The following is a 72,089-nucleotide window of genomic DNA, read 5'->3' on the forward strand; positions in this document are numbered from 1 at the left end:
AACAGCAGGATTACCTGGGACCTTGTTAAAAATGCAAATTTGTCCTGGCACATGCCTGTAATCCCAGGACTTTGGGAGGCTGAGGCAGACGGATCACGAGGTCAAGAGATTGAGACCATGCTGGCCAACATGGTGAAACCCCATCTCTACTAAAAATACAAAAATTAGCTAAATGCAGTGGTGCGAGCCTGTAGTCCCAGCTACTCGGGAGGCTGAGGCAGGAGAATTGCTTGAACCCAGGAGGTGGAGGTTGCAGAGAGGCAAGATTGTGCCACTGCACTCAAGCCTGGCGACAGAGTGAGACTCTGCCTCAAAAAAAGTGCAAATTTCCTAGGCTTACTGAATCAGAATGGGAGGATGGAAGGTAAGTATGGCCCAGAATTCTGTGTTAAACAAGTCCTCCATATGATTCCAAAGTGTGAGAATCACCACTCTATAGAAATTGCTCTCCAAATGATCACTGTCAAACTCAATTCCAAATTCATTGACCTTAGTTTCTATAAAAATTGACTCTTTGGTGGCATTTAATATAATTCACCAACATCTCTTTCTTGAAATTCTGTTTTCTTGAACACGTTTTTGTCTGGTCCCTCCTTCTGAAACATCCTCTCACTAGTTTTCCTGTTAATTCCTAAATGAGATTTCCTAAGGTTCCTAAATTTTCTTTGTACCTCTGCTCATGGTTTTAATTGTTCATTTCACCAGCTCTCGCAGCTCTAAGCATCATACATATATGACTGACTTCCAAGTCCTATCTCCTCCCCAGAACTTTCAATTAGTAAATTATTTTGTCACTAACACCATTTGCTAGGGACAGTACAGGAAAAAAGATAAACATGGCATCAGGAGCAGATAATAGAAATTTACAAAACGCTTGTATGACATTAAACCTTCATGTTTTATGGGCATTATCTCATCATTCCCCAACTTACTAAAATTACCTTTCTTCCTAAACTTTATTTGCTTTTTGAGTCCAGTATCAGTTAAAAGTACCATCATCTACATTGAAACTATCTGACTCCTCATTTCCTTTATCCCACATACCTGCCCAATACCAAAGTCTCCTCTTTTCTGTAAAAACATGTCTCACATGCATCTCCCTTCCTCATGGCTGATATCTTGTGTCCCATTCTCACCTATGCTGTAGTAGATTCTAGTATATAATAGACTGCAGGAGATTACTACCTGCTTTTCCATTCTTTTCTCCATCTAATATATCTTTCACAGTGTTGTCTGACATATTTCTCTCATATTTAAGTTTCTAATATTTAAAGTCACATCATTACTCTGCTTAAAAACACCCAAATAAACAAATGAAACACTTTAATGCTCCAAAGTGCCCACAAAGACAAAATTCATAAATGAAACACTTAAAGTTCTAAATGTAGCTATAAATTCTCCTTTCCTTTCCAACCATGTGTCCAAGCCTCCCTGGGCTACTTCTTGGTGCCCCAATATGCCATACACTTTCACTCCCCCATGGCTCTCCTAAGCTCTGTCCCTGCATGAAGTGACTTCATCAACACTTCTGGCAGTGTCCCACATCAGGACCCACCTCCAAAGTCATCTTTTCTGTGAAACCTTTTCCACCTCTCCTAATAATGCTGCTCCAATAGCAAACAAAAGTTAATAGCTCCTCTTTCACGCTCCCTGACTGTGTTATTGATGTCACTAACAATACCTCACTGGATTATATACAACTTGAGGGCAAGTATTGTATTAATTTACCTGTGTACCCCTGGCAGCTAGCTCAGTGCTTGGCACATTAGTAGGTGTTTAGTAAATAGAGCTTGTATTGATTTATCCCAGTTTAAATATGTTTGGTTTCCAGATTGCAGCCATCTGGAAGCAGAAAAATTTTTAAGGATACCTTTTAGACACAGGCACACTGAAAGTAGGAAGAGGCAGAGCTGACAAGGAAAACCGAACCTAGAAGGCACAGTCCTCAGAAGCAGGTAGCTGTGGGGAAGCCAGCCTTTTATGCCACGGTATACTCAGGTCTCTAGGATGAAGACACTATGTAATTGTGACTCCTCGTGGTGAGGCTTGTTAAGCATAAAAGATTAAACTGCATTTTCACCCTGTTTAAGGATTAGGGAAATAAACCATGTTTAGTCAAATTAATATTAATTGAAGTATCAGGATTTTAAAATTGGTCTTTATTTCACTTAGGATCAGGTTTAGCAAATAAATGAAATACAAAATTAACATTGGCTTTAAAAATATGGAAACTTACTGCTTCCCACATATACACTGGACTGTGGTGGAAGGCATCAAGGCTCCATATATCCTGTTGCTGTGCTTTACATGACCTCCATTCTCAAGACAGCTAACCATATAAAGCTAGAATGTCCACATTCCACTTATTTTCCTTTCAGAAGGCATCCCAGAAGTTGTCACACTGAGGTGGCTTAGAGAGGGTAGTCATAGCCTCCCTTAAAGGGGCACAAGCTTGCCATATTGACAGAGAGAACAAACTGCTCAACAGTACACAAATTGCATCCTGGGTTTATGGCTAGAACTTCCTGCAACAAGAAAGTAAAAGAGCAGAGGGAAGTCCTCATATTCATGCAAGTGCAAAAACCCATGATTAGTGTCCTTGGACTGACCTATGTTCATTATAATAATTAAAAAAACCACACCCCTGGGTGGAGAATTAAAATGTTAATGAGACATGTGATGTATGTACTAGTATGTACAGCAATAGCGCATGCACATCCAGGAGACCACCCACAATATACTTAACAACAATGCCCATCCTCATCCCTTTATGAATAATCATGCAAGATTCCCATAAAGGAAGTATCCTCAGTGCCAGATGGTGTTCTCTCATTCTAGAACAGTCTGCTCCGACCCAGCTATCAGAGTGTATTTTGACTTTGCAATAAACTTCTTTACCTATCTTCACTTTGGACTAGCTCTCAAATTTCGTGTGGTGAAGTCGAGAACCTGAACCAGCCCACTGAAAACACCACTTCTGCTTACATCCTATTGTCCAGAATTTAGCACATAACTGCACCAACTGCAAGGAATCTGAGAAATGTAGTTGTATTCCAGGAGTTATGAGTCTAGCAAAAGATTATGGGTTCCAATAGTAAGGAAGAAGGAGGGATAAAAGCTGCAAGACCATCAGCATCCTCTTCCCAATGTTTCAAGCTTCCACTCTTGGAGAAATTCCCTAATACACAGTCTCAATCTCATTCTCCAACAACAATACATAAAGGAAGCATTTCTGTATTTGAAAGATAAGTGCCCCTCCCACATCAGAATGTTAGTGTCAGAGTAGAAAATACCTTAGAGATTATCTCCATTGATAGTCTATTAACAGTTTGTTACTAGTCCATACAGAGAAAAGATCAAAAGTTGGGAATAAACCCTTAAAAATTCACAGAAAATTTATAGCTCTGTAACATCTTACATGATCAATATACTTACTTCACTGAATATAGACCAGTTTGAGTGTAATCTAATTCTCTAGGTAAATCATGTGGCACAAGCTATGGGTAAGTCATGTATACTACGACCACGTATCAGTCCAAAAAGAGTCGGAAATTTTTAAATTAGCCCTTGACAGAGAGTTTGAGAAGCATGGATCTACACCAATTTAAGGGAGGATCTGGAGCCAGAATATGGTGTTTCTGACTTCCGGCCCAGCATTAGCTATCAGGTTCTTAACTCCTCAAATATTGTCACTGATGCCACCAATCCACATATCTGACCACCTGGGGGGCTCCAGAGCCATTCCTTATTAGAGCCCTAAACCTACTGTGGATCCTTCTGAAATCTGATTGGTTTCTTTATATCCAGACTTCAGTGTTCCTGGGATGGGTCTTGTGCACCTGCGTTCTATGAGATACATTCCCCAGCATTTTCCTCCGTTCCTATCTCTTACCTTCAACACCATTGTAGATCCTTTTCCAAATTGCATAAATTGTAGAAAACTATGACCCTAACTCTTAACCAGTTTTAAAAATCTCCACTGCCTAAATGACATCACTACAGTATGCCCCCTTCTCTAACACACACACACACACACACACACACACATGTGAAGAAAGCAGTTTGGACATAAGCCACTCTCATTTGAACCAATAGTCACCTTTACTGGTCTGATCGAATTGTTAAATAACTAATTCACTGAATTGTTATTGAATTTTTCAAAATGTTAGTTTTAGTGATTGTTCACATCAGTAGTTTTCACAAATGATTTCACAGGTCTGCTCAATTCATTGTCAATTTCCCATGTAATTCACATTTCAGACGCTGAAGCATTTTTCCAGGATTTAACATTTAAAATATGAGCAGACAAACTTTCCTTTAAATACACTTTACTGCCTTCTCTGCTCCCAGTGGCATATGCCTCATCCCTACCTCTGCTTCTGCTAGTGAGAAAGCTTTTAAAACTCTCCTCTTTCTGGTAGAAGATATTTGCTGGATGGTTATCCTGCAACTGGTAATTTGGCAAATTGATTTTCAGACAACTGATCTAGAGCCACCACCAAAGACTACCTCCTCTCATAGTTAAATTATGCCTTTGTTCACAAAGCAAATGTTTTCAACAGCTGGAAGCAAATGTTTGGTGGAAAAATTATTCACCAAAATTACTGTTTTTACATATACTCAGGATGCCAAATAGCATATCAAAAAATTCCCACCCCCATCCTACCTCTTCAAAATGTATTGCTTCCTGTTGGCTTCTTTCCATGTGCTGAAATGAAGGGTCACAGCAGTTTGTGTGTGGATGTGGGGGTGTGGAGGGGCGAAATGAGAAAGCAGAGAAGAGAGAATGAGCAGAGGGAGTACAAGAGTAAGGCCTCTCCTTGACTTGACTTTATGTGGCACTTTACCATCCTAAAGCACTTTCAAATATATAGTGTCATCCAACCTGCACAATCAGTTAATGCATTTGCCAGGGCCCACAATACTCTCTTCACTTTTCATTTGAGGAAATGGAGGCTTATAAAAGTTAAAGAACTTACCCAAGTCATACAGGCAGTAAGTGAGAGAATCTGTACCAGAAACAACCTCTCAATTCTTATGCTTTGCTTTGTCCTGGCTCCTACTTGGACGCTTTTTGACATTTTTGCTTAAAAGAATATTAGCCAAATATTTTTACCTCCATTTCTTTTAGATATTATCATTGGTTTGCCTCTGACTATGCTTTCCTTGCCTTATTAGTAGAGCTAATTGATTTTTGATTTGCCATACAGTTTACTCGGCTATAAACTCCTGAAGGCCAAGGGCACATCCACATCTTCTCTGTGGTCAGTATAGTTTGTAACATATATCTCCTGTCACTCAGTGGATATCCATTAAATTATTTTATTTGGCTAGAAGCTTCCTTGGGTGCTTTCAACATGGCCAGTGAAGATTAGCCAGTCAAACAGTTTCTAATATTCTGGAGGACTTCTAAGACTCCCATACAAGTTCAGAAATGAGAATAATGTTAAGCTATTTTAAACAATAAATGCAATTGTTCTAAGAACAGACAACACAGATGTTTTTCTAGTCTCTATGACCCAAAACAGATTAGCCTGCAATGTCCATTGTTTCTCCTAGAATAGAAAGATTTCTAGTTTTTTTCTCTGCTATACTTATCATTGGAAAATGTTATGGTACTGGTGTTGAACCAACTATCCTAAATGGTATCACAATATACTGTTCAGTGAGAAGGTAAAATGTAAGACTGTGATGAAAAAAAAAAAAAACTTAACAGGAACACTGCAACCACTTTAGAAGTGTAAAACTCCTTCCACAGGGTAGTTGGGACACTAAAACTTCCATCAAAGCACATGAAAATAACATCAGTGGTCTGTTATCCTCTCATAAATTAACCAGACCTGAGCAAAGACATTAGAGCAATGTCAGCCCTTGTCAAACCAATGACAAGATTTGACATCTGTTAAATCATTAAAGATACACATAAAGTGTTAACCGAGACACAGTATGAAGGGAGGGTGCTGATGGCATATATTAGGACAAAGTAAAAGACCAGAGAAGAGGTGATCAAATCCTGGATTTTGGAATATCACTACAGCTTGTTGGCAAAACTTTCCCAAGTTTCAAGTCATTGGCAACTACTGTGGTAATAAAAAGACTATGGAAATCTGTAATAGAATGGCTTTGGGGCTTTTAACACTGGTATGGCTGTTACCACAATAAATGGGTATCCCTTGGTTTTTCACATCCTCATCTTCCTGCAGGCACCTTGTTTCAATTCCATGAAATATAATTCTCCCTGACCTCAAAGAGAACTTTGTCCTTGAACCAGTTCCATAAGTGCAAAACCAAATAATGGCCTATAGTATTCAACCTAGTTTTTACACCTGATTAAACAGTAGATTCTACTTTCTCTGTCATTTGAGTCCAGGGGCATACTGGCCTTGGTGTTTCTCCAGCACAGAAAAAAGTTTCCCTTCAAAACTCATGACAGAGAGAAAGCTAGGTAGTCATCAAATTGTTTTATTTCCTTTTTTCTGGGTACAAAGAAATGCTACGTTTCCCCAGATTCTTCTGCAGGTACATGGAGCTTTGTGGATGATGTGTTGCCAGTAGAATGTGAACAGAAGTAATAGTGTCACTTCCAGGCTGAGGTAATTAAGAAAAGGTGTGCTTTCTCTATACTTTCTCCTCCCTTTCCACTGCAAACATGGAAGTCAAGTTCCAAATAGCATAGCTACAAAAAGGAGTTAACTTCTGGGTCCCTGAGTCACCAATTAAAAGAAGAATGGACAGAAGAACCACCTGATCCACTCAAGACTCTTACATGAGAAGAAAACTATTGAGTTATTTCAAAATTATTCAGAGATTGTGTTATATTGCAGTTAGCATTAATTTTTATGACTAATAACTGCTAGAATGTTGATAGTTTCTAAAATAAATAATCCTAAGATTTTCAAGATTAATGTACTGAAAATCTACCATATAAAGATTTAGATGATTCATGGATGGGAATAAATATACATCCTATTGAGCTCAAGGAAACCTAACTGGCCTGAAGGGAAACAGAGATCAGCCTTCATATGTGGATGCATAGGGACTCCTACAGCTACAAGGAGAGGTACAAAGGAAGGACTATTTCACATCCCCCCCACCACACCCTTGGACCTGGCAGTAAAGGAAACATCTTCAGCAAGAATAGCCAGAGTGTGTTAGCTCACTGGCAAGGACTTTCACTGCTGTTTGGGGATGGGGATGGGAAGGGGGAAGCAGGAGAACCCAGAGCAGGAGGAAAAGGCAAGAAAACTGGACCACTTCAGCAGGGTCTCCAGCATGCAAGATCCTAGCTTGTACCCAGGCTCAGCAATGGGAAATTGTGTTGACCATGGAGATAGCATCAGTAACAGAGGCAACAGCAAAGTTCAGCAACTTGGTGGCATTCAGCAGTAGCAGCAGAATCTCCAGAAGCATCAGTCTTCTAGAGAAGAAGTGTGAATTCTGGGCCAGCTGGCCTAGGCTGATGCTCTGAGTTGGCCACAGCATAAAAGGCTGCTTGGAGGAACTTCAGTTTAAGGCAAGCACAAGGGCCTGATGGAGGAGACAGGGCTGCAGTCCCAAAGACTTCACTGGTATAAGAAGAAAAAAAAGACTCTTTATAGGGATTTATTGTATCCTTCTCTCAGCAGGATTACTCTAGAGAGCAGTCTACTGGTTCTGCCTATATCCCTATTCTGGAATCCATTACAGGAGATGAATCTAGAGGCATGTCTTCTCACTCCTTTTTTTAAAATCTCCATTTCCAGGGGAGAGTTTTACAGAGTTGGTAAATATGGCCGAGGAAACCATGACAGAAGAAGGCAGGCCTCTCTGGCCATACTGGAGACTAGAAGACACAACTCAGCACTCACTACCTATCTTCATCAAATAGGAAAAATTTCCCCACCCCCATGTGCCTTTCTCCTGTCTACCATCATAAAGCCTGCCTCTTTTCTGCCACATTCTATACATTAGCTAAGGGAATATTTGTTCTGGACCATTCAGTCTGTACCCTTCAAACAAAAATAATAGGCACAAGCATTACTTGGAGGTAGCCCGGCTGACGTGGAAACAAGACAGTAAGACTTGACAGAGAAGGAGCTTATGTACCAATGCCCCAAAGTCTAGCAGTCTGCCAAACAATGGGAGAGTGCTAGCTTGCCCTCTATTTATTTTTATTTTTCTGAAGCAGGGTCTTTTTCTGTCAACCAGGATGAAGTGCAGTGGTGGAATCACGGTTCACTGCAGCCTCAACTTCCTGGGTCAAGTGATCCTCCCAGTTAGCCTTCTGAGTAGCTGGAACTACAAATGCATGCCACCACAACCAGCTATTTAAAAAAAAAAAAAAAAAAAAACAGAGACAGGGTCTCACTACATAGCACAGGCTGATCTCCAACTCCTGGGCTCAAGCAATCTCCTGCCTCAGGCTCCCAAAGTGCTGGGATTACAGGTAACAGCCACTGTGCCCAGCCATTGCCCTCTTTTTATACCAAATTAGTGTATGTTATAAATAAAGGGTCAGATTTTATTCACACAAAAGTACTTATTGAGCATAGTTGTGCAAAACACGGAGCTAGCTCTTTTGGAGACACTGATGTAGACACCTGTTCTGAACTCCGGGGGCTTATGTCTCACAGAGAAGATAAGAAATAGTTTGCAGTCACTTTAATACAAGGTAGGAGTGCTATATCTCTTAAAAGAGGAAGACATAAAATGCCATAGAAGTTAATTCAGAGAAAGATGAAGTTACCAAAAAAAAAAAAAATGAAGTTACTTTCAGCTATAAGGTGGATTCAGGATAATAAAATGTTGATGCTATGTGTCACCATAGGGATCATCTTGTCTAAATACTTCAGGTAGAAGCTCAGGATGTTGAGTAGTTACTCAAGTTCATAGAGCCAGTGATGAGCCAACAAGCCTTGGGTACCCTCTTCTGACTCTAAGTCCTTGCCCTCCCTGCTATGTCATGTGGCTTCTTGGCAGTTTAGTCATGGGGCTGCATCAAGCTGAAACAAATTGTCTGCTGTTCTAGGTTTGGCCAATCAATAAATAAACATCATGAGGTTTCTGACCTTAGAAGCTTACAATCTAGTAGAAACATCAAATATGCATGTATACTTCTCCATACTTTTCTAAGACACAGCTGACCTTGGGAAATATAATATAGGGTCTTAGATACACTAGATTGATATTTAATACATTATCAACCCACAAGTTTTAGCGAGAAGAGAAGGGTAAGAATTTAGTCCTTCGTGGGTGAAAGAAGGGAAGACAGAAGAGGAACAAAAGCATAAGACCTCTCTGGAGGCCAATTGTCTGGATAGTCTTAGGTGGTGGATCCAGAACAGAGAACTTGTCATCATAAAACCTAGCACAACTGCTGGGTCTTAGCAAATACTCAGTTTAAAAACACTGCACAGGAAGTGCCAGGACGAGGAAGGACACGGGGAAGAGAGTGTGACCATTTTTAGGCTGCCCAAATCCCCAGTACCTAACTTTCTGTAGTGAGCTGCAAAATCTCCCCCTCCAAAATAATATTCTTCATCTCCTTTTAGATATACTTATCTTTTTTTGGAACTAATTTATGCCATGACTCATCCCAATATTAAGGTGATCCAGCTAGCTGCGACCCCCACTGGTGACTAGGAGTGGAGCTGCTACAGAGAGCAGTCAGGGACTGGCCCACTCGTGTACTTGCTGATCCAAGACCCATTTTATCAGCACACACCTCTCTCTCCCAGAAACTGGCTCCACTCTTTAACCACTACAGACACGCAGGGAGGGTGAGGGAGCTCAAAGATCTTGCTCATCTGACTGTACTAACATTGGAATTCAAATTTTGGCATTCTCCTTTGCTCTAAGGCTCAAAAGAAGAAATGCCCTTGGATGCTATGAAATTGTGGAAAAGTAGGAAGGAAACTAACATTTGGGGTAAATTGATGGCAATTAAAACAGCAATAATAGCCTAACACTTATAAAAAGTTTCTGACATGTCAGGCTATAGAATTGTCTCTCCTTAAGCTTACAGGATAGATTTTCTCCATTTTATTAAAAAAAGAAAACTGGGTCTCAGAGAGAGAGACTAAGTGCCTTGCCAAGGGTTACAGCAGAGCACTAAGTGGAAGCTGGCACTCCATCCAGATCTGTCTGATTCCAAAGTTTAGTTACCAAACTGCCTCTCTGTAGAGAGGCAGCTTTAATCTATGTGTAACAAAGTAAAAATAGCCCAGGAAGAATAGCTGTGTGTGTTGAGGTGAGGCAGGGACAGTTGGTTTCCCAAATAGAGCAGCATGTTAAACATACTATTGCTACTGCAGCAAATATCATCATCATCATCACCTTAGGGAATATATTGCTTTCTGTAAGTAACTGATATGATTTCTTCTTGTCTTTTGATAAGGTCATGTTTTGCTTTTTACTTTTGCTGCTAGGAAGATCTGAGACAAATTTAAAGTTCCTCTTTAACAACTGTCTGGTATTTCCACGCATATCAGAGTTCTTATTTTCTTCTAAATCTTGACTCTGGATTGTGATTTCAGTTTTACCTGGTTTTAATCTTTTACTCACCATTTACATATTTATTATATATATTCTCCAGGGACTTCTCAAAACCTTTGTGGAATAAGGTAAGGTATGCATGAGATTAAAAAGAAAAGTAATTTACTTGGGTAAGGCTTTCATCTGTAGCATTACACAGATTCTTTAACCTTTGAATTCTATTGTTTAAAAAATTCTGAGGAAAAATCAAGACACCATCTGGCTGCCTTTAGAAAGACAGAGGTAATTCGGGTCTTTGATCTGTTCTGCACATGGATTGGGAGAGGGAGAGAGGACCAAATCTCCCTGACACAGACAATCATTTGCTTTATTAAACAAGTGTCTTGTATTACACACAGAGAGTATGCATTATGTGGATGCACACGAAAAAATATGATGAAAAGTAGATACTGAGCATACCGAGTACTTTGGGTTTTGAATCATTAACATCGCAGCTGTTTCTAATAATTTTTCTCTAAATGCAAGCTTATTTCCACAACATGTACTAGTGTAACTGTAACTGCCTCGAAATATTTCATTTTGTAAAAAAAAAAAATGAAGTCTTAGAAATAACTGTGCAACTGAGAGTCCGTAAGCTCTTTAGATCACCACCCTATATACCGTTACTTTGCATTTATTTATTTATTTATTTAGGTCAGCTGTCATTCAAGATGGGGGCCGTTTGAAACAGTGGATCTATTTATAAACTTGCGAAATGTACCTTTCTAAAGAAAAAAAGAGGAGGCAAAAATAACTACAGTAATGAGAGAAGACGAAGAAAGTTATAGGTGGTGTGCCCTGGGATTTTAAGTGGAAATGCAATGGAGTTGTTCATTCATCACCCACTGTATGCGGCGATGATAACGGTAACAGGTCCTTTCAGGTCCTTCCTCCTAATTACCTTTATTTTAAATTGTTTCCCTCCATCCATGTGGATGCTCCCTTTTCCAGACGGCTTCGTATTTTTGTGAACGGTTGGGAGACTTAGAGTCTCTCTTGCGAAGGTTTGGCACATGGAGGCCAGTGCCTTCTTTAGGTCGCTTCTGAGCGACTGGAGATGGCCTTCCTCGAGTCCGCAGCAGTGAGCAACCGACAAGGCTTCCCTTTCAGTATGGGTTCTCAAGGGGCGCAGCTCCTGCTCCGGCTCACAGTGCCGGAGTCTACCACGGCTGCCGCCTTCAGCCAGGTGGAGGGGTCAGCGCTGAGCCAGGTACCGAGCGCCGCGCCGAGCCTGAGGCTGCGAGAGTTGTCCGGCGAAGCTGCGCCTTCCCAGGCGGGACGCCGGCAGTGCGGCGGACGGTCCCCAGAGGGCGCCACGTGCCCCGCGCTCGGTGCCCTGAGGCGCTCACCCGCCCGCTGCCCGCCGCGTCCGGCGGAACCTAATTGCCCACAAACGCCTTTCTGCGGGGTGGGGAGATGGGGCGCCGGCCGCGGCCTGAATACCCCCCACCCCACCCCTAAATCTGGGTGGGTTGTGAACAGCCACACAGCGGGATAGTTGTGTCTCTGCCAAGCCCGATCCTTCCCCCACCGAGATGTAGCATCCCACCACCACCCGGCAGGCCAGCCGGGCAAGGATTATTATCCCCGTGGTAACGTAGAGGAGGTTACGGTCGGGACGCGGTCAGGGTCAGGAAATAAAAACATGTGGAACCGCGTCGCGAGCTGAGCTCTGCCGGCCTGCCCCGCCCCCGAATCCTCTGGAGCCGGGCGGGCTGCCGGCCAGAGCGAGGCCGAGGCCCGAAGCCGGGACGTATTCGGGTTTACATCTGCTGGGGAAGGCGGTGGGCGGTGCGGCTGGAGAAGTCAGTGAAGGCCCGGAGACAGCCGAGTCCAGAGAGAGTCGGGGTGCGGGAAACGCGGAGCCTTGGAGCCGCAAGGAGGCCCAGGCGCCCTGGGACGCGGCCACTGGACCTCCACAGCCAAAACGGCGGGCGCTCAGTGCCAGAGCGCTACCGGCAGGAAAGCCGGGACCGCGCCGCCCGGGAACTGGAGCTCCTCGCGGGGACTTCTAAGTTTTCACTCACTTGGCTCGGAACCTATTTTTAAAAAGCAATTTTTTATTCACATATCTAGAAGACAGTGACAACTCCCTCTCCCCTACACCATTTCTGCCGCAGCTGCCCGGGTACTCGACATCGACTGCCTGAGGCGAATCCCCGAACGCACGCACGCCCGCCGCGCGCAGTCTCCGGGTTGGCTTCGCCTCCCAGGCTGCCGGTGCAGTGTGGGAGCGCAGCCGGGACGCCGTTCGCGCTGTAGTGCGGTCTTATGAGTTCCAGGGTTTCTGAGGCTTTTGGTGAGCATTACGAGCTCCCCTTAGAGGAGCTGAGAGCCTTGCGGGGCTAGTGGCGTGTGGTGGCCCGGGCTGCGCGCCCTTCTCGGCCGGTGCTGGGAGCCGCAGGCGCGGCACGCCAGCACTAATCTGTAATCTTGATGGGCTCTGAAACGCAGGGGGGCTGAGAGGCCTTTTCAAAACAGCCGCCCCGGGAGATGATGTATTTATTCTTCGCACTTACTGTGCACTTAGCACCGAGAGTGCTGTGCTTTGCACTTATCAACAGAAACCCGCGTTCCGAGGCCCTTGACTCCCCGTGGCCGCAGAGTGACGCGCCGCCGCCGCCGCAGGCGCGGTTCTTGGGCCTGGGCCTTCCAACAGGTGGCGAAAGCTGGAGGCGACCGGTCGGACGAGCCCAGCTTAGCCTGACACCCACGCCTCGGGGGTTCGGGGGGCTCGGCAGGCCAGGTCTTTCAAGGGAAGGAGGCGCAGGCTGGGCTGGAGCCGGGATTTGGGGGTGGGGGCTGTACACTGGGAAGTGAATGCTCAGGCGGCCTCAGAACTCCAAGAAGCTACCCCGCGGTGGTGGAGAGCTTCCCTAGGTGCCTTCTTTGATCTCTCTTAAAAGGGCATCATTGTTAATCGCTGAGACGACTCTCCTTTTCTAGTGACTTGAGCAATCAGTGGACTCCTCTGGGATCCAGATAAATGGCGAATTGTTGCGCCTTCCTTAACGCTCCCCATCCAAGTTTGCCTCCCAAGCCTTTTTTGATTTTACATAGACACACGCCCCACTGGAGAATTCTCGATGATGAATTAATTAGGAGGTCTCTCCGGCGCGGTCTTGCCTTTCTCTCCCAACACGCCTTTTCCCCAGATGACTGCGAACCCCTGGCCGAGTCCAATTCCTGCCCGGGCCCCAGCAAGGAAGCCCCGCTCACTCAGGCCCAGCGAACCCAGAGGCTACTGAGCGCTCAGCTTTCCGACGCCAACGTGACGCTGATTTACAGTCCGGTTGCTCGCTTGAACCCCAACGCTTTGGCTGGGTTAATTTTTGTCGATTGTTCCTCATCACACTCAGATAGTTTGCAGCTTGAGACGAATTTTATTTATCACCCTGCACATATGAAATACAGTCAGACATAAAAATAACTGACTCTGGGACTTTGGTGCAATATTGGAGCTGTCGGGGAATAATTTGGCTAACCGATTTGGACATTTCACCTTCTAAACAGAAATGCAACTCTCAGTCAAACTGTAAATCAGATTGTCTTCGGCAATGTAAAAAAAAAGACACCAAAACCAGAAAGAACGAAAACTAAATGAAAGAAAACGCAGATATTGCCCAAAGCAATATGAACTTCAGAAACCCAGACTGGATTTTAATTTCAGATGTGGAACTTCGTCAGAAATATGAATCCTTAGTATTTTACCAGTGGGAACTGCCCCAGTGATTTTAGGGTGTCCCCGGAAACTGGACCTACTTCTTTCTTTTTTACTTTATTGCGAGTTTTGTTATTAAACAATATCAAGTAATAAATGCTACATAAAAAATATTAATAATCCCGAACTAAGCTTACTCTTGGATGGAGTCAGGTTGGGGTCCCCTTACAAAGTTCTAATTACAAATGGAAACAAGGGGAAGCGGAATGGCCCGGACAGGGCTGAATGGGAGCTCAAGAAGCAACGAAAACTTGGAAAATAAGGAAATTCGAAATTTCTGCAGCGCTCTCCTTGTTTCCACCTTTCCGTAGACAAATGGAAAAGAAACTGATAGATTTTTCTACACCTCATTCGTCTCCCTCATCTTTCTGGAAGCCCACAGTATTAAATGCTCTATTCCTCACTGACTCACAGGAGCCGGGAGCCCTGGGCAAGGCAGGAACTGAGAAAGAAGAGAAAACCAATACAGTCGACCACTTAACAATTGATGGCAAGGGGGAAATTCAAAACACAACCAAATAAAACTTCTGCATGGGTAGGGAGCATCTGCTGTAATTTTGCATTATTCTTCCCGCAAATCCATTTCATTCTTCTACAACAAAGCGTAGACCAATCTTACGTGTTTCCCTTTGCCTCCACGGGAAACCTAAAGATGGTTTTCTTGAAGTGAACTCACAGCGAACTTACCTGTAGGCACCTGTCTACTTTCAAGATATTTAAGCAGGTATATATTTGGTTAAACCCATTTTTTACCTAGACCATTCAGATAAACATTTCTCCAAATAAACTAAAACAAGAGAGCTCTGACTCTTAAAATCTGCAAAATTAACTGTAAATTTAAAGATAACACAGGGCAGTTCAGGTAGAAAATTGGAGTGATTATTTTAAAATCACTTTGAAGGTGAAGGGAAGATATCTTGGTAGTTAATAGTACTTGATATCCATTGAGAATACTGAATATGTAATATTACTTTATTATTACAATCAAAACGTGGTTTCAAATGTGTTAAATGAAATAATTAAATGGAATATTTTGATGAAAAAATCAGCAAGTACTTGGAATTTTTTCTCAAAAGCAAGTTTAATTGGTGTGTTTTTGACATTTGCATGGTCCAATTCTTAATCTGATGGTTTTTATATCAGTCCCAAGCTGGCTTTGCTCAATTGATATCTCTGCTTCTTTGGCTAGGGTACTCAATAAATACAGCATGTCCTGCTGACGCGTATCTCCTGTATTGTGAGTGATTCTTTGCCAATAGATGGCATGATGTCCTTTTCAGTATAACCAGCTAGGAAATAAAAGAAAAATATTTGCCTCTCCACATATTTATTTTTATTTGTTAGGGGTTTTTTCTTGATTTTTTTTTAATACAACAAGATGAGTTCTTTATCTTAGAATCTCAAACCACAAATATCTCCAAAACATATATTTCAAAAATTAAATCTACAGATGTAATACATACTGTGAACCCTATAAAATGCGTTTACAATGCTGACTTAAAGAAAGAAATTTATAACTTTCATATGTACCTTCCTTGTGCAATAGGCAACTGCCATATGTTTCCGACTTCCATAATTCAGTTTTCCTGGACATCTGTAGCAGGTAGTGAGTGCTTCTTAAAGTACATTTTATGTAATTTGAGAAGGAACCCACACTGAAAACTAGAGGTGAACATTAAAAAGCACAAGACTTTCTAGAAATGCTAGTTATTCTAAATTTACATCACCTGTTATACATGGCCTGAGATAGTTTTTTTGTTTTTTTCATTCCCTTCTCTTCCTGTGACTGAAGTTGGAAATTCCAAAACATGTAAGTGTTTTGGTAGAGTTTTATTACTATTATTCTTTAGCCTTTTACTTGAAGATTCTCGTTTGACTATTTCTGAAAATTCAGCTTGGAAATATATTCCAGTGTGATAATTGTATTTGAAATAAATTTTAAGAATTCTACATTGAAGTGGAAAAAAAAAAAACCCTAAGGTCTTTCATTTATTTTCATTTTTTCTTAATTGTTTATGATACACTTTTTAAAGGACAGAAGACTTTACACAACTAAAAGTGAAGACAAAACCAAATCAAAAGTCATGCTGAAAAGTCATAACTTCTTGTCAAACTTTTGCTCATGTGTTTAAATGCAGGGTTCATTCCCAATGCTAATTCTATTTTTCAATAGCTTATTTCTTTTTGCACAATTCCAGTGCTGGCTTTTAAATTAATCTGTTAAAAGTCCTTTCATTCAGCTGAAACTGAAATGCCTCATCCATCAATACAAAAATATGAATAAATTCCAGCCACGTTTTTCATTGTTTATACTTTCAGCAGATTATATGAATGTGCACAAAATTTCCACTGTTTAAGAACTGTCGTTATCTACATATGTAAAGTATGAGAACAAGACTTAATTTACAGCCAATTAGAGGGTGTAATAATTTTTATTAAAAGCTAAACACTAAATCTAGTGACCCTTAAATAGGGCCTAAACAGGAACATTTAGTTCCATTTTCAATTCATTTTGTAAAACCCGCAGACTCAAGGTAACTTTTTGTCTATAAGAAAAAAAAATAACATTAAATATTTAATTCGAAGAATAGGAAGCTGTGTATTTTAAATATCAATTTAAATATGATTTTATATAGCATAGACTATTAAAATGCTTATTATAACTAATTAGAGGATATTAGTTTCCCATTCAGTAGTGTGCTTTATGTCCAAATCGATCTGTTGCAATGTTGGTATCAGCAATATCCAGTTAGGCATCTTCGGGTATTCATTTACATCTGGGTCTAAATTTCAGTACCTCCTTCAAGCCATCTTATATATCACATATTAGTGACAGAGACAAGTGTGGCCTTCTTGAACATTTCTATTACTGATCCCTCAACACTTTAGTGTTGTGGGAGAAGTGTGAGTCAATAAATGAGGGAGATAGGACAGCGGTTTTTCACCCACGGGGTGAAAAAAAATAATTGCAGTATTATATGGAGGTGCAGCAGATACTACTGGAGATACACTATGCATGCATCAGGAAGCTCATTCTCCCAGAGGGTGAATTTTCTTCTGGACGTTATCACAGATTCATTACTTCCTCAATGTCCCTCGACTTGGTGGACCAGAAGCCCCCTTCTCCCTTTTCTTTCTTCAAGCTGGAAAACTGGGGGTAGGGGAAGAGAGGAATGAAGGCAAGCTTACCCTGGGAGTATACTCTCATTTGACACTCCAGAAACCGTGCACCTCCTTTGAGCCCCAATGAGAAATGATCATTGATTGAAAAAAAAAAAAATCAACGCTTAAAGAGAAACTCCGAGGGCTCAGACCTGATTCTGATTCTTCGACCTGAGAACTGCAGAATTGTTTCGTGAGCTGCACAGGTCCTTTGTAGAGGACCTCAGCCTTAGCTAATCGGAATTGAGAAGGACGAATTGTTTGGAGGGAAGGATGGAAAACAGTCGCCAACAAGTGGGGAGGCCAGGTCTGTGTGTGCAAGTCGGCGACAGCAGTCGGGGGTAGGGGACGGCGGGGCGGGGGGGAACTGCAGTTCTGGATCGCTTTCTACACGGGGCCTGAGTTTCCAGCTGCAGCCCCAGACCCGGCAGAGAAATCCACAAGAGTGCAGTTGTTGAGCCCTGGAACGCCTGAATTTACTCCTGTAGCCTTTGTAAACTTGTACAGGTTAAAATATTTTCATTAACCCAGATCAGAGGGAGAGGCGAGAAGCAAGAAGAAAGAGTGGGAAAGAGTAGTGGCAGGAATGGAGAAGGGAAGCCCTAGCCCCGACGTGCGGCGCTGCTTGGTGACTCCCAGCGGAGGCTGATGTTCGGGGTCCCCAATTAGGCTATGGCTCCTTCCCAGATTAAACTATAGAGGAACACAGCCAAATAAGTACCCCTCTTGGTGTTTGGATTTAGCCCTTGTCCACCTCTACTCTCCCTCCCATTTCTGCTTCTATCTCACTTAATCTTTTACTAATAATAAACTTATTTTTATGCCGTAGCAAGGAAGTCTGGGTCCAGATTATTTGGAGACTCGGGGCCTATTTAATGTGCCGCTAGATGAGGGGCCAAGAACAGACTCTTGTCTGAGCAGACTTCGGGTTTACCTTTTCGAGCTTGAGAAATCAAATATAGGGGTTAAATACGGCGAGTCTAAAAGAAATAAAGAAAAAAAAAATGAGTCTTTCCAGAGAATGAAGACCGGACGCATAGAGCTTTAACATTTACAACTTAAAAAGAAATAATTGTTTATGAATAAAATGTAAGTATTTTATAAATCAGGTAAGATGAAATAGCAAAGTATACGCAACTGCTCCAGGCTAAAAAGCACAGTGGAAGCCGACAGAGAATGAGGGTTTTTTGTTTCTTTGTTTTTGTTTTTAAGACTATTCGGAACTGTCCAATTTTAAACTGTACCAAGAAAAATAAAGAAGAGACCGGATGTGCTTTTTAAAAGTCCATCTCCCGCCCCTGCAGGCCTCCTCCCACCAGTTAGCGTTACTGTCTGGCAGGACATAGATTCCACTGTATACCATTGTATACATTGGGAGCTCAAGGATCTTTTGCCCTTCCCTCTCTCCTCAAGTTCCTGAGACTGATTCATTCTGATAATATTCTCCTCTGGCTGAATTCTATTTAACATAGAATCCGACTGATCTGGAGAGAGGCCTGACAGTTTTAGTTTTGTTTCCTCAATGTAGCTCATACTGGGAAAGACATTTTATCTCCTAAAGCATCAGAAGACACACACTCTCAGGTATATAGACCCCAACTGCCAACAGACCCATTTACACTTGAGCAGGTGCATATGCTCACGAACACATGCACACGCGCAACCGCACGTTGCCGAGTTTTCCCGGGATTATGCACCCTGTCTCCACTTTCTTTGCTCTCTTGACTTGTAAAGCTCAAGCGCCTGGAGCTATCCTGGCAAGGGCATTCCGCGCCGTTGGTAAAAGGCCTTGCTAGGGCGACGCTTTGCCTTCACTCGTCACTCAAGGATGCCACTTGGCCCATCAACCAACTAGGAATATCCTTCCATTGCCCAGGAGAGGTTCGACGCCCCTTCTCCAGGAGCCAAAGTCGAAGTGGGCTGCAGTCTGTGACACACTGCCCCTCGGGACGTGGGTTAGCTGGTCCTGCTCAATCCAGTAGCCTGAACCTAACAACGTAAGTCGGAGGCGGGGAGCAGTGGTGCGGCTCTACCGCTGTAGTTCTCCGTAGCCAGTACCAGGACTAGAGGGCAAATGCCTTGTCTTGTCCCGGCGCCCGACTCACATTTGAATTGTTTGTAAGGCCAAAGTACTAGCTGATATCGCGAATGTCGATGAGGCCCTGCTTTCCAGCCTTTCGCCTAAGCAGACACCAGTCCTCGGGTGTTCGTGCCTTCTGGAGTCTGCTGCCAAGGGTGAAGGCGAAAGAGATAAAGAAATGGCAGAGGAAAAGAGGAGGGCGTGGGGCTGTATGATCCTGAGAGCCTTGCAGGCCTGTGTAGCCCTTTCTAAATCAGCTTGCGCTGTAGGACATATACAGGGAGAACTCCTTTACGGAATAGGCTTTGCGTCAGCAAACAGTGTTTGGTTCCTGGCGGTTTCTCCGGCTCCCCCTACCCGGGCCGCTGAGCCCCAGCAGGCCCGAAGGCTCCCACGACGACTCCACCCCTGGGCCACAGCGTTTATGAGTCTCCAAAGCTGTAGGATGGCTCGGAGCAGTGGGTCGCTGCCTTCTTGGGATACCCGAGAATCTGGCCTTGGGGCATGGCGCTCTGTCCTCGCAGGTGGCTGGTACCAGCTTCAGGCACCTTAGCTGAACGGATCTTCGGGCGTCTACTCCTGCTACGTTGGTTCCCGTCCTGTCTCACTCCCCCTCCCGGCCTAAGCCCTCCAGACAGGTCTCACAGCCTTCCCCGCCGGCGCCCGTCTTCGGCTAAGCGTCAGAAACCGGATTTGCGCTTCCTTTAAAGTGTATAATGCCGGCCTAGGGTACCCTGGAGCTTGGAGACCCATTAGGGATCAGACAGCTCTAAACCGGTCCCAAAGCCTTCATTTTGTAAATGTGGAACACCTCCTCCTAGTTGAGTTTCTCAGGCGTCTAGAAGAGGCTTCCTCCGCAAGGATATTACAAAATCATTTTTGACCTCAAGGTTGCCAGGTTTGGCTGGGCGGCTTGCTAGTGCCTCTGCTCAAGGCCTGCCAGGTTCCTGCTCCTGCTGTGGTGTCCGGCCTCCAGGGAAGGCGCGTGCCCTTCTACAGTAAAAGGAACAATCTCAGTTGTGAATCTAATTCCAAATGCTACTCTACTGAATGCTTACAGAGAAATCAGAGATAAAAGGGCAGCCAAAGGTTGCGGAGATTGACTTAAACGAGGGAGAGGGGAAAAATCCTTTGTCGTGTATTTTATTTTATTTTTTGAGCTAGAGTCTCGCTCTGTCGCCAGGCTGGAGTGCAGTGGCGCGATCTCGGCTCACTGCAATCTTCTCCTCCCGGGTTCGAGCGATTCTCCGGCTTCAGCCTACCGAGTAGCTGGGACTACTGGCGCGCGCCACCACGCCCAGCTAATTTTTGTATTATTATTATTATTATTTTTTAAGTAGAGACGGGGTTTCACCTTGTTGGCCAGGATGGTCTCAATCTCTTGACCTCATGATCCACCCGCCTCGGCCTCCCAAAATGTTGGGATTACAGGCGTGAGCCACCTCTCCCGGCCTGTCGTGTATTTTATACTAAAGATTGAGTAATATGCATGATTGATTAATTTCATTCCACTAGAGATTTGCTTTATTTATACCAAACTTTTTTGTGTGTGTGGTTAATCCTAACAAAAAGTAGAGTTGAAACCACAAAACAAATTGTACATATATATGTTTGGTGTCATTTAATTAAAAAGCTCTGATTTTATTAAATTTGTTTTAAAGAAATCAGTGGACTCTTTAAAAGCCTAAAATAACGATGGCAAATTGTCAAAAGCAGGACAAATATAAAACTATGTTAAATCACAGAGAAGTTTTTCAAATGAGGAATTTTATTGCGTCTTTATACTTATTTCATTTTGCAAAGTTTTAAGGGGTTTTAAAGTTGTCTATATCGTTAAAGACATACAGAATGAAAATTCCATGACCTACGTTTTCAAGTAACTACCACTCTTTGAAAGAAAAGGGGGGCTCCGGAAAGGGCGTGCTTTTTTTCTGGCATTTATACGAGGGACTGAGCGTTAACGTAACATTTCGCACTCCTAAAGAATTTACATGTTCCTTAACCTGGTATCCCTCAAGAAAAAAAATCACAGAGTAAAAAATAAGCGTAAGCCATATCTGGCGCAGAGTGGGTGCTACCAAACGCAGGAACGTTTAAATGAAAAATGAGGGGCCTGCGAAATCTTCTCACCTTTCCAATATTCTGAGTTGTATCAACATTAAGTGATACGGAAGTGGGACGGCAATTTACTGAACCTTGAAAGATTCTTAAAATTCTAACTTGCTGAACGTCTAGTTTAAAGCCAGGAGCTTCTGCCTTTCCAGGTCCTGATGAGGAAAGTTGGGGACTACGGGGCAGGACTGAACTACGAACGTTAGAAAGATCGAGTTCAGCGCGCGTGGGGCTGACACATCCAAGCCAGACGGCGGCGCTTTTCACTCCTGGTTTTTCGCGACCTTGTAAGGAAGTGGGCGCGGGCTGCGCGGAGTCGGCCCCTCCCGATTGGCGGTCCGTCCGGGTGATGGACAGAGTCCCAGGCTCCACCCCTGCCGCTTTATTGACACTAATGAGCAAGTTCTTCCCACCGCTCTCCTGCCTGGAAGTGCTGACAGATCAAGGCAACAAATTTCAATTACAATCCCTAATTTGTGTCCACAGAGTGTTTTTTACCCCTGTTAGCCCTCTCTGGCGCATCAGTTGAGGCAGACCTCGGAGCAGCAGGAGGTGGAAGGGGTGGGAGCAAAGGAGTGCATCAGTGAGAGAGAGCGTGCGGGAGACCTAGGGAAGGAGACTTGGCCGGCTCGTCGCCGGTTCCTCGGATCCCAACATCAGCGAGAAAGAGGAAACGCCAAATCTGTTTTTGCCCGCAGTGGGGAAGGGGGCAGATCTCGGGAGGCCCCGAGAGCCTTTTAGTTTTTGGTGGGGGAAGAGCGAGAGCGCGCGTGTGCCCGAGTGAGTGTATATGAGAGAGGGGCGGGCGGGCGCGGGGCGGGGGGGATGGCCGAGAAGCGAAGGGGCTCGCCGTGCAGCATGCTAAGCCTCAAGGCGCACGCCTTCTCCGTGGAGGCGCTGATAGGCGCCGAGAAGCAGCAACAGCTTCAGAAGAAACGGCGAAAACTGGGCGCCGAAGAGGCGGCGGGGGCCGTGGAAGACGGAGACTGCAGCCGCGGCGCCGGCGCGGGCGAAAAGGGCTCTTCTAAGGGAGACGAAGGCGCTGCGCTCCCTCCGCCGACTGGGGCGGCGTCCGGGCCCGCCCGGAGTGGCGCAGACCTGGAGCGCGGAGCCGCGGGTGAGTTGGCCCTTTCCTGCCTAACTTCTACCCGGCGCGAACCTGAACTTCTGCGAGTCTGCGGCTGTGCCTGCGCGCCGCGTCCCTACGTGGCCAAGGCCACTCAGCCACAAGCGCGTTGGCCGTGTCAGGAGGAAAGCTCGCCGCGCAAGCTAGTCACCCTCCAGACGGTTAAGATGCCGCTTCCAACCTTGCCTCGCCGGCGGCCGCCGCCCACTCGGCGACCCGCGCCTTCGGCCACGGCTGTTTGCGGCGCCTGGCGGTCCAGCTCTGTGCTTCACCATCTCCCTCCCTTGGGGTTCCAGCCAATGGGTGCTCTTTTTTCTTTCCTAACTTTTAAAAGCACAAGGCGGGGAGGAGGGGAGCAACGGCATACCCCACCCCGAAACCGGAACGAATGCCCTAAACCGTTTGTGCAAACCAGGAAGAGGGCGGCGTATTTGCAAACGTGGTTTCCCGGAGGGTAGTTGAGCGGTTCCCTTCCCTTCTCCTTTATTTCTCTGCCACGGCCGACGGCGACCGCGGGCTTGCTTTTCACACTCTTCTCTGCTGGGCTGGAAGCGCATGGCGGCCGGGAGTTTGGCGGAAGCGGGGTCTGAAGAGCCTTCTAGAAGATGCCTCCGGCCTGGCCCAAAATAAGGCGCCATAGACGCCTCTGGCTTTAGGAGGCCAAGGCTCTTGGTACCAGAGTCGGGGCGCTTTTGCTGCGTATGCTTCGAGGCGCCGGTGGCGTCGGGGTTTGCACTGGAGACTCTGGACTCGGGAGCTCCTCTCAGACCCCGTCGGGCACGCGTCCCAGACCCCGGCGGCGGGGTGAAACCTTTTCTTCTGGGGCCTTGTCCCTGCGGAGGCCCAGCTGGTGGGGTGGACGCGGTCTGCGCGCCTTTCCCGGGCTCGGGACTTGGGGACCAAGTAGGCCACACTCCAGCTCCGAATGCGCCCCTACGACAGGCAGAGAGTGGGTGTCTATCGATTTGGCCTGTTCTTTAGGAGAACTTGATAGCACCAAAGCTTCCGCTTTTCTCTAGGTCCTTTTCCTTTTCTCAGCTACCCGGCGGGCCTGTCTCCGCGGCTGGCTTCCCCTCTGTTTCCCTAACAGGTTCCCTCTCTGTCTTTTGCTGTCCAGGCGGCTGTGAGGACGGCTTCCAGCAGGGAGTTTCCCCGCTGGCATCACCGGGAGGCTCCCCGAAGGGGTCCCCGGCACCCGCCCTGGCCCGGCCCGGGACCCCTCTGCCCTCACCGCAGACCCCGCGGGTGGATCTACAGGGAGCCGAGCTCTGGAAACGCTTTCATGAGATAGGCACTGAGATGATCATCACCAAGGCCGGCAGGTAAAGGGCAAGGTGGCGTGGACGCCCCTCCCCACCCCAGGCCCTGTCTTCACCCACCTTTTGCTCAGTTAGGTAGAAGGGCCTGCAGTGCAGCCTGAGTTCTGGTTAGCATTTTCGGACACACGGGAGAAGGCCCCAGACTGTGGTTCACTTTGGAGGCTGACTTTGGCTGCTCACCACCACGAGTGCAGGGGTGCACAGCCCAACTGCCCTCTGGTTGAATGCCAGGGAGAAAATTACTGCCGCTCCTAGTGCCACAGCTGTCACAGTTGATGTTCTGCGTGCAGGGTGGTTATAAATTTAGGTCATGTTTACTCTTGTCCGGGGATTTATTTAGACTCTAGTTGTCAGTTCTGGAACTAGGAAACAAATTCTTTTTTTTCCTTTTCTCTTTTATTTTTTAAACAACAGTTCACTCCAGTAAACTGTGATTTGTTTTTTCAGATTTGATATTCCTAAGCAGGTTGATTCTTTATCAGAAGATTTCCTGGCAATATGAGAACATGCTCTGTCCTGCCATTTCATATTAGATTAGGAGGAAAAGTCACTGGACTCACCCACAATACATGTTTAATCATTTATAGGTGCAAGAGTAATTACCCTGATTTTTAAAAACCATCCTGTTTATAGATTTAGAGTACCTGGTTATTTTTTTGTTCAAAGTGGAATCCAATACATTAGCCTGAATTTGCTGAGGAATACTTGAAATTTTTTTATAAGAAGTTTCATCGGTTTTTAAAACTGTGTGAAATTTGCACACCCATTGGTTAGTAAAATAAATGGATTTGTTGGGCAGATCATATTAATTTGAGGTAGGCACAGGAATATTTGCATTTCAAGATTTTCAGTTCATTTAGTGCAGTGAAATCTATGAATATGCTTTCTTAACAGTAACTTTTAAAAAGCACACACAACTCTTTCAGGGAGTACACATGGTAAAAACCTGGATAGCATAAAAAGTATTCAAACTTATTAGAAATTACAAAAAAACATATTTTATTGAATCCATATGCTACCTTCTACATTTTCACAGAGCTTTTATTAATGATCCAAATTCAATCTTCACCAACACAAAGCAATAGTTGTCTTATAAAGGATGTAGTTAAAGACCTTTACTCTTTATCTTACAGGTGCACTGAAATAACACTAAAACAGCCAGCATAATAAACTGTTCTCATACCTAGTTAAGAGTATTAGACTTTATTTTTTTCTGGAAGTAGTCTTTCATGGTATTATTGTTAGAGAAAAAAAATTTGGTAAATAACAGTACTAAAATTTCTGTTATAAGGTTAAATTAACAAAAATTAGATTTCCTGGAAGGGACTTAGATGTAAGTCATTAGATGATTTTTTAAAATTCAAACTGCTGTATTTGTTTTTTATATACAATAATTTACTGTTGTATTCTTTGCTGCTGTGCCTTTTTAAAAGGATGGGTGCATCTGCTAGCATCTCCTTTGATAAACATCTTTGGGAAGCCAGGATGAATGCAAATTTTCATCTGTTTTAATTAGCAAAGTTTTGAGTAAGTGTAGTTAAGTAAGAAAACATTTTCATAGTATGGCGGGGGAAGAAATGATTTGGTAAATATACATTGTGTTCAGTTTCTGCTTTCAATAAAGAAGTTTTACTATACCTTTCAAATTTAGAGCAACTTTTGCACTTCACCTTTACCATGCTGCAGACAGGAAGTCCTGTCTCAATAAAGAACATATTGTTTGGTTATAGCATGGCACATTGGCTCCTTGTGGTTTTTTATAACCCTTTAAAAATTTCACATTATAATGTGTTTTATCACTTTCAGAGATCCAAATTTTATATTTCTACCATTTGTTACATCTTATTATTTGTATTACTAAAGTAAATATGCTTATCGATTTTGTTTAAAGAATAAGGTGCTTTCTTTTGTGCCATTACTCCCTCAGTGTAAAATTGTTTTACTTTTAGCTGTACTGACATTTCAGTAAACACAGAACACATGTACACAGGGCGTAACAAATTACATTTAAAAATTTCAGTTTTGAATTGTTCTGTGTCCTGACTCTTTGAATTACATTGGCAAAGTGAATACTATATATTTGTTTGTATTAAAAATGGAGATTAAAGAGGTTTCTTTGCTTATTCATTTTCCATCCTTAATCACAAACAAAAACCCCAAACCCTCTTTCTCTTCTCCTTTTTGAATAGGCGCATGTTTCCAGCAATGAGAGTGAAAATCTCTGGATTAGATCCTCACCAGCAATATTACATTGCCATGGATATTGTGCCAGTGGACAACAAAAGATACAGGTACAGTGATTAGATAACGATAAGAAAACACTAGGATTTTGCAGGCTAGTGCCTGTTTGATCTGTGAGGACTGTGATCTTTGTTTCCAGAAGCCTATAGAATTTCCAGATCCATACTCCAACGCCCATGAGTTCCAGCGGCCCAGATGGTGTGCCTTCTCTTGCAGCAAATGTGGAAACTTAATTTTTGTTTTGTTTTGTTTTGAGTAGATACAGAAATGTTTTCAGACATTGAGAACTTTTAAAAGAGGATACTTTGGTGTTGCTAAAGTAAATGTGTCTTTTATATTGACTTATATTTCAATTCAGATTTCAAGAGGAAATGTTATATAATGTTTATAGATATAAATTATATTAAATGAAATGTTATAATTTCTTTCTGATCTTTTTGTCATATAAATTCCCTTTATCTTGTTACATACAAAACTATCAATATTTGTAGGCTTTTTTTTTAATTTCAGAAAATTATTTAATGTTTGCTACAAGTAAGAAAAATAAAAATCTTATAATTTATGTGATACTAAGACGTCATTAAACTGGTAACAAATTTTTACCTTTCTTTTTTTTTTTTTTGGTTAGTGTAATAATAATTTTTAAAAACCTTTATAATATTTGGATTTTGAAAGAGAACATATTTATGTAAAGATCAAGTAAATTTTTAAAATGTACACATTCTTCAGTTTCAAGCCAATCTTTAGTCTTTTATTTTGCAAGAAAACAAATCAGCAATTTTCACTGAGGGTGCTTTATATTTTTCTGAAGAGTTAAAAACATTAACATTTAAATAAGGATGTTTTGTGTGTTTGTAAGAAAAGAAGATACTGTTTTAAATTTTGTTTGTCTTCATTTCTTTCTCTGTTTTTTTTCGTTGCTGTTATTTGGAACACAGCTTTCAGTAAGTTTTTAAATGAAATCAGATTTGGTTTGTATCACTTAGCAATTTAGGGAGTTGCTTTTTTGAAACAGCCTTCTGGTATAAAAAGTACACAGATTTTAATTAGTACCTGCACATATGGAATACTACAAAAAGGGCTAATAAAAAGACAGTCTTATTATTTGTTTTGTGTATAAATTATATTATTTTAATTAAATAAGTCATTAGGGAGTTTTGAAAAAATGATCTACCACACGACAGAAGCTAGAAGACATTAAAGTTCATCCTTTAAATATACTTGATTTAAAACTCATATTCTAAATGGGGTTTTGTGCTGAGGGAGAAAACATAATTCTTAATAAGCTTAATAATTATTCCTTTCTCTTCTAAATTTGTCTCCTATTTATTTTCCCAGTGTCTTCCCTACATTTCAGTTGGTTTTACTTAATTGATTCAAATTTACTCTCATAGAAATTAAGGAATTTTCAGAAATTAGTATTAAGATGCCAGCTTTTAAAAGATCAAATAGTAAAACATAAATTTGTTTTCACTTTTCTTGATTTCCAAGAAGAAATTTATTTGTATTTAGAATGTTTTACAAAGAATGTGTAACTTGTAGCATTTATTCTGTCAGTTGGTGTGGAGTTTTGACTATTCAAAATGCATACTTTTTCAAGGTTTTGATAGAGCATATTATTCTATTTGAGTTGGTAGTAACTCAAATCATTTCCACAGTGCAATTTTTCTTGAATTTCTAAGATTTTCATTTCATTTTCCAATGTTTTCAGCAATATTAGGAAAAAAAATTTTCAGCTAATTCTCTGATGTTAGAGTGGTATTTGGTCAAGTTATTGTCACTTATTAGAATGTAAAATTAATATTCACAAAAACCCACAATTAGGAACTTATTGAAATTAAATCATATCAATTAAAGGAAGGTTTCTAAAAGAGTATTCCAAATTTTATGATTTTTATATTTTTTCCTAAGAAAAGGAATGAAAGACTAAAAGACATATTGAGCCCAAAATGAAATATGTGACAAAGAGTTGAAACAAATATTTTATGCTCTTATAAAAAGAAATATATATATAGCACAGGTAGAATTTTCTAAGACTGTTTGCAAATTATGGCTTTAAATTGTATGGTATATTTTCACACACAAATGGTAGGAAAATATCTAAGTATATAATTTTATTTTATATTATTTTCTTCATTGTTATACTAGTTTCTAGTTTTTAATTAGCTTATTTTAAATTATTCATAAATCAATCTTAATATAGTAAAATATTAATATTTCTGTCTTGAAGCATTGTTGTTTAAATGTATTCTTACTGAGTCAATATATTTGACTTTTAAAGGAAATAGAATAGGATGTTTTGTTTCCTAATTTAAAAAGTAATATTACACATACCATTATTTTCAAAGTTTGATTTATTTTTTGATTAGTAATATTTGAAAATGATTTGAAAGGATTTTTTATAAGGATCAAGAAAGAAATATAGGAGATGAAATATAGAGATTTTTTATAAGGATCAAGAAAGAAATTTTATGATAATGCAAAATTTTGCAATTAAACTGAATATCCTCAAAATACAGTGTCATGGTATTAAAAAAAATAGTTCCAAATGATAACAGATGAAACATTTTTTCCTATTAAAATAAAAGTTCCTAGAAATTCTGACAATTTCCTCTTGCCTTTCTACTGTCTGTTCCATAAGCCTGTACATAGTCTAACATGAGAAGTGATCTTGACGGAAGCGGAGCACTTTAAGATATAATTCTCAAGTGTTTTTGAGAGTTACTTAAAGATGAACTTGAAAAGCTATTTGTTTTTTCATGCTGATGGAATATTCAGAAGAAAAATGGAAAATATCAGAATAGAGATGGCTGTCTAAGGTGAATAAATGTCATTCATAAGAATGAAAGTACTTGCATTTATGGTGGCGATGCTGCATATTTTTCACTAAACTCTTAACACACCACTTAGTCTGAATTGTCAGTAGGCCACTGCTGCCTTAAAAAGGTTTTGAAAAGTGCTTGAAATCTTATTTTGAGTGTAAAGAGGAAATCAATCTGTTTAAACCTGAAACAAAATAGGAACACATTTTGTCTGATTCTACTGAGATGGAAGTTCCAAGATACAAATAGACAGTATACTGAACACCTGGTCATTGCCTTCTAGGTATGTTTACCACAGCTCTAAATGGATGGTGGCAGGTAATGCTGACTCCCCTGTGCCACCCCGAGTGTACATTCATCCAGACTCGCCTGCCTCCGGGGAGACTTGGATGAGACAAGTGATCAGCTTCGACAAGCTGAAGCTCACCAACAATGAACTGGATGACCAAGGCCATGTGAGTAGATGGCCTCTCTAATGCATCTGTAGATGGCACAACCAAATCTACACTGTGCCTGACTGAAGGAAATGGACGCTTCTAAGATCATAATATTCATTGCCTGATTGATCAGTATGTACATAATCTTCTCAAAATCAAGTTTATATTTGCACAGAATGTGCCTGTTGCCAGAGTTACCCTATGAGGCATTTAATAGGTTAAAACTAAATACTGCATTTGTATTAGAATGAAAGTACTGGAAGCAGAGATGTTCTAGGTAAAACATTTGTGTGAAATCCCATGAGGTGCTAATTATTATGCTGTTAATATGAACACTTTGGAGTTGGGTTAATAAGGGTAATGATTTGTTGTGTCCTGCCTATATCCAGCTCTTTTTCAGCTGAGGCTCATTGCTTCTCAGTAATTCCCCAGGCTTATGCTGTTTGTGTGTTCCATCTGTAAGCCCCTACTTGTTTTGTAATGACATCTAATGTGTCAAAATGTTACAACAATCATTCTTTTTATTCTTAAAACTGCTGAAACATGATACATAAGTCAGAGTTCAGCCATTTCAATAATGCAGTCATTTTTAACACCTTATTAATTTTTATGCAGTTTTGTTCCCAGGCAAGAAATAAGTAACTGGATACATGCTTATTTCTGTTTAAAGCTTGCATTTTTAAAATTAAGTTTCTGTTGTTTAAGAGAGTTTTGATTGAGGAATGATTAAAATGCCTTTTGAAGAATGTATCATACATTAAAGAAATACCAACTTGTTTATTTCTTGAAGGCATAATATAAAGATAGCATATTTATGAGAATATCTTTTAAAACAAAATGCCATAAACTAGTAATATTGTGATAACAAGATACGGTTTGGAAGTTACTAAACATTATCTTAAGAAATTGACTTGAATGAAAACATTCCAGTACAAATTTCACTGTGATACAAATGCAGTAGGTGGATTTTTAAGATACAACTAGTAAAATCTCACACTGCCAGTGTTTTTGTTTCTTGATTATTGCCTTTTATGACTTAAAACAGAAATAAAAAATAGCATAGTAGATTTATTTTCTGCACCCAACTTCGTGTCCTATATTATTCATTTATTTGTTTATTTATGTATTGAGATGGAGTCTCCCTCTGTCGCCAGACTGGAGTGCAGTGGCTTGATCTTGGCTCACTGCAGTCTCCATCTTCCAGGTTCAAGTGATTTCCCTGCCTCAGCCTCCTGAGTAGCTGGGACTATAGGTGCACACCACTACACCTGGCTAATTTTTTTGTGTTTTTAGTAGAGACAGGATTTCACCATGTTGGTCATGATGATCTCGACCTCCTGACCTCGTGATCCTCCCACCTAGGGCTCCCAAAGTATTGGGATTACAGGCATGAGCCACCACCACACCCGGCCCATGTCCTGTATTTTAGTGCATTAATTCCTTACTTTTCTTATTTTTATTCCTTATTTTTACAATTTAACACAGTCAAGTTATAGCAATTATTTTTAACAGGAATTCAGGAAAAGAACACTGATTTCTTCTGTGTCATTAAACAGCTGACTGAAATATGCTCAGCACATTCATTAAAAGACTTTGTTTTTGGAAGATAAAATTTTAGACTTAATGTTCTTAGTGTTACTTATTATCAAAACCTTAAGTACAGTACATTTTTTTGTGAGTTCTACAGTTTAAAGAATATATGCTCTAAAGAGATAAGTGGGGTTAAAAACTGTATACCCTCATGTATAAGTTATAAACTTCTTAATAATTTAAATCAATATAATCATTTTACAGTTCTAATTTTTTCCATGCAAATTACTGGCTTTCTATCTAATATCTAACAGATATTAAATATAGATCTAGTAAGTTTTCAACCTGTATGATATTAACTTTGTGATTTCAATAGACTTTATATAAAACAACATTCTTCTGAAAATAGGATGTGTGTGTGTGTGTGGAGAGAGAGAAAAAAAGAGAAAGACAGATAGACAGAGATAACTTATTTTAAGAAACTTACCCAGGAAATGTGGGGGCCTGACAAGTCCAAAATTTGCACAGCCGGCTAGAGACCTAGAGAAGAAGTGATGTTGCAGCTTGAGTCTGAAGGTAGTTTTCTGACAGAATTCCCCCTTCCTTCAGGCATCTCAGTCTGTTTTCTCTTACTGTCTTCAACTGATTGGATGAAGCCTACCCACATTATGAAGAGTAGTCCACTTTTCTCAAAGTTTGCTGATTTAAATGTTGCCCTCATCTAAAAAATACATTGGCAGCAACATCTAGACTGGTGTTTGACGAAATATCTGGGTACTGTGGCGTAGCCAATTTGCCACATAAGATTAAGTGTCACACAGCATTTGTTTAAAACACAAAATAATATACTGCAAATTGAAATTCAGTTACTTAAACCTAAATAATACTTTACTATTATGGAAATAAATAGCATAGCAGAAGATAATCAAAATATAAAGAAGTATGTTGTCTAACTGCTGAAATTTTTCCTTTAAGTTTGTGGCAGAATGTTCTAGTTGAATAAATAGAGATACTTTGACATGTGGGGAGCAGGGAGAGAAATGTATCTGTGCAGTTTGGAAGCAAGTAAATTGCCTTTAGGAATGATAAAAATATGTACATATTAGTTGATATGAGAGGAAAATGTAGGAGGGAAAGTCCTCTTTCCATTATTCACTTAGAAAACATACTTCTGAAGATGTTATCCAATGTGGTAAAAGATACAAAGCTGGCCGGGCGCAGTGGCTTGGGCTGGGCATGGTTGCTTGGGCTAAGCATGGTGGCTCACGCCTGTAATCCCAGCACTTTGGGAGGCCGAGTCAGGCGGACCACCTGAGGTCAGGAGTTTGAGACCATCCTGGCCAACATGATGAAACCTTGTCTCTACTAAAAATACAAAAACAATCCAGGCATGATGGTGATTGCCTGTAGTTCCAGCTACTCGGGAGACTGAGGCAGGAGAATCACTTGAACCCAGGAGGCAGAGGTTGTAGTGAGCTGAGATTGTGCCATTGCACTCCAGCCCAGGTGACAGAGTGAGATTCTGTCTCAAAAAATAAAAAAATAAGATACCAGAGTCATGATCTCTGCTTTCTGTGAGTTTCTAGCCTAGGTGGGGAGAGAAGAAGCCATGCGCACAGATTATCATCCTGCCAGCTCAGAGAAGTACAGATGCCAGCATCACTGTCTTCCAGTCAGGAAAGATTGGAAAGGCTTTTTAAAAAAAGAATCTGTTTATTTACTCAGCTCAGTAACCCTAAATGAGGCTAGATTAGACATTAGGAATTTGTTTCTAATTCTATTATTGATATTGATTCAGGGTATAATAAGACAATGATATTGTTATGGTAGGACTATCTAATTCAATAGGCCCTTTGCAGATGCAGAGACCTCTTGGGAACTTACCCCTCTACCCTTACATAGTTGAGATTTATTCCTTCTGCCCCTGCTCACCCCCAGGCCTTAATTCCAAAAGAAGTAGCATTGATCTCTAATCTAATTAGTAAAGCTGTAGACTCAAATCAGAGGTGATTTTCTAGCTTGCTTTCTAAATTGCTTTTTTCTCTTCTCAGTTTCTAGTTTTACTCTGCCAAAACTGTGCAAGTGTGCAGCATAGTGACTTAAGAACTCCATGGAGAACTGGGACTTTTATTAATTTAAAACAAAATAACTGCAGGAATCAAATCCTCAGAGTGCTTTGACTGGACATAGGTACACATGAGACATGAGATGATGTGACATTGAGGTTTTCCACAAAGTTACTTTTCAGTTGTTCAAATATAAGTAATTATTTGGAGAGGAAGAGTGGTGAAATTCCAAAGTGGAAGTGTTCCACCACTCCGCAGTTAATCTTTGAATGTTTTGAAGAACTTAATCTCTTCTTGATCCTTGGTGAATCCATAGGGAACTTTATGCTGACTTTTATACAAACCAAGACTGGTCCTTGAGCTACCCATGTGCAGAGGGGTTAACATGCTTGGGTAGCGTAATTCCTCTCATCATGTACATGTTTCCCAATTCCTCTGGAATTTTCCAACTGAAGGAAAACATTTAGATAAGCATTTTCATTAACAATTAGAAGACATTTAACAGGTAGTGGCGTACCTTAAGCCTCAGAAGGATTTATACCCACGGTGCTGTGGTGCTTTTGAAGGAAGCATGGCCAGACAGCCACAGTGGGGCCTGTGGGAGGACCTGTACTTCGAGCTGCTGAGGACTCTGTGATACCAATGCCTTCACTCTTTCTCATTTCTCCTTAAGAAGCAGGTGTGGAAGCAATATGTTATAGGGGAGGTTGCAGAGGTTTCCCTGGTGGAAGGACCTTACAGTTGCTTAGAAGTATGACACATTTGTGTTTGTGGGCAAGCCACTTTCACTCTGAGCTTGATTTTCTCTTGGATTATATTGGAATCAGAGAACTTAGAGTGAACCAAATGAGCTGATGAACTCAAAAGTACGTATTTGTAAGAGTCCATCATGTACAACATCATACATTAAACAAAAATAAGGCTACCTTGCTATGGAGTTTGTGGTTAATTGTTATAGCCTTGACTCGCACCATTTAAAGTGAATCAGTATGTGGTGTTACCAAAAAATGCAGGGAGCCAGGTTTTTGTTATCTGTTTCTCGTTGGACCCTTGATTGACTAATTTCATCACGAGAATTTAGGTCATCTGGAAAATTTCCAATCAGCAGGGAATGTTTTCTTATTGAGCTATCCTGTAAGACTAGAGGCAGTTTGCCTGTCTGTCACATCTTAAGCTCTTTCCACTCATCAGATCAGAAATAAACAATGCTGTGCTTTTTGTTTTTGACTCACAATGTATTAGCCTGTACCTGCAAAAACAGTCTGTATTTGTGAACTTGGTGTGACTATGCTACTAGCTAAACCTCAAAAAATAATCTTTGTAAACAAATCAGAGAACATTGAACATTGTATATCACGTAGAATTATTTGTGTTTTGGAGATGGACATCGTATTGTGTCTTCTTGTTTATAAGGCCAATGATTCTCCTGGTTCTATTTGCTCTATTAAATAAGCAAAATTTTATTGAGGATTCATGATTATAAGTTTGATAGTTAATAATCAAATTGTTCACCCCTTCTGCCCCTGCCCACCTCAGAGCCCCCAATTCCAAAATAAGTTATCACTGATCTGTAATTAGTAAAGCTGTAGACTCAAATGAGAGATGATTTTCTAGCTTGTTTCTAAATTGCTTTTTTTCTCTTCTCGGTTCCTAGTTTTACTCTGCCAAATCTCTGTAAGTGTGCAGCATAGTGACTTGAGAACTCCGTGGAGACCTGGGACTTTTATTCATTTAATACAAAACGATTGCAGGAATCAAATCCTTGCAGTGATTTGACTGAACCTAGGACCAAACGAGACGTTAAAAAGCACATAATGCTGTCTTACAAAGAAGAATTGAGGCTTCTCAGTCCCCCCAAAAATCCAGGGATACATGAAATTCTTGTAGATAATACTGAATATATATTATTTTCCTTGAGCAATCTTCAGATTACTATCGATAATTGCTCCTTAACATGCAAACAAAGACATACATCAGCCATTTCTGTACCCTCTCCAATATACCCCATTTGAAGTCTTTTTTGAAAGGTAAGGATATTAAAAAAGTAACCTTAAAATATATATGACTATGTGGAGAAATCTGCTTGAGGAAACAATCTTCATAAAACAAGAACCCGCTTTTCATTGACTAGTAAAAAGAAACACAAATGAATCTTTGTTTCTTTCATTACAACTCAATCCAATCTTCTGAAATTGGCTATGCATTTATTTTTGTTTGTTTAATGTAAAGTAGGTTTTCTCCAGTTTTGCTTCTGCTGAGAAATTTGTTTCTAAAAGATATACTAGTTCTCCCTGGGAGTTTAAATTTCATTGTTTCGTCCCTTGTTGTTTGCTTACCAGTGGCATTTTGTTTCTTAACTTGGAGAAGAGGAAGAGCTCTCCTTTAAACTCCCCTACTCCCCAAGATATCAAGTGAATATTACTTTCTAATGAGAGAAATTAATTAAGAAATAGGGAGGGGGAAAAGCAGAGTTAACGTTAACAGTTACTATGATATGATTTGTTGTATGCTGTTTTATATTTATATAAAAAGCATGTTAAAGAGTATGTTAACTGATGAGACACCAGATGGGGCTTAGTTAACTGCTTCTATAGGTTGAGAACCTTTTTTATATTTCTTTTGTTGGGCCTTGCCCTGTGATGATGCCTGCCCACAAAATATGAATTCATACTGAATCCACATGAATGTGGTGGTGGGAGGATGAGCCATGGGCCATGGGACCCAGCTTCCAGGTTCAGCCTTGAGGATTCAGAATTCTCTTGCTTATGTAGACCTTAGCTTCCCGTCTATAAGTTGGAGTATTAATGTCAGTTTTTTCAGACTTAACTATGTCTAACGTAATGTCACACAGAACTCTGCCTATCAAGCAGGGAAGGGAAGCACCTCTAATTGGAGGGCGGCAAACAGACCTTAGAATCCATCTTGCCTACTCCTTTTTCCTAATGTAGTTCTGAAAAAGAATAACTACTGGGTCCAAATATCTGCAAGATACCTTTCAACCCTGTGGAGATACTGTGCTTCTGAGAATATAAACTTAGATTTAGATTATACCTTTTTAAATGAGGATTAGTGAACATATTACTCAGGTAATATACAAAGTAATGGGAATAAAAATATTCTGTATTCACTAAAAATCTGTTTAGAGTGTGCTGATCATTAGTATCATTAGAATTAAATGTTGCTTCTGTGTTTTTCAAACCTTCTACCTAACAGCAAGATATGCATTTTATTTTCTACTTATTAAAAAAATTTCTGGTTGCAACCCTTTATGTTGATTTGGTGAGTCACTAATGGGTCATTAAAATTCTACCCTTTACATATAGCAAAGAGAAATTTCCAGAATTTCTGGAAAGATAATTTTCCTGAGGTTGAAGATTTACATGCGTCCCCAGGTGATGATGAGGGCTGGTTTCCCCTCTTATCCTTTCCTTATACTCATGCTTCCTCTCCTAGTCCTAGTGTGTCTGGTTGGCATGATCATTAGATGTGCTATCCAGGCGTTTCTTCCACTGATAGAAGGAAAACTGTAGGGTGAAACAAAATCTTGGCCACAGTGCTGTTTGCTGCCAGAAGGTAAAGAATCTTCTTGTGGCAGCAAACACACTTTCCAGATATAGGACAGTCTGTGTTTGGACTAACCAAATATTCTGAATGTGTCCTTTTAAACTGCCCACATCCTAAACACAAGGCAGGCCATCCACTGCATTTTTCTAAGACTTTTCTCTAAACATTTGTTTTCCAAATTCATGATGTCCCAGAAACTGAATTCAAATCTTACAGCCCAGGAAAAATGCAGGTTTCTTAAGGAAACTCCTTAATGAATACCTGAATATGGAATCACGGCAGCCAGTAGAAAATCCCACTGGTTGAAGCTATTACTTCACCCTACACCATCAGCCTTTAAAGCATAGAACGTATAAAGAAGAAAAAGTTCACTCACAAGCCCACCATCTAGAGGAAATCACTGTTCGTATCTTTGTATGGGTCGTTTTTACTGTATTTTTATGTAGTTGTGACAAGTTTATAAACAATTTAGGTCATTTTTAAAATTTAAGATTTTAAAAGTATCATTTCATTATATGGTTAAAAAAAAATAATGCTGTATTTCATTGTATGGATTTCATTCACCTGAGTTACTCATGTTGGAAATGTAAGTGGTTTATAGGTTTCTACTGTTAAAAATAATGTGATGCCCATCTTTGTACATGAAAAGCTTTTCTGAATTTGTAATATTTTCTTAGGATAAATTCTCAGATGTGGAATCATTGGGTAGAAGGTAGTTGAACCATATTATCTGATTTCCCCAACAGCATCTGAGAGGGCCAGCTTTTCTGTTCTCTGAAGTCTGAGTGATGAAAGCCTCATTGTGATGGAGGCACAGACATTGGGCACTCCCAGCAAACCAGAGACTTTGTGAGCCATACAAAAAACAGATGCTGGAGTGTCCTCAGAATTCCCTTTGCCCTTGAATAGACACATGTAGTCACGAATTAGGAAAAAATTTCCTCTGAAAAAAACCTTGTCTGCGAATGCTTATTTTTTAGGGGATGGGTGTGGTGCAATTTAAATAATGATTTCAGTCTCATTTGTAGTTTTATTGGTTTGGACTTTGTGTTCCATTGGGCTCATTATAAATAAAATGTGTATTAATTTATTCCTTTGGCTTTAGCAATAGAAAATTTGTTAAGTTCACATGGTTGCACACAGAATTTCACTAAAATAGTGCTTTTTATTTTGTATTCTTTTTTTTTTTTTTTTTTTGAGACGGAGTTTTGCTCTTGTTACCCAGGCTGGATTGCAATGGCGTGATCTCAGCTCACCACAACCTCCGCCTCCTGGGTTCAAGCAATTCTCCTGCCTCAGCCTCTCGAGTAGTTGGGACTACAGGCATGTGCCACCATGCCCAGCTAATTTTTTTTGTATTTTTACTAGAGATGGGGTTTCACCATGTTGACCAGGATGGTCTCGATCTCTTGACCTCATGATCCACCTGCCTCGGCCTCCCAAAGTGCTGGGATTATAAGCATGAGCCACCACACCCGGCCTTTATTTTGTATTCTTATGTACATTTTACAAATAACTTCTTAGCCTTTCTTCTCCAGTTCTGATATATCTTATTAAATTGATACCTCTGTATCCTTGGAAATAATTACCAATCAGAATTGATTGTACACATTAAATATTTAGTCATGGTGTTGAGATTGAGCAGAGGCTTCTGATAAATTTGCCTTTTCCTTATTTGATATAGATTATTCTTCATTCTATGCACAAATACCAACCGCGAGTGCACGTCATCCGTAAAGACTGTGGAGACGATCTTTCTCCCATCAAGCCTGTTCCATCCGGGGAGGGAGTAAAGGCATTCTCCTTTCCAGAAACTGTCTTCACAACTGTCACTGCCTATCAGAATCAGCAGGTATTGTTCTCAGAATTGGTATCTTTGTAGACTTTCATTTCAGGGGAAGAGAGGAAGTTAGCTGTTGTTCTCACTCTCAATGTTATGAATAAAGAAAGCATTTGCCATATATGACATTCGATGTGTATATATATATATATATGAACAACAGTTCTTTATCTATGATTGCCCAAGTGAGGCTACTCTAATGATGACTTCTTTAGACAAACCATGTCTTGTGACTGACAGTGTAGGTTTACTTTGTATTTTGAGCTAGGAAATTATGATATCGTAATTAAAATTACAATGTATTTGTATTGCCTAGAAAATAGACATGTAAAATATTAAAAATGAATTGTATTGTAGAGCATAAGACTTGATAAGTCACTTTATTTCAAAACCACAGTCTAAAAATATTTCAGAAGAATTCAACCTGTAGAGTTGTTTTGGTACATATACAAATGGGCTATTTCTTTCAAGACAGGCTTTAATTGTGATAGAGGATGACAAACATGCTTGTAGTCTGAGAGATCAGCAATGGTAGAATAAGCATTTCATAAAGTTAGAAATAATTTGAGAAGTGAAATATTTCTTTTCTATATGGGTAAACATATATATTTATCTAAGTCTATGTCTATATGTGTCAGTTAGGTGGAGAATTGAATCAGAGGCAATATGTAATCCATGGTGGAATTCCAGCCAGTTTCAAGAAATATCCATGTAATGTAAGCCAATGTGGTCTGTGGTAGATTTTTAAAATTATTATTATTTCAGTAGTCAGCAGAATTGTTTTAGGTCTCCATTTCTCTTTACATTTATATACATTTCAATCACAAATTTAAAGCTTTTTAATCTCTCTATTATGGTTTCTGTTGTTATAAAGCTTCTTAGAAAATTTGGATCCTATCCCATTTGTTCTTTGGGCTGAGAGGCTCAATAACTCTTACCGGTATGGAGACATCAGTCCCACAACTGAAGCTGTTCTGTCCTGTCACACTTATATTGCCACTCTTTTATAAACTTATAGGAAGGAACAGGAAATGTAAGTTTTAGAAGGTCGAGAGATAATATATTAAAATATATTGATATATATTTAATAATATATTAAAATATATTGATATATGTTTAATAATATATTAAAATATATTGATATGTATTTAATAATATATTTAAATATATTGATATGTATTTAATAATATATTTAAATATATTGATATATATTTAATATATTTAAATATATTGATATATATTTAATAATATATTTAAATATATTTAATGTATATTAATATATTACCAAATATATTAATATTTTAATGCTATGTGAAATATATTTACTATAATATATTTAACAATATATTGAAATATATTTAATGTTATATATATATATATATATATATTTATGGAATGCTTCATGAATTTATGTGTCATCCTTGTGCAGGGGCCATGCTAATCTCTCTATTGTTCCAGTTTAGTATATGTGCTACCAAAGTGAGCACAATATGTTTAATATAGCATACTTAATGTATTATAATATATAATATATTTATAATTATATATTTAATATATTTATACTTATATATTAAATATATTAAAATTACAAATATAAATATATAAATTGTATAATATGCTATACAATAATATGTAATATATTAAATATAATTATATTAAATATATTATAATTATATATTTAATATGTTTAAACATATTAGAGGCAGGGAATGATTTTTGGGGAGAAAAAGCAATGCATGAGGAGAAAATAGCAGAGGCACTTAGTATCCTTTTAACAATCTCAATTCATCGTCTCTCTCTTTTTCCATCTCCTCTTTTTCTCTCTCTCTCACACACAAATTAACTGTGCTGTTTGTGTATTTTCTTCCATCCTCTGTGGTACAGTAAGTGCAATGCATTCAGCTTTTGGCATATGTTATGACTAACACTAATTAGTGAACATTGAGGAGTTAAGATGGTGAACAGATTAGAGGGGAAATTGATAATGGTAAAATGCAATCATATTTACTTTTTAGTTTCCTGGAAACTGTTTTTAAGAACTTATGGAACATTGTAAGCAGACTAGTGGTTAATAGCATGAGCTCTGCAGCCTGTGGGCCTTGGTTACTTAAGCTTCAGTTTAAAATAAAACACAAAACTGAGACAATAGCTATATATGAGTTGCTCTAGTAATTAAATGAATAGTATGCATAAAACTTAGCACAGCGTACATTTTATGCACTCAATACATATGTTAGTAATACAAATAATGATAGTAATTGTGTTATATGTTTGTTTTGACATGGCATCATTATATAAATCTGTACTTTATTAAAAACAATATTTTAAATGAACATTTACATTGCTTAACGTTTTTTAAACATTATTTTTATAAACAGAAAATTGAGGTGTATTGACCTGTAAAGAAGAATTCCTTCAATGACAGAGTGGCAGACATGATGACTTAATTAGCAAACCCATTCATTATATCGTTTATAATGTAGTTTTATCCACATACTAAGATAACATCATATGGAACACATGTGTCTTAAGTGTTGCGTGGCCGATTGGAGAGTGTGCACAGGCAATGCAGGGGGACTGCAGATGTCTTTTATCCAACAGTTTTCGTCCTTAGCCAAGATGGTGCAATTAGAAGTATGTTCATTAACTTTGTAGAGTTCATTAAGCCCAGGAATTTAGAAGGCAAAACATGATGTGTCTCTTAGAAAATAGGCTGTAAATTCCTGTGAGCAAAGTATAGATCTGGTAATAAACAGATGGGATGTTATTTATTAGTGTTGAGTTCAGGATGGCATAACTAAAAAAAAACAATACTATTAATGGAGATGATTAAATCATTTGTAAAAAATTTCCCCCTAACTCTCGATGTCTTAGTGGGCGAAAAGCTGGTTATGAGTCAACAAATTAGAACTCCTGTTAAAACTAAAACATCACATATAGGAACCATTTCACTACCTACATATCTCATAATATATTGTATACCTCAATATAACACAATACAGTTTATTTTGAAAGAAAGTTAAAAAATAAAGCATAATTTATTTTTATTCCATGTAGTATGAGATTTGATGTCATTAGAACCTTCAAGTAGTGATTACCTCTGGTTGGACATTCACTGTAGTGCTCTGACTAGGTTAGGACTCCACAGATAAAAGAATAAGACTTTCATATAAGAGCCACAAAGAATATTAAAGGAGAGGCAAAGAAAAACACAGGCAGAATATTAAAGGGGTGTGTATATTATTACCTAATTTTGAAGAAGAGAAAGCTGTGTAGGAGCTTAACATTTAAATGGCTGTTGAATAGAAGTTGGATAGGAGTTACTCCTCATTGCCTTTATTGAGAGAGAAACAGGATTAAACCATGTCTCAGAGTTAAAGGGAAGAACTTCAGTTCACAGGACATTGTAAAATATAGGGCAAGTTACCAACAGATGATTCAGAATCTCCTTTTCCAGGAATATTAAAAGCAAAACAAATTTATATCTATTAATGCAGATTGAAAAGGAACGAAGTATCTTTTATATAGCAGATGAATGTTCTAGATGATTTCTGAAATTTTCTTTTGCTTTACTGCTAGGATATTTAAAAACTTGAGGAATGAAAGAGGGGCATACAATAGAGTCCTCTAACAGTTAATTTTTGAGTTATTGTAGTTCTGCAATCAAGTAAGAACCTTACTTGACATTTATGTAAGATTCGATTTTTTTTTTCCTACTCTGCAGATTACTCGCCTGAAGATAGATAGGAATCCATTTGCTAAAGGCTTCCGAGACTCTGGGCGCAACAGGTGGGTCTTAGTGAAGACCATTCTGGTTGTGATAAATATGTTTGATATTTTATTATGAATTTTCTATTACAAAGTAAATGGCTAAATTTACTAATTTGATAATGAAATCATTTCTGATGAGAACCATTGTGCCTTGAAGGTAACTTATTTTTGTAGTGTAACGATGTGACCTACCCTAAGGTGAATGTTCATGTGTGATACTGAGCTGAAAACGGAGGCTCTCAGGGTGTATACTGCATGCTGTTTCTGAAGGGGACCTTGAAGAAGCCTGCCCTTACAGGCACAGAGGCTTCAGTATCCCAATTAAATATCCTCTTTGCCTCTACTGTTGGTTTAGAATTTCTTTGGTGATGATGCAGCTATCTCTATTGTCTATCGAGTATGATAGGGTCTTTCGTTAAGTCATATATCCACCTGGAATATGAAACTACTCTCTATTGCCAAGAGAGCTGATGATTTTTAGTTTTCAAATTTGTCTTTGCTCTGCTGACAGCCACATACTTTTTATTTTTTCTGTTTCACATTTTGTGGTGTTTGTACTAAGTGGTAGAGCCACAATGATGAATTCCACTCTATTACTTTTATCAAAAAGTGGATCACCTAATCTATGTGCCGCAGGGTTTTTGAATTTATTGATATGACTCTACTCCAATATAATTCAATACAACATTTTCTAAAATAACTGTTAGTAAGTAGTAAGAGAAAGTAATAATAGACTACAATTCTGCAAATGCCTTTTTAGAGTAATGCTTCTACTTAAACATGTTTAAAAGCAGCTTATCTTTAAAAAAGAGTGTTTTAACAATCTTTATGACTTTACTCCTGAAGTTATTCTGATAATCATTGAAAATCCCCAATTATTTTAGAAACAGTTTCATTTGAAATTTAGAGAGAAAACAATCCAGATTCTTAGTTCTTTCAGTTGATTAATTAGACAAGATGGGGGACAGAGTTTGTCTCAGAATACACTCAAGGGCTTGCAGAGACGTGATGCCATTTTCATATGCGGTGGCATCATTGAAACACCATGCAACATGAGGACTGAAATGCAGTTAAAATGCACTAAGAGTAGAGTAGCCTTCAATTAGTGCAGGTAAATCAGGAAGACTAATAGCAGGGATTTCCTCTGAATTTTTCACTCTGTAGGAAACTTTGTAGATATTCCTAACACATAAAAGTTGTCTGCTGTATTGAAATTATTTTGTTTTTTTAGATGTCTGTTTCAATGTAGAGAAAAAAAATTATTTGGCTTTTGTTTTGTTACATTAGCCCTGATTAACCTTGTTTTTCAGAGGTGTTTCTGAAAATTAGATGCAAATTGAACCATCATTTAATAACTGGAGATGGCCACGTAGTGAGGTGACTGAAGAGATGACTTTGGGATGACTCCTATTCTACCTTGGCAAATGCTTTGATGGAATTATTTTGTGATTTTTGTTATAGTAGAATAGTATTTGTCCATTTAAGAGTCTTGTATTACTTTCAGTTTCTTTTTCTTAAGTAGAAAAGGAATTTATTAAAACACTGAAATTCCAGGAGAGAAATACTCAGGCTTGAAGAATATACAACCAAAAGCTATATCCAAGCTATCAATTGCCCTAGCTAAGACTTCACTGCTACGGACTCAGGGGTCACATGCTTGTGTACAGTCAGTTCATTTTTGAAAGGATAAATTTAAAATATTTTAAAAAGTATATTTTGAACAGATAATAGTGAATGAATTTATTGATATGACTCTACTCCAGTACAGGTCAGTACAACAATATAGTGCAGTGGAAGTTGTTCAAAGGCATATTGTATACAAGAAGTGAGATGATAGATGCATATGACAAGTTTTCAGGAAGAATTCTAGATATTCAGCATAATGAAAATATATTTGGTTACTCAAATTTGGTCAGTGAAAAAGACGGTGGTATTGTTGAATATAAAATACTAGTCCTGTTGTTTGATATGGTGAGGTCAAAATGCTAGCTTTGGTATGGATTTTACTATCCCTTTGGCTATTTCAGGAGTATGTAGGCATGACATCAATGGTGCTTGTTACTATTTCTTTCCTGAATCTAAAGCTTTAAAAGTTTTGGAGGAACATACAGAAGACAGTGAATTATGTTTTAATGCTTTTTAAATTTTGTTAAAATCTAAAATTTTTATTTTTTCCAAGTGTTTAAACAATATTATAGTACATGAAAAGCATGTTGAGCCTATATGTGGCTTTCTTGCTAGTGAAACAAAGTTTCAACTTTTTTCCTTGCTGAAACTCTCTTGCTTATTATAGATAAGCTATTTACTAATACTTTTCACTTTGGAATGCTAAATATCTATAAATTATTATTCCTCTATTTAAAATTCTGATTGTAACATTTCCCATTGACAAATGCAAAAGACACATTTGGGGAAGAGATAATTCAGTCACCTGTGAACATTTCTAACTTATATATTAGTTTCCTTTAAAAAGACCAAGTTATATGTAAGACTTTGTGGAGGGCAGAGTGATTTGGGGAGCATGGGCATGGAGGGGTATGATTTTTTAAATATATTAGTAGAGAAGTAAAACTATGAAAACAAGTTTAACATACCTCTGGTTCTGTTGTGTCATTGTTAGTGTTTTTTAAAACAAATTCTATTTTTATTTCCCCTATCCTGTATATGAAATATGCAAATTGACAAGAACAAGAAATAAACATAGACTTGTGATTGTTTAAACTTTATAAAACAATTTGCCTTAATTAAAAATTATCCTTTTCTGACTATTTATGGCTCCACAGCCTATTTTACAGGAATCAGTAGCTTCGGCCCTTAAAAGCTCTCCTGCAAGACATTTGCTATGTGAGAGAGAATTTATGTGCTGAGAATAGTTTCATTCTTCAGTTAGGCCTTAGGTTTAACCCTATAAAATTTTTTACTCAGGAAGGTACAAAAATTTCTTCTCTTTAAATACTTCAGGAAAAACATAACCATTTAACTAAATAAACTTGGCCATTTGATAGCATAAATTAGGATGGTGATAAAATGTGGAAATTGTTCAAAGGCATCTTGTATAAATTATCGCCTTGGCTGCACTCCTGCAGGAGGTGCCTTTTATCTTTTCTTTAACTAGCTGGGAAAGGTCTCCATTACTGGAGAAAATGAAGGCTTTTTAAAAAATGTCCAGATTCAGCTAATAAATATTTTATAACTGTTTCCTGCAAAATATCTGAAATCCTTTCTGGAACTTGCAGTGTGAAACAGCAGCCTCAGAAAAAATATTGATTGCTCCATATCAGATCACTTGTAGCTATGTCACCTTCAGAGCATCTCTTTAAAGCTTAGGGTTATATATTTTACGATGATCAATAACTTCTCTTTAAGAATTTAGTTTATGGATTTGTATTTGAATCATAATAAAGTTTATACTGCCAAAGCGAATGATGCAGTAAGATACATCTCTATAGTCAATCAGTTTCTAAGTCCAGTGGACGCTTGTTAATTATCTTAGTAAACTCCCCTCAAGACTGCTGTATAATCACCTTGGTACCTTTGATATTTAAAACAGCAATTACTCAAACTCATCTGTGTGGTAATAAAAAGCTGTTTTATATTAAGCTGTGTCTTAACAATCTTTTGTATTTAAAATCATCTTATTTCTAGAAAGTCACAAAATTTAGTATTGGTATAAACTGAATAGAGGGTAATCAACTAAACATCACCCAGAGTTCATTAGTCCAGTGTTAAATACACCCATAGGCAACATGAGGTTTAGAACTGACCACGTCTGCCAAACTGCCCAGAAATCAATACACTGGTACAGAAAATATTATCGAGTGGCATGAACTTGGATCTGGCTTGTAGTTTGGCCACAGATACAATGACTTGTTTGGAAAAAAAATCACTTAGAATGAAATAATGTTAGGACTAATAGGGGTAATCTCATCCTCTCTTTGTGAGAAACTGAAGCCCAGGGAGATTAGCAAATTTACTTAAGGTCAGAGAATGAGTTTTGGTGAGTTGCAGTGCCAGCCTAGTCCTTCTGACCCCAATCTAGTGTCCTTACTACTAAATAATTATCTCTGTGCACATTGATTACATCAGAAGCCAGAGTCTGTTCTCTCTCAGTGTAGCCCAGGTGGAGCAGGTGCAGGTCCCCTCTGTGCTCTGCTCTTTTCTTTGGCAGCCCTGCACTATCCCCTCTGTGGGGCTACAGACGTCTCTTTGAAGTGCTCCCAGAGCTGCACCCCCAGAGCCTGTGACTTAGAGATGAGTCAGGTTTATGTGCAGCCTCATGAGATGTGTTCATGTATGCAACTCTGTGCATGTATACACATCTCCCCTCCACACATGCAGAGCTACACATTCTGTCACTAAGATGGGGTAGGTATATTCCTCCAGAGTGAGTACAGAAGTCAATTAGCAGACATTATACCCTGAACACTCTAAGGAAGCAAATTCTGTGTGTGAAGCCTTGGAACAGATGGACAAGTAGTGTAAGATAGTTTTGTCTGCACAAATCACTCACCTCTGGTGTTTAGAGAGCTTTCATCATATTGTGTGTGTGGTATGACTCTCTGGGGTGGTTTCCTCTAGTCTTAGTTTGCAGGTTATGACTTGGGGTGCAGGGACTTCAGAGGAGGTTGCACCTTCAGTCAAGCTATTAAAGATACCTGAAATCACACAGGAGATAGCTGAATATCATTGGAAATCCCAGGATGCAAGTATTTTCTACAGGGGAGCCACAGGTTTTATGAAAAGTAATGTTATCTAGATCAACAAATTGCTTAGGGCTGAGGTGATTGAAGGAAGAGTGATGAGGTCTCAGGTGTGGCTGTCTTGAGAATGGTCTAGTTGAGTGAAGGGCCTCATTCCCAGAACCCAGAGGACTTAGTCACTTGCTATACACAGGGGAGGTCTGAATCATTCATGGTAGGAAGTGGTTGATGTATGTATTTAGAGTAGTTGGCCTTGTTTTAAAATATACGTATGTCATGTATCAAACTTATCCTGTCTCTTTAAGTATCCATTCATTAAGTGTATTTCAGGACTAAAATAATTTGTGATATTAATAGTAACCCCATATACCAGATAGCCCTGTGAGGTCACCTTCCTGTTCTCCTCCCACACACTGCAAGGAGAGGCCAGTGCAATCTCTTCACGGCCCTCCTGTTGCTGGTAGGAGCCCAGCCTGGCTATACTGTGTGTGGTGGAGATTGTGCTCCTGAGAGAGAAGTCAGTCTTCTTTGGATGAGTGCTCCCCTGAGCTGGCTGCTGAGGCACCAAATGATGAGCAGTAATGCCTCTTGGAAAAGAGCTGGTTTTCCAGGAATCTGGTTTTCCAGGAATGTGCTTTTGTGGCAATGCCTTCCTCACTTAGGAGGAGAAGTAGCTGGACAGGGAGAGAGGGTGTATTCCAGGTCACAGCAGAGCCTTGGACTCACAGCAGCCAGGATGTCAGCTCCTTAGCCCAAGGGAGCAGCTTTTCACCCCTCAGGTCAGCTGAGTTTTCCTGAGAACGTTAACTGTTATCTTGGGTGGGTGGTTTTCAAGTCTGTCCTGCTGCTGGTGACAGAATGTTAGCCCATTGCTGAAGCATTTCTTCTTGCTCATGGCAAGCTCCTAACCTGACAGTGTGGGGAGTACTGTCAGTGCCACTGTTGTTTTGAGATGCTTGCTGCTGGTGAAAGCTCCAAATGTTCCTAACTAGACTTCTTTTGTCCACCTTTATCCTAACCCTTCCATTTAGAATGGGTTTGGAAGCCTTGGTGGAATCATATGCATTCTGGCGACCTTCACTACGGACTCTCACCTTTGAAGATATTCCTGGAATTCCCAAGCAAGGTAACTTGCAAAGTCTCCTGGGTCATAGAGACAGCCTGTTCCTGCCTAGAAGCTCAGGCAGTAAAAGTGTACAAGTCATTATGTATACTTAGAATAACGACCTCATCACCAACATTGTCCTACAGATTCCATCTGTCTTCTGCATGGTATGGAGATGGATCAGGAAAAAAATGGCTGTCATGGTCACAGATTAAATCTTAGACATCTTAGACTGTTTATATATTTCATGGCTTTTACCTCATCCTTAAATCTCATATTAAAATTAGAGGTGGACTGGTGGGCCCTGATGCCAGGTGTACTTCACAAGAAATTGTTGATGGTGGCCCCAGTTCACCGTTTCTTCACATCTTGTTTATTTTCTTTCTTCAGCAGAATTGCCGCTGGGCAGGGTTCTCCTGTTGGGTTAATGATGAGAAGGTCAGACACATTCAGACAAACCTCCCTGGGCTCATCTCTGAATATTTCTCAGCAGCACAGGGCAGTTTCTTCTCAGAGGGAGCTGCATGGAAAGAGATGTTGCTTCCTCTCTGGTCTGCTCCATAGATAACACTCCGAGCTCACTCCTACATTCAGGCTTTTTACCACCATGCTGCCCAGCTTCCAGTGAGAATTTACCATGCCGAATTTCAGACAATTACCATTGGTTGGACTGGGCTTTTAGATTATTTTGAGGCACTATATAAAACACCATCACTAGAGCAATGTAGGTTTTACAACCTGTCCAGCCCTTTGGAATTCTTCTCTCCCCTTAATTTCTGTCAAGTTTGCAAACATCAATCTGCCAGCAGATCCAGAGGGCACCATTGCCACCATTGGTTGGACGGACACAGGGTTAACTACTGTCTCTAAGTTTCACAGGACTGTTTATTTGTTGGACCTCTGCAGTTGTGTTAGCATGTGTTTCAACAACTTGTTTTCTAATTGGAAATGAGATTTTCCAACCAGGTAATTCCTTGAAAGCTGAGACCATCTTCTTTTCATCTTTGTAACGTTCACCCAACCTTTGCCTTGTAACAAGCTGTGTCTAGTTCATATTTACAAAATTGAAAGGAAAGGATGACTGTGGAGTCATTCTTTACATTTCAACTTCTTTTGTAGGCAATTCAAGTTCCTCCACCTTGCTCCAAGGTACTGGGAATGGCGTTCCTGCCACTCACCCTCACCTTTTGTCTGGCTCCTCTTGCTCCTCTCCTGCCTTCCATCTGGGGCCCAACACCAGCCAGCTGTGTAGTCTGGCCCCTGCTGACTATTCTGCCTGTGCCCGCTCGGGCCTCACTCTCAACCGATACAGTACATCCTTGGCCGAGACCTACAACAGGCTCACCAACCAGGCTGGCGAGACCTTCGCTCCACCCAGGACTCCCTCTTATGTGGGCGTCAGCAGCAGTACCTCCGTGAACATGTCTATGGGTGGCACTGATGGGGACACCTTCAGCTGCCCGCAGACCAGCTTATCCATGCAGATTTCAGGAATGTCCCCCCAGCTCCAGTATATCATGCCATCACCCTCCAGCAACGCCTTTGCCACTAACCAGACCCATCAGGGTTCCTATAACACTTTCAGATTACACAGTCCCTGTGCATTGTATGGATATAACTTCTCCACATCCCCCAAACTGGCTGCCAGTCCTGAGAAAATTGTTTCTTCCCAAGGAAGTTTCTTGGGGTCCTCACCAAGCGGGACCATGACTGATCGGCAGATGTTGCCCCCTGTGGAAGGAGTGCACCTGCTTAGCAGTGGGGGTCAGCAGAGTTTCTTTGACTCTAGGACCCTAGGAAGCTTAACTCTGTCATCATCTCAAGTATCTGCACATATGGTCTGATGAAGCCTTTAAGTTAAACAACATTTGAATCTGTCTAATGTATTTTCTTTCTTTTTCTTTTTTAAAAGCAATGTGGAAAGAAACTCTCTGTAGCTTATGAAATGTACATATAATAGAAAATGAAGGCTCACTGGGTTTTTTTACTTTCTCATGGTGAGATTGTAATTATCTATGGTATATATGTATGCTGTATATACATAGCATATGAAATATCACAGCCCCTATTGTTCCCCTTGCTTCATCCAGTTACACAGAGTATTGGCATGAATGTAGTATGTTTAAGTTCTCAGACTCTTAAAAACAAGATGGTAAACTTAAAACTTGGCAATAATACTATCCAGATGAACACTTATAACTTAATTTATCAGAAAAATGCTCTAAACGGTTTCATACTTCAGTGTTGATAACCAGCAATAACTAGAATGTAGAGTCTTGTGATTTCTGTTATTTTTGGACACAGTGTGAGAGTCTAAAATACAAAAGCCAGTTGAACTTAGTTTAGTTCTGAGATATTTGTAATCATGAAGGATCAGCTTTTTCATTCCTACTTATTCTTATTTACCACAGATACTGTATGACCTTGGGTCTATACAAAATCATAACCCATAACAATTATTATTTTCTTAAGTAAAGTAAACAAGAGGCTTGTGATTTTTTTGTTTTACATTTTCCATTGGGCACATAAGAGGTTCTTATTCATCTGCAGAGAACAAATTTCTAGTATTTTGGATTTTTTGCTTATTTTACTTATCAGACCATTAAAGAATGTTCTAGGAACATTTCTAAATTCCAGTTTTCACCAGGGGAGGAATATGTGATATGAGTGGAATGGCAAAAGGAAAATAAATCCACCTCAAATTTATTGATTCCAGTGAGAAATGTCTATCTTTTAAATCAAGGGTAATAATATTGTTAACTATACCTTATGTTTTTGTATAGTTTGTTTTTAAACTTAGAATATTTTTTTCCATTTTGCTTTGAGCTTCCTGACCCATGGTGTATAAGTAAAGAAAAATGCATTTATGCTAGTAATTTATATCTTGTAATTCCTACACATTGAATCCTTTTCCCCTCCTTAACTTTGTCCCTTTGCCTGTGTCTTTCCCAAAACAGATAGTTCCTAGGCCTGTATGGTGTTAAATAACTAGGTGAGGAATTTCAGGGGGTTATCTCCAGCAATCTGTCTTTTGCAAGCTGTGGTGCAAAGGCCAAGTCCCATTACTATAAAGGCCCTCTTGGAGGACTAGGGAGGAAGATACTAATTATGATAAAGGAACTATAAAACCATTAACCTCAATAGAATTTGTAACCTCAGAACTGGAGAAATTAAAATCAGCATTACAATTTTTAATTCCTAAAATAATATATGTATGGTTGAAGAGTTAAAAACAAGTAACTTTGATAGCACATTATAAGATAAATTAAAAAGGCTAAGAGTACTTGATGAGGCACATTCTCCTTCTGAGGAGAAAGCAAAATACAATGTCTGTGCATTGACCCATTACATTTCATGTATCGTAAGCGAAACAACATGATTTCCTCTCATTGCTAAACAGAATTGCATTAACTCATCCCTGGATCTGTTACAGCTCCTGATTTGCTGTTTCACTTTGAAACAGCACAGTTTGTTAGATATTTAGGGGGATATACTATTGAATTTACACAAGATGTGACTCTGTTTATACATATTAACACATTTCCTTATGGATTCCTTAGCAGTTCATCAAATTAGTAGTCATTTTTTAATTTAAAATTAGCTTGAAAGGGCATGAAATATTTGAAATAGGTAGATCTATATAAGATTTTTGTGTATGGTATTAATAGCTTGACAAAGATTTGGGAAAAGGCATTAAGAATGAGTCCATCTCAGCCATAGTGCTTGATACATAATTCAAGAACAGAGAGCTTTCCGTCTTGAGAAAACATGGGAAGTAATGCTCTATACCTATATGTATTAATAAGAGCATTTTCCTTTTTGTTGATAATTTCAGATGATACCACAATATGAGTAAAATTTTTTATTAATCTTTTTTTCTGGTAAAATTTTAGCAATATTGTACAAATGCTATTTTAGTTTTTACTGTAAATATTAATCACCATGTCACTTCAGAGACTAGCCTTTTATTGCTGAATTAAATGACATACATTGATAATTATATATCTGTATTTTATTAAAAAGTACTTAAAATTATATTAAAGTGTGTTATTAAACCCTTTTATGATTTTGGAGGGTAATCATTTGAGTGTCTAAAAATATTGTTCCAAGAATAAGTATACGCATGCATACCCCAAACACAAGTTCTGTAGCTCTCAATTACATGGCAGAAAGAAATGGGCCTGCTGTTCATTTTTCATGTGTTAAATATAATTTCTTGGTGTGTTGACCATGTCATTGAAGGTGAAGGCCCTGACAAATGTTGAACACATGAAAATTTGAATGTGAGAGGGAAGGGATGGGGTGGTATGTTTTGTTTTGGGTCGAGGGGAGAAAGGCAAGGTTACAAGAATGAGTGACTTGCACCACTGACTAGTGATGACAGATTACTTCTATGCCCCTTGACTAGTAAACATTCCAAGAGACATCGTGATGGGGTGAGGTTGCCGCTATCAAGACCAGTCACATTTTGAAAATTAACACTTGCTTCCTTACAAGCTCCTTTCCAGAGGTCAACAGCTTTTCACAAGTGAGGCACCCAATTGCTGACCCTTGATTTCTGGAATGTAGGGGGTCAGGAAACCTTGGTGGCCTCCAGAGGTGGTTGGGGCACAGTGTAACCTATATAAGGAAGGATCATACTCACTCTTTACATCAATTAGCAAAGTTTTGAGGAAAAGGAACCTCACTTTTAAAATGTAAATAGCTCTTCATCACCCCTCCAGACTTAATCCTACCAGTAACTCACACCTTAGTGTGAAATCAGTAAACAGTAGCTTTGGAGATAGCTGGAGGTTTGATTTGGAGGGGAAAAAAGGAGTAATTTTTATAGCAGGACAATTCAGGAAAGATTTGCATGGGAAGGAGAAGGTGTAAGAAGCGAGATCCCTAACTAAATTCTGCAGTATTCCATGAAGTCCTGGTGTAGGGCCGTTAAAAATCATTTCATAACTTCTTTCTGGAGCCTTCGTAGAGCTGGTGAATGCTACCCTGATGCTGTCTCTAATTAGAGAGGTTTGTAAAGAATCCTTTGTTGCAAAGTGTAACACGGCATTGGATTTCCTCATGATAAATGTATTGGCTCATCTACATGAAGGTCTTTCTAAGCTTTCCCTTTTAATTTTATTAAATTATTACTATGTTGTGTTTTACTCTCATCGTTCATCCTTTCTAAAAAGAAGCGCTCAGGTAAGTTGAGAGTAAGGTTAAATATGTGAGCAATGAAATACTCATACATGATTACAGTATTCTAGGAGCTCAAAGCTTAAAAATTATCAGTGATAGAAATGGACAAATATATTCAAGTATAGAAATATTCAATGGATACATAAACTTAGTATCCCTCTACATGCTGATAGATTTTCAATAATGTGCTTTCTTCTCATTGAACTTTGGTATGACAAGAACATCATTGCCTTGGGAATTACAGAACTTAATTTCAAACTATGGATTTCTCAATCATGATTTTGGGTAAAAAATTAGCCACTTTATGTCTCAGTTTTGGTATATGTGAAAAGAATGGCTGGAATGAGAATTGTTACTATTCTTTTTAGTTTCCAGTTCCTATGATCCTAGTGTATAAATATTTAGCTTAATATTTGGAAACTAGTTTTATAAAACTATTATATTTTTTGGAATATATTCTGTTTATTTTTGGATATATATACTGTATCTACGGCTCTACAAAGAACATAACACTACCAGTGTTATTTTCCATTCGTTGAATGATGGGGAATTTGTCCTTTAAATGGAACTGTGCTTTAGTTATATAAGATAAATTTTACTATTTTAATATTAGAAGGAAGCTACATTTAGTAATGTATTTGCTACTTTATAATGAATAGTAAAAGATATTAATAAAATTTTCTTTTCATGATGCTCTTAGTTGCATGACATTAAATTGTTTTGAAATAAGGATAGCAGTCTTTTATAATATGTGGAGATCATTCTAAATCCATTCAAAATACATTTAAATCCTCGAGAAAACTCTTGAACTTGTCTTTTTGAAGGATTTTATTCATACTGAGACTCAGATACAATAATATGAGGCAGTTTATTACTTTGCAATTCATTGAGTTTATACAAGGCTGAATCAACACACACATCCTATGTCCATATTTTTAAATCATATTAATTAGGTCACTAAAATTAGTAAAATGACCAAGACATTTTTTCTAAATAACACCTATATTGAGATACAATTCACATGCCATATAGTTCATCTATTTAAATTGAACAATTCAATGGTTTTAAATATATTCACAGAGTTGTATAACTATCACCACAATCAATTTTAGAGCATTTTTATCACTCTGCAAAAAACTCCATTTTTATCACTCTGCAAAAAAAAAAAAATAACAGTAACCTTCCTTTTCCCTCCACTCCTTCCTTATCACCAAGTCCTAGACAACCACTGATCTGCTTTCTGTCTTTGTAGATCTGCCTGTTCTGGACATCTATATCAAGGGAATTATGCAACATGTGGTCTTTGGGACTGACTTCTTTCACTTAGCATAATGTTTTCAAGGTTTATCCACGTTGTGGCAAAATGATATTTTATTCCTTTTTAATGCTGAATAATATTTTGTTGTATCAACATACCACAATTTGTTTATCTCTTCGTCAGTTGATGGACACTTGGGTTGTTTTCACTTTTTGGCTGTTACGAATAATACTGCTATAAACATTTCTGTTCAAGATACTGTGTAGACATACATATGCTTTCATTTCTCTTGGTTATATATCTAGGAGTGGAATTGCAAGGTTCTGAGGTTGCCTTTTGAGGAACCGCCAGACTGTTTTCCAAAGCAGATGCACCATTTCCCATGCTTACCAACAATATGCGAGGGTTCTAATTTTTCCACATCTGCACTGACAGTTGTTATTATCAGTCTTTTTTATTATAGCCTGTCTAGTGGGTGTGACGTCTCATTGGCATTTTTATTTGCATTTCCCTGATGACTAACAACATTGGACATATTTTTCTGTGCCCATTTTTATATCTTCTTTGGAGAAATGTCTATACAGATCCTTTGACCATTCTTTAATCGAGCTGTCTTCTTATTACTGAAGTGTAATAATCCTTTATATATTCTAGATACAAGCTTCTTATCAGATATATGATTTGCAAATATTTTCTCCCATTCTTTGGGCTGTCTTTTAGTTGTCTTGATGATCTTTTGCAGCACAGAAGGTTTTAATTTTGAAGAGGTCCAATTTATCTATTTTTAAAAAAATTTTGTTGTTTATGGTTTTGCTGTGAGGATCAAAGCATTTTGATGACTCTATCAGCCTTTTGACATTGGTGATGGTAGTAGTAGTAGTAGTAATATAAATGTAGTTTGAAAGTGTTTTTCAGGTGTATAAACTTAATAGTAGTTGATAAATTACTCCTTTTCCCAACACACCTGATTATTCTTGGAGAAATAAATGATTCCTTCAGTATCTTAAAGGAAGACAGAAGGATCCCAAAGCATCACAACCTTTTTATTACCATAATAAATGGTTGGCAATTTCAATATTTATTAAATTAATAAATATTTATGAAGTATTGACTATTTCCTTGGCAACATTTTAGTCATTTGGGATACAACAGTGAACAACACTGTTGGTATAACCAAACATCTTGTAAAAGCTGAAATGCTGATGTTTGCTGGCCAAAAAATATGAAAAAAAAAAAATATATATATATATATATATATATTCATACTGCAGTATATCACAGTTGGCAGAAAAAAAAAAAGTATTGCCTCTTGGCTTTTCTAAGAGTTGGTGCCCTCACCCTTATTACTATGTTACATATCCCAGATGGTCACTGCAAAATGCTTGCTCCTGTGCCAAGGTACAACAGGGATGCATTATCGCCTTAACTCTGAGTTTGTTTTGTGGTTTTCTTTGGAAACCCTCACATCATTTAAAATTCATTTTTTTCAATTTGGCTGTGTCTACAGAACTGTAATAAGATATTTCTCTATTAATAGCAGGAAGGGAAAACTGTGCTTGTTTAGGGTTTTGGAAAACTCCTGCACATTTTTCATAAAGGTATTTGGTGAAATGAATTGCAGAGATTTGCAGATTCCTATTTCTTAATTTGCCTAAATGAATTTCAAGGGAAAATTTATTGAACCATATGTTTTTCAAACAAAATCGAAGCTCTCACTCAGCAATAATAAAGAGAATCTTAAAAAGTTCTTTTATCAAGTAATATTACAAAGACCTAATTGTCCATTGCCTTGGAGAAGTTTCGCCAAGAATGAATGAACATCGTGGTGGACCCCTTGTAGCTTTTGCTTATTTTGTCTTTCTAAGCTTGATGACCTTGGCGTATGGGAAAGAAAGGAACTAGAAATTGTATATATTTAAATGTTTGCTCTCTACTCAGTTTTACCTTGAGGATACTAAGAAGACAGACAAAAACATAAAAATACAGAACTGGAAGATACTTAGACACCAAGTGGGAGAGAGTTGTGTGGAGACCCACGTGACCTTCAGAGGTAACCATTGTGACTCATCTACAAGCTCCTGCAACTTCACTGACAGTTCCCTTGGCAGGCCCCATAAAGCATTTTCAAGCTTCCTTGTCTTCACATTTTTTTTTTCTCAGTCCCGGATGTCCTTTCTTACCTACCTTCTCATTTTCAAGGGCTTACTCAAGGACTTCTGTCCTCAGTGAAGAATTTCCCAATTTCTATTTCATCTGCCTTTCTCCAAGAGAAATAAGCGCTCCATCTAAAATATTGTCACAGCACTCTGTGCCCTCTTGAAGAACATTCCTAAATGTCTCCTTTTCATTTATATCAACCAGCCCAGCTCTAATGGGAGTCCTCTGGGGCAGAAGCTGTATCTTATTTACATATTTACCACAGGACAGGACCTAGCAAAGATAAAATGACGAATAAAAGAGGCAATACATAAATATGTGAATAAATGAGTAAAACAATGAATTTTGTAGGCTTTGGAAACAAACCCCAAATTGGGAGGTCTGGAGGTTTTGCTTGGTCAGCTGCCCATTTGCCATATCTGAAGAGACAAAGAGGACTGTAGTTTCCTCACAGAAAAGCAAGAAAAGGAAATGCTTTTGTTTTTCTTTTCTTTCCCCTGCTTGAGAAGAGTCTTATTAACAGAGGGTTGTGGTTGACATCTAAATAAGATACTCCTTCTAAAATTGTAGATATTTTATCATCATGTCTTCCAGAGCCATTAGGATGTCATGTGAATCTAACAGAGAACTACTCCTAAGGGAAGAAGGTAGTTTTCTGTATGCATCTTAGAGATCATTCCATCTAGGGAGAACTTTAGCTTAGTTTCAGGAATTGACGGTTTCTGTTGCAGATACCCCCTAGAGTCTAGTTTAGGAATAATGTCAGGAAAGTGAGGCTTATGTCCCAGGGCATCCAGCTCGCCACAGATGTGTTGTTGATAGCAGTGAGATAGTTAATGTGATAGAGAAGCCCAAGCTTCACAAGAGATGGGCATATTATATCCTGGTAGTTATGGGCTAGGGTCTCTGAAGGGATTGATGTGTTAGGTTACTAACATGGTTACTTCTAGGTTATCTCTGCAAGTGGGTTGATATTGCAATAAATATCATTTCATCTAGAAAAATGTGCTTGTTTTCTAATATAGAATAATAAAATTATATAAGAGTATCTAGAGAGCCCTCTAATACCTCATAGATTAGTGGTGCTCTGTCAGGCAAAACATTTTTTCCCCTTAGGGAGGGATCCAAGACACTTTGGAGAAAACCTCTCTTCTGAGAAAAAAAAACACATGGGTGGTTGTGGACCCAGAAACTGGGACTATGTGAGGGTAAGTCCTTTAGATGAGCAAGGCACTCCATATTGGGGCATGCAGGCTCATTCTTGCTTCTGCCTCATTCCCATTTCTCTGGAACGTATGGTACTACTTTGGCTTAGTATTTCCTCAGGTTTCTGTGCTAAGAGCACTTAAGAGATTGGGGATGAAATAGGCATAGACCGAGAAGAGGAGGTATAGAGTAGGAAGGAGGCCTTCGAGAGTTCCTTACCCCAGCTTTTACTATAGCTCTGTTTTATGGGTACCAGATGTCTACCCAGATTAATAAAATTGTACATTGTTTCTATATATTTTTTTCCTATTCTTCATGTGTGTGATGTATCTGTCAGAATTTCAGTGGGAGAGAGATGAATGACACCTTGAGTTCCTAATACGTGTTTGCTTGTTTACTTGAAGTTCAGTCATTCATGCATCCCTGCAATTAGCATTTGTTGAGCACTTGCTAAGTTCCATATTCTGTTGCTGGAGATGTGGTGATGAGCAAGGAAAAGTTATTCTTTTGAAAAATTTTAGACTCATCAGGTTACATGTGCAAACACAATCATAATACAATGTGGTAAATGTACCAAGAGAGGTATATTAGTCCCTTTTCTGTTCCTGATACAGAATATCTGAAACTGGGTAATTTATAAAGAAAATAAATTTATTTCTTACAGTTATGGAGACTGAGAAGTTCAGGGTCGAGGGGCCACATTGAGTAAGAGCCTTCTTGCTGATGAGAGCTCTCTGAAGATTTCTGAGGCTTTGTAGGGTACCACTTGGTGAGGAGGTTGAGTGTGTTGACATGCTAGCCCAGTTATCTCTTCCTCTTCTTAAAAAGCCACTCATTTCCTTCTCATGATAACCCATTAATCTTTTAATCCATAGGTGGATTAATCCATTCATGAGGACTCTACCCTCACTTCTGTTTTTTTTTTTTTTTGAGATAATAACACATTTGTATTTTGTTGTGAACTTAGCAGAAATTTTATATTCACAAATTTAACAGTCTTGGGTTTTTGTGCCATAATTTTTTTTTTTAATTTTACTTTAGGTTCTTGGGTACATGTGCTGAACGTGCAGGCTTGTTACATAGGTATACATGTGCCATGGTGGCTTGCTGCACCTATCAACCTGTCATCTACGTTTTAAGCCCTACATACATTAGATATTTGTCCTAATGCTCTCCCTCCCCTTTCCCCCTACCTCCTGACAGGCCCCGATGTGTGATGTTCCCTTCCCTGTGTCCATATGTTCTAATTGTTCAACTCCCACTTATGAGCAAGAACACGTGGTATTTGGTTTTCTGTTCCACTATTAGTTTGCTGAGGATGATGATTTGCATGTTCGTCCATGTCCCTGCAAAGGACATGAACTCATTCTTTTTTATGGCTGCATAGTATTTCATGATGTATATGTGCCACATTTTCTTTATCCAGTCTATCATTGATGTCTGCCCTCACTTAAAGGCTCCACCTCTCAGTACTGCCACATTGGTGATTAAATTTCAACATGAGTTTTGAGGGGGACATTCAAACCATAGTAAGAGGTATACACAAAGAACGGTAGGAAAAGTGGAGATTGTGACTATGGTTATATGGGGGAGAAGTGAGGGATCAAGGGTCAAGGAGAGTTGTGAAGATTAGGGACCATTTGCTAATGGCTAGGGAAGGGTGATGGAAATGGTGAGTCTTCTAGAATAGTACTATTCAGTAGAACTTTCTGCAAAGATGTAAATATTCTTTGTCTACACTGGCCAGTACAGTAGTTACTAGTCCATGTGACTACTGGGCAATTGAAATGAGACAAGTCTGCCTGAGGGTCTGAATTTAAAGTTGTATTAAATACTAATTAATTGAAATTTAAATTTAAGTTTAGCCTTGTGTGGCTAGTGGCTACCATGTTGAGCAGTGAAGCTTTAGAAACTGCAAAACAGAAAGTGATGTGCACCCTAAGAGAAATATGAATGATGGGCAATGGGAGAACAGTTTCCTCAATGCACAGCTCACCCACTGTATGGATGGATGCTTCTGGAGGGTTGCTATGAGTAGGCATGGGTCTGTGACCATATGAAAACTGACTAATGATGCTAAATGACTCTGCCAGGCAACGCCTTCATGACAAATAAGTGTATTGAATGCCTAAGCAGTTCTGTTCTCTATAGTTAGTTTCATCATACGATGAGATCCAGCAATGACCCAGGACACATGTCATTCCTTTCTACAAGGTAGCGGCCAAAAAGTTTCTTCAGAGGAGTTATGCATTGTAATCTCCTTTGACAAGATTTGTTTTGGGAAGAGCAGCTATTAATTCTGAAGAGGAGAGACTGACACAGAGCATGTAGTGTCTGACTGACCTCCTAGATGAGGAGATGCTGATGCCCTGGCTTTTTCTCCTGGCCCTATGCTCATTCTCTCCATATAATACCCACTGTTGAACCACTGGAGAAAAGCTTCTCTGCTATTGCCTCAGCCTCTTCCCTTCTCAAACCAGAACAAAACCCAGCGACTTGTTTGTTGGTGAATGTGATTCTTTCTCTTGCCTTACCCTAATAAATTAAATGCATTAAGCAGACAATGCCTCCAAAGAAAGATGGGGAAAAATGCAGAATTTCCCTCATATTAGGTATTAAAAAAAACCCACTAGAGTTTACACAGCATTTTATATTACACACCACAGATTCCCATACATTATTTAATTTTGCATTTTCAGCAATCCTGTGAGATGTTTTTATCCTAACTTTATAAGCAAGAAAACTGAGGCTCACAGAAGTTAAAGACTTACCCACAATCACTTGGCCATCAAGGGGCAAATTGGGACTCAGTATAAGTCTTCTGATGCCTAAATGGTATCTGTAAGCATGGAAGGAAGTAGATTAAGGCAATAATAATTACTAGGGAAATAATTCTCACTGGTAGAGAAGGAGGGAGAAGAGAAGGGAAGGGAAGAGGAGAGGCAATAAAGGTTCTCCTTGCTAATTTTTTCTATCTTGATGGAGATCCAAGACACTTTGGAGAAACTCTTCTTTGCTCTGAGAAAAACCATGTGGATGGCTGTTGACCCAGCAGCTAGTGGGTGCCATCTTAAGGGTGAAGTTCCTATCTGGGAAAGCATTGATTGGCAGAAGCAATCACCAAAGCATATCCTTCAATAAAACTTCCCTTTCTCTAGCCCGTTACTTCCATCCAGTGAGCAACACCCTACCATGAATGGGGAGCTGAGAAATTCAGAGCTGGAGTGTAGCCAGAGGGAAAGCCTTGGTGATTTTTTAAGAGTTTACCATTAGGAATTGGAGGAAATGAAAGTGTCAACTTTTGCTCTTATGATGTTAGTTCCCCAAGAGATACATGTATAAAACTTCAAAATGCTATGAGAAATTATTTCTAATGGTGAGGTCTTCAGGAAAAATTCTTTTTTCCAGGCCTCTGTAAACATTTTTATTTCATTGTGTTTTGTTTTATTTATTTATTTATTTGAGATAGGGTCTTGCTTTCTCACCAAGGCTGGAGTATAGTGACACAGTCATAGCTCACTGTGGCTTCCACCTCCTGGGCTCAAGCTGTCTTCCTACCTCAGCCTCCCAAATAGCTGGGAGTACCAGCGCAAACCACTGTGCCTGGCTAGTTTTTGTAGAGATGGCATTTAAGCATATTTTTTAAATATGTTGAGGCAGTAAAGATAAAGATAATAATTTAAATGTATTTCTAGGAGGTTAATCTTATGATTGTTGACATCATTGACTAATATTCTTATAATATGAATTGTGACCCTCCTTAATATGTTTTAATTCCCAAAACCTAAATAAGGACGGTACTGTTTAGTATGACTTTATAAAGATGTGATTAAAACAAAAATAAGGGACTGACCTACCAGGGCTACCCAACTAGAAAGAAGCAAAATCAGGATTTGAACTCAAGTCCATCTGATCCCAGACTTGCTTTCACTGTGTTGCAAAACATGATACTAGCTAACAAAAGAAAAATCACATAAACTGGACTTCAAATTTAAAATTTTCAGTGCATCAAAGGACACTGTTAACAAAGTGAAAAGGTAACCCACAGAATGGGAGAAAATACTTGCAAATTATATATATGATATGAAATTAATATCTAGAATATATTAAGAACTACAACTCAACAACATCAAAATATATGATATGAAATTAATATCTAGAATATATTAAGAACTACAACTCAACAACATCAAAAAATGAGCAACCCTATTTAAAAATAGGAAAAGGACTTGTATAGACACTTCTCCAAAGAAGCTATACAAATGGCTGGTAAGCACATAAAAAGATGCTCACCATCACTAATCATTGGGGAAATGCAGATCAAAATCACAATGAGATACCACTTTATACCAACTGGGATGATTAATAGAAATGCAAACAATCTAGAAAATAAGAACTTTTGGTGAGGATGCGGAAAAATTAGAACTATTGTGCATTGCTGCTGGGAATGTTAAATGATGCACCACTATGGAAAATGATATGATGGTATTTTAATAAATGAAAAATAAAATTACCATATGATCCAGCAATTTTATTTCTGAGTATACACCCAAAGCAGGAACTTGATACGTTCACGTTTATAGTAACATTATTCTCAATAGCCAAAATTTAAAGAGACTGAAGTGTCCATCAATGCATGTGTGAGTAAACAAAATGCAGTATTCATATCTACAAATTCTTCATCCATGGATTCAACTAACCATGGATCAAAAATATTTGAAAAAAAAAGGATGTTAGCATCTTTACTAAACATGTAGACCTTTTCCCTTATCATTTTTCCCTAAACAGTACAGTGTAACAACTATTTACATAGTATTTACATACATTGTATTAAGTATTATATGTAAACTAGAGATGATTTAAAGTATGTGGGAGAATGTGTATAGGTTCTATGCAAATACCGCACCATTTTTTCTAAGGGACTTGAGTGTGGATTTTGGTATTCAAGGAGGGTCCTGGAACCAGTCCTCCAGGGATACAAGTGATGGCTGTACATACCTTAGAATATTACTCAGCCTTAAGAGGAATGAAATTCTGGCATATTACTACATAAATATGCTTTGAAAACATTATGCTAAGTGGAATAAGTCAGACACAAAATGACACATATTGTATAATTCCACTTACATGTACGTACAGTAGTCAAATTCACAAAGACACGAAGTAGAATGGTGGTTGCCAGGGATTGGAAGGAGAGGGGAACTGGGAGTAAGTGTTTAACGAGTACAAAGTTTCAGTTTGGGAAGATGAAAAAGTTCTGGAGATGGTTGGTGGTGATAGTTGCACATCAATGTGAAAGCACTTAATTCAATAGCACTGTACACTTAAAATGGTTAAAATGCTGGTACAATCAGCACTGTGTTAATTTTAGGAAGAGATTTAAAATAATCTTCATGGCTTTCAGAAAGTAAATTGCACGATTGTCTATTAATGTTTTCAATCGTTAACAAATATTTATTAAACATCAACTATGAATCAGGTATTATTCTAGACATCAGGAATATTGTGGTGGACAAGACATAGAACTTCTCTACGCACATCTAGTGGCAGAAACAGATAGTAATCAAATAATAACTCAAATAAATATATAATTACCATAGTATAAGTGTTTACCATGAAAATGGCATTGATGGTGCTATGAGAACAAATGCTAGGGAAAATGTGATTGATTGAAGAAACACTTTCTAGGTCTAGATTCTAAACAAGACATAAAAATGTACACTTGTGTCCTGGACACACTGTATTGCTGCCCCTAATATAATATGAGTAGCAGTGTTTCCTTGAGTCCCTCATTTCTGCAAGCCAAGTATATTTGTGACATTACTTTACTAAGAAAGCATGAGAAATGTTCCTTGTGTGACTGCCAAAGTATGGTGTTAAAAACAGAAGCCTGATACACAAATGCAAGTGGTATGTATTTATTTGATCCTCACCTAAGTAGCATTTAATTCTCCTGGTAATCAAAACAGTCTATCAACATTCTTTAGTAAATCTCTATAGTCATTTCTTTTTTTTTTTTTAATTGCATTTTAGGTTTTGGGGTACATGTGAAAAACATGCAAGATTGTTGCATAGGTGCATACGTGGCAGTGTGATTTGCTGCCTTCCTCTCCTTCACCTATATGTGGCATTTCTCCCCATGCTATCTCTCCCCAACTCCCCACCCCCCGCTGTTCCCCCCCACTCCCCCCCAGCAGACCCCAGTGTGTAGTGCTCCCCTCCCTGTGTCCATGTGTTCCCACTGTTCAACACCCGTCTATGAGTGAGAACATGCGATGTTTGATTTTGTGTTCTTGTGTCAGTTTGCTGAGAATGATGGTTTCCAGGTTCATCCATGTCCCTACAAAGGATGCGAACTCATCGTTTTTGATGGCTGCATAATATTCCATGATGTATATGTGCCACGTTTTTCCTGTCCAGTCTATCATCGATGGGCATTTGGGTTGGTTCCAGGTCTTTGCTATTGTAAACTGTGCTGCAATGAACATTCGTGTGCATGTGTCCTTATAGTAGAACGATTTATAATCCTTTGGATATATACCCAGTAATGGGATTGCTGGGTCAAATGGAATTTCTATTTCTAGGTCCTTGAGGAATCGCCACACTGTCTTCCACAATGGTTGAACTAATTTACACTCCCACCAACAGTGTAAAAGTGTTCCTATTTCTCCACATCCTCTCCAGCATCTGTTGTCTCCAGATTTTTTAATGATTGCCGTTCTAACTGGCATGAGATGGTATCTCAATGTAGTTTTGATTTGCATTTCTCTAATGACCAGTGATGATGAGCATTTTTTCAAATGCTTGTTGGCCTCATGTATGTCTTCTTTTGTAAAGTATCTGTTCATATCCTTCACCCATTTTTGAATGGGCTTGTTTGTTTTTTTTCTTGTAAATCTGTTTTAGTTCATTGTAAATTCTGGATATCAACCCTTTGTCAGATGGGTAAGCTGCAAAAATTTTTTCCCATTCTGTTGGTTGCCGATTCACTCTATTGACTGTTTCTTTCGCCGTGCAGAAGCTGTGGAGTTTGATTAGGTCCCATTTGTCTATTTTGGCTTTTGTTGCCAATGCTTTTGGTGTTTTGGTCATGAAGTCCTTGCCTATGCCTATGTCCTGAATGGTTTTGCCTAGGTTTTCTTCTATGGTTTTTATGGTGTTAGGTCTTATGTTTAAGTCTTTAATCCATCTGGAGTTAATTTTAGTGTAAGGTGTCAGGAAGGGGTCCAGTTTCTGCTTTCTGCATATGGCTAGCCAGTTTTCCCAACACCACTTCAACAAAATAGACAGACCACTACAGATTAATAAAAAAGAAAAGAGAGAATAACCAAATACATGCAATAAAAAATGATAAAGTGGATATCACCACAGATTCCACAGAAATTCAAACCATCATCAGAGATTATTACAAACAACTCTATGCACATAAACTAGAAAACTTGGAAGAAATGGATAAATTCCTGGACAGTTGCCTCCTCCCAAGCCTAAACCAGGAAGAAGTCAAAACCCTGAATAGACCAATAACAAGGTCTGAAGTTGAGGCAGCAATTAAGAGCCTACCACCCAAAAAAAGCCCAGGTCCAGATGGGTTCACAGCTGAATTCTACCAGACATAGAAAGAGGAACTGGTACCATTCCTTCGGAAACTATTCCAAATAATCCAAAAAGAGGGCATCCTTCCCAAATCATTTTATGAGACCAACATCATCCTGATACCAAAATCCGGCAGAGACTGAACAAGAAAAGAAAACTACAGGCCAATATCCATGATGAACATAGATGCAAAAATCTTCAATAAAATACTGGCAAGCCGATTACAACAGCACATCAAAAAGCTTATCCACCATGATCAAGTAGGATTCATCCCGGGGATGCAAGGCTGGTTCAACATACACAAGTCTAAAAACGTAATTCACCACATAAACAGAACCAAAGACAAAAACCACATGATTATCTCAATTGATGCAGAGAAGGCCTTCGACAAAATTCAACAGCCCTTTATGCTAAAAACCCTCAATAAACTAGGTATCGACGGAACGTATCTCAAAATAATAAAAGCTATTTATGACAAATCAACAGCCAATATCATACTGAATGGGCAAAAACTGGAAGCATTCCCTTTGAAATCTGGCACTAGACAAGGATGCCCTCTCTCACCACTCCTATTCAATGTAGTACTAGTCATTTCTATTAGATCATAAGTAAGTAAGAAAGAGGAATCATTTGATTTTATGTATAGGTAAGAGGACACAGGAAAATTCCATCATTTCTGTACTTAAATGTTGCTCACCTATAGGAGACGAAATTACATATATATGTATTTTTTATATATACATATATATATTTATATATTTCAGCTTTTTAGATACAGGGGGTACATATCTTAATCATTTGAGAAAGTATATAAGGAGGTATGTAAACTTTATCCAAACACTCTCTATATTAGAAAGGAGAGCAGGGACAACTTATTTACCAAAAGAAAAGGAAGTCCCTTATAAATGGGTTGCTGTAGCCCACCCCCAAAAAAACTGAAGGCATAAGCTTTTTCACAATTCTCCATTTTCCTATTTGCTTATATATTTAATTTTTTGAAATCTATGTCATTAGTTTTTGAACCATGAAGAAAATATGATGCCAATTAAACTTGATACAATGCCTTTTCCATAGTCCTGTGCAGTCACACCAGTCCCTCATTACTTCTGCTTTCCATTGCATTATTATTAGAATATTATTCAGCCTTAGGAATGAAATCTTCTGCTTTCCATTGCATTGTTTGGCATGTAATAGTCTATCCTTTTGCATATGTCTCAAACTTAAGTTGATTTCTACTAGTTTGGTTCCATAAAGTGCTTGGTTGTTGCTTTGTAAGAAAATGTGGAATTGACACCATTCCTTCTGTGACCTCCATTAATGTCAAGTTTATGCCTCACCTTTTTCTTTCTAAGCCTTATGTGCACAGTAGTCTGTTTTGTAATGTAGCCTTGGTGAAGACATTTTATTTGGTAAACTCAATCTTTGTTGTACCAACAGTGCAAAGAACTCAGTGAAAGTGATAAAAATTGAATGAGCATGCTGCCTGTCCTATAGTGATTGTAAGATGTTATCAACTCTAAAAAGGATTCCTGTCTGAAAGATTCTTCAAATTACTTTAAAAATTACATACTCTGAGGCCGGGTGCGGTGGCTCACGCTTGTAATCCTAGCACTTTGGGAGGCTGAGGTGGGCAAATTGCCTGAGCTCAGGAGTTCAAGACCAGCTTGGGCAATATGGTGAAATCCTGTCTCTACTAAAATACAAAAAACTGGGCGTGGTGGCATGTGCCTGTAGACCCAGCTACTTGGGAGGCTAAGGCAGGAACATTGCTTGAACCCCAGAGACGAAGGTTGCAGCGAACCACGCCACCAAACTCCAGCCTGGGCAACACAGTGAGACTCCATCTCCAAAAAAAAAAAAAAAAAAAAAAATTACATAGCCTCAGACCTTTGAAATATAGCACATTATAAATTATTTAAAATATTGTACAGAATATGTATGCAAAGGCTACCTGATGGAAAGTGAAATGGAAATGAAGTCATGTGATATCTAATCTCAGTTTACTTGCTCCATGCTCCACCTCCACTTTTCCTCTCAAACTCAACAAGTCTTTTCTTCCCTAAGAAAACAGTGGCTTTGCAGATATAGTATCTTTGGGGTAGTGTCATGAGCTTAAACCTGTTATTCATATTCTTGACTAAGCTCAGTGAGAGAGATACCTCCAGTAGAGGCTAAGCAGCTTTTCTTCATGATCTGTGGACACTTGGCAGAAATGCTGATGACAGTTGCAAGAACATGATGCACAGCAGTATTCTTTACAGCAGTTTAATCTGTGTCATCAAATCCCCAGAAACCATGATTAATAGCAGCACTTTAGTTTGTTCTCAAGTTGTATATTTGACAGTGGTGAACTTTGATCTACAGTCTCACTTCACAGAATCATTTTGACAAAAACGTTTTCTGTAATTCTTTCATCTCATTAAGCACCCACCCCACAAAAATATCACATAGGGGACATTAAAGCTTTCTGTAAGCTGTGTGCTTAGTATATTTCTGTAAGCTGTGTGCTTAGTATACCATTTAAGTACTTTAAAAAATGTTTGCAACTCAATTATTTATTATATTTGAATGCCAAATTGTGCTATCCAAAAACATGGATCTCAGATCATGTAGACATAAATGCATGAATGAATGAATAAAATTATATATTCTGTACCCTTCTATTGGATTACTAAAGGGGCAAGCAGTGTATTGTGTCCAGACATTGAGTAGTCAGCTTCACACAGGACAATCTTACCACGCAGAAGTGGCCAGTGAAGGATTTCTCAAGGTCAGATTTAATGAGGAACATGATTTAGTCTCAGATAAAATTATTTTTCTTTAATGTAGTTAGCTGAGTTAAATTAGTATTTTTTCATTATTTCCCCCTCTAATATTTGCCCTCTGCATTCTAGTTGTAGAAAATACTCTTTCTATTTTCTTTGTAATTCTCTTTCTGGAGCATCATTGCCCAATAGAAATAGAAAATGAGGCACATATGTAATTTAAAATTTTTACTGGTCACATTAAAAAAAGAAAGTGAAATTAATTTTAATTATCAATTTAACCCAATGAATCTTAAATATTATTATTCAAACATGTAACTGATATAAAACTTATTTTTGTAAGATTTTACTGTTTTTGTAGTTAGTCTTTGAGCTCTAGTTTCTATTTCACACTAACAGTAAGTGAATTTTCAACGTAGCCTTCCAAAATGATAAAATTGTGTTTAATAGAAAAATCTTCTACATTGCTTTTGATTTGAAATTTAAACTTATGTTAATTAAGATTGAGTGAAATGTAAAAACTCTAGTTCTGCAGCTACATTAGAGCTTCAAATGCTCAGTAGCCATGTGTCTGGTGGCTACCATGCTGGACAGCCTAGTTCTGAAGCATCAGTGAGAGAAATAGCTCTATGACTGAAGAACTTAATGTTATTCTGTTGAATACTTTAGCAAATTTAGTCTTACTTAGGAATTATCAGAAAAATGAGAAGTAGGAGCATTGGGATATCTGGTACCTGTGTGGAACTTGGAATTGAAAGGGTATCTTTGCTTTAGAAAGTAAGGATTGAAAAGAGAAGTACGTAGAGATTGAACGCAGGATCATTTGAAGTGCTTTAAAAGTAGTAGCCACTATTATAAGCTTGTTAGCCTTAGATTAACAACATGAATGTAAGATCTTAGAAGTCATAGAATAGGACTGATATATAATAGGTGTTTAGTAAGTGCTACTATCCTTTACTTCTTTCCTTATCTCCATTTTAGTAGCCATATAGTACTTCATCAGTCAAAGGAAAAAAACGAGTCTATCTTTATAGATGGTTAATGGTTGTGACTCAGGATATGTTCTCATATGAAGACAACCTTTAGAGGATTGTTGGAGAAAAGAGGAATTTCTTTCATACTCCATGGAAATGATTATTGATTAATAATAAGCAGTAAATACACCAGATGTGTTAGCATTATAGATTTTGGAAAGAAGGTGCAGTTGAAATTAGGTATGGATTTATTTGCCACTATAATAGAAGTGTTAGTGGGGCAGGTCATGTGGAAGCAAGTGAAATTGCTCAGAACAATGTTGCAGTGGCTAGTGGAGTATCTCTGAGCATGGCTGGTCCCCTGCTGCTTTGTCCCTGGAGAGCAGGGCTTTAGTCCCAGCCTGAGTTTTCTCAGGATGGCCTGTCTGTGGTTTCTCCCTCTGCCACATGGTTTTAGATGCAATCCAGGCTTTCCAGGAAGGCCCCATGCCAAAGTTTCTAAACTGGAAGACAAGATAGCAACTTTTGATGGAAATATGTCTGGCCTGCGTGATGCAGTGATTTAATTAATGATGTTCAAAGTACTAAACTACCATCAGCTGTAATAGTTACAGGAACTGAGGCTCCATTAAAAACACTGAAGTAATGGAAATCCAATAAAAAGTAACACTGAATTGGCTTAGATAAGGGGGAAAGGGAGATATCAAAGAGGAGGCTGGACTTCTTGTCTATGTAGCTGACCCATCATAAACTTCAAGAAAAATCTGCAGGGCTCCAACACCATTTTTCATCCTGAAGTGAAAATAGGTTGGATAAGAAAGATTATCACTGTGGCTTCTAGAGACTGTGATCTGTTTCTGCTGTTACTGAGTTTATAAAAAGAAAAAAAATTATTTTCCCAAAGTGATCATTAATAGGGCCTCCACATTGGGATGATTCTGTTAGTTCTTGAGGCACATGAACCTAAAACGTTCTATCAGGATGAGTGTCACTTTTGGAGATGGAATTAAATGTAGTATCTCATGAAGATTATAATCATATTGAAGTTATTTTTAAATTCCTTTTGTTGTTGGCATATTTGGGTAGGGATTTGCAGTTGCCATTGAGCATCTATGACTTGAAATGAGGAAAAAGAAAGAACTGAGAGGTTTCTTATTCTCCTTCTTGCTGGCTTAGGCCATTTCTGCTCCCATATCCCTCCATACATCTGATCTGAGGTTGTGAGTTGACTAAGGCCTCCACTACAGGCTCTGACACATATGCCACTATGGACTTTCAGGGAAGGAACGGGGGCAGGAGAGAAAAAGAGGAGACAGACAGGGAGAGAGAGAGTTTTAAAGTAGCAAATACTTAATAATGTTTTGTATGTGCCAAGTAAAATTCTAAAAGTATCTATGTATTAACACATTTGCTCCTAACAAGACTCTGCAATATATGCTCTTATTATCACCCCATCTTACAGATATGGACACTGAGTAATAAAGAGAGATTAATGTAACCAAGGTCACTCAGCCTGTAAGTGTCAAAGTCAATATTTGCACCCAAGGATTCTGGCTCCAGGTACCATGCTTTTCATCACTCTGCTGTCCTACCAGCTGTGCTATGTTATGGAACTTTGGGGTTTCCAAAGCACCTTATAAATGTTTTCCAAAGCATCTTGGTATTAGAAGCTCATGAAACTGGTGGGCTACAAGGCTGGGATTCAGTCCCAGGTGCCCTCTGTCCAGGATCCTCTCTACTATATGTCACATACATGGTAGTTTCACAATAATATTTGTTAATTAAATGGATATTCTAGAGAGGATAGGGAAAAAGTGTTTTTAAACACTGTGATACTGAGAATCATACTGGGGTACTGGGAATGAATATTCTTAATTCTCAGTTGTAGGACATGATTTCCTCACCTCCTCACCATGCATACACACACATACACACACACAGAGATGCACACATACATACACATCCTATATAGTTTCCAACTGGTACATTATCCCAAACCAACTAACTGATCAGTGTCAAGTTCTTGCACAAATGCATCCTTTGAGAGTTTCTTGCTGAGAAAGAATAAGTGTAAATTTCAAGGATTGGTGAGAGATATTTCTTATTTTATACCCTTTGCAGGGATTGCCTGCCCAGACCCTAGCACAAACCTACAGAGATAGCAGAGTAGACAGAGAGTGACTGTTCAAGAGTCCCTCAGGGTCCCCAGCTGAGTGAGGCCCTTCACGCTGACCAAGGACAAAACATGTGAGCCAAAACACATGAGCTCTTGAACACAGCCCGTTTCTTTCCCTGCAGCTCTGTAAAATCAAAGTTGGAGGCACCACAGGAGCTCTTTTAAAATGTCCTGGCCAGCTTGCTGCAGCCCAGATGTTGTTCCAGTCATTTCGCTGCAAGCTCCAATAATCGCATGACTTGAGCCGCTCCTCTGCAGACCCGCTTGCCTCCATTGGCGCTGCTCCTGTAGATGTTACAGATGCCACAACTCATTTCTTTGAAGTCAGTGTGTTTTTTAAAAAAACACTGCTTTCAACAGATTTGGCCCAACTTCTCATTATATAAGCTGATCTTCTGGAACATCTGTCACTGTTGTGGCTTCGGCCTCCATCCTCTACTGAAGTATAATAAATTGACATTAATAAATAATGAGGCAGTGGTGAGTTTAACATACGTACTATGAGGCATTGAGGCTAAAATGGCAGACTTTCATCTTTCAGAAAGACTGAAAGCCTAGATTAAGCAAACGAGGGAAACACAGCTAGGTCCCAGATGACAACCTCCAACTATTGCTGGCTTAAAAAAATTATAAGGTACCTCACATAATTGTCTCTTAATAATACAAAT

General features: G+C 38.9%; 1 protein-coding gene and 1 non-coding gene across 2 annotated transcripts; one reads left to right on the forward strand and one right to left on the reverse strand.

The window, feature by feature from the left end:
* Positions 1-22,412: 22,412 nt before the first annotated feature.
* On the forward strand, positions 22,413-54,093 carry TBX18 (T-box transcription factor 18). The gene is made up of 8 exons (XM_064360865.1): positions 22,413-22,704; positions 23,831-24,035; positions 26,222-26,323; positions 29,379-29,550; positions 38,377-38,544; positions 42,257-42,321; positions 48,035-48,129; positions 49,228-54,093. Exons 1-8 carry the CDS (start codon positions 22,413-22,415, stop codon positions 49,950-49,952), a joined length of 1,824 nt encoding a protein of 607 aa, XP_064216935.1. The 3' UTR covers positions 49,953-54,093.
* LOC135268518 (U6 spliceosomal RNA) lies at positions 39,917-40,019 on the reverse strand. The gene has a single exon (XR_010336831.1). It is a non-coding gene; the product is annotated as a U6 spliceosomal RNA (small nuclear RNA).
* Positions 54,094-72,089: the final 17,996 nt, after the last annotated feature.

This window comes from Aotus nancymaae, unplaced genomic scaffold (assembly GCF_030222135.1).
Source record: "Aotus nancymaae isolate 86718 unplaced genomic scaffold, 86718_ANA_hifiasm-v0.15.2.pri h1tg000040l, whole genome shotgun sequence".
Lineage (NCBI taxonomy): Eukaryota > Metazoa > Chordata > Mammalia > Primates > Aotidae > Aotus > Aotus nancymaae.

What these genes read in the sequence shown, in the direction of transcription:
- TBX18 (XM_064360865.1), top strand. Translation starts at nt 22,413, where the DNA reads ATGGCCGAGAAGCGAAGGGGCTCGCCGTGCAGCATGCTAAGCCTCAAG. An exon ending in CCTGGAGCGCGGAGCCGCGG is followed by an intron (nt 22,705 to 23,830) that starts GTGAGTTGGCCC and finishes TTTGCTGTCCAG; the next exon opens with GCGGCTGTGAGGACGGCTTC. An exon ending in AACTGGATGACCAAGGCCAT is followed by an intron (nt 29,551 to 38,376) that starts GTGAGTAGATGG and finishes TATTTGATATAG; the next exon opens with ATTATTCTTCATTCTATGCA.